The sequence below is a fragment of the Mytilus galloprovincialis genome, chromosome 4 (assembly GCF_965363235.1).
Source record: "Mytilus galloprovincialis chromosome 4, xbMytGall1.hap1.1, whole genome shotgun sequence".
Classification (NCBI taxonomy): domain Eukaryota; kingdom Metazoa; phylum Mollusca; class Bivalvia; order Mytilida; family Mytilidae; genus Mytilus; species Mytilus galloprovincialis.
The window spans coordinates 49,037,522-49,109,610 of NC_134841.1; the positions used below are offsets into that span (position 1 = coordinate 49,037,522).

The window sequence follows — 72,089 nt, forward strand, 5'->3', positions numbered from 1 at the left end:
GTTTTGAGGTAATGGTAGGTTATTCTTTATGTATAATGTTTTAAGGGGAGATAATCAATCCAAATGACTTCATAGGGGGTGACAATAAAGATTTGTTTTATACTGTCAGTTTTGAGGTAATGGTAGGTTATTCTTTATGTATAATGTTTTAACGGGAGATAATCAATCCAAATGACTTCATAGGGGGTGACACTAAAGATTTGTTTGATACTGTCAGTTTTGAGGTAATGATAGGTTATTCTTTGTGTATGTATAATGTTTTAAGGGGAGATAATCAATCCAAATGACTTTATAGGGGTGACAATAAAGATTTGTTTGATACTGTAATGTTTGAGGTAATGGTAGGTTATTCTTTGTGTATGTATAATGTTTTAAGGGAAGATAATCATCCAAATGACTTGATAGGGGGTGACAATAAAGATTTGTTTGATACTGTAATGTTTGAGGTAATGGTAGGTTAATCTTTGTGTATGTATAATGTTTTAAGGGAAGATAATCAATCCAAATGACTTTATAGGGGGTGACAATAAAGATTTGTTTTATACTGTAATGTTTGAGGTAATGGTAGATTATTCTTTGTGTATAATGTTTTAAGGGGAGATAATCAATCCAAATGACTTCATAGGGGGTGACAATAAAGATTTGTTTTATACTGTCAGTTTTGAGGTAATGGTAGGTTATACTTTATGTATAATGTGTTAAGGGGAGATAATCAATCCAAATGACTTCATAGGGGGTGACAATAAAGATTTGTTTTATACTGTCAGTTTTGAGGTAATGGTAGGTTATACTTTGTGTATAATGTTTTAAGGGGAGATAATCAATCCAAATGACTTCATAGGGGGTAACAATAAAGATTTGTTTTATACTGTCAGTTTTGAGGTAATGGTAGGTTATACTTTGTGTATAATGTTTTAAGGGGAGATAATCAATCCAAATGACTTCATAGGGGGTGACAATAAAGATTTGTTTTATACTGTCAGGTTTGAGGTAATGGTAGGTTATTCTTTGTGTATGTATAATGTTTTAAGGGGAGATAATCTATCCAAAGACTTCATAGGGGGTGACAATAAAGATTTGTTTGATACTGTCAGGTTTGAGGTAATGATAGGTTATTCTTTGTGTATGTATGATGTTTTAAGGGGAGATAATCAATCCAAATGACTTCATAGGGGGTGACAATAAAGATTTGTTTTATACTGTCAGTTTTGAGGTAATGGTAGGTTATTCTTTGTGTATGTATAATGTTTTAAGGGGAGATAATCAATCCAAATGACTTCATAGGGGGTGACAATAAAGATTTGTTTTATACTGTCAGTTTTGAGGTAATGGTAGGTTATTCTTTATGTATAATGTTTTAAGGGGAGATAATCAATCCAAATGACTTCATAGGGGGTGACAATAAAGATTTGTTTTATACTGTCAGTTTTGAGGTAATGGTAGGTTATTCTTTGTGTATGTATAATGTTTTAAGGGGAGATAATCAATCCAAATGACTTCATAGGGGGTGACAATAAAGATTTGTTTGATACTGTCAGTTTTGAGGTAATGGTAGGTTATACTTTGTGTATGTATAATGTTTAAGGGGAGATAATCAAACCAAATGACTTCATAGGGGGTGACAATAAAGATTTGTTTTATACTGTCAGTTTTGAGGTAATGGTAGGTTATACTTTATGTATAATGTGTTAAGGGGAGATAATCAATCCAAATGACTTCATAAGGGGTGACAATAAAGATTTATTTTATAGTCAGTTTTGAGGTAATGTTAGGTTATGCTTTGTGTATAATGTTTTAAGGGGAGATAATCAATCCAAATGACTTCATAGGGGGTGACAATAAAGATTTGTTTTATACTGTCAGTTTTGAGGTAATGGTAGGTTATTCTTTGTGTATGTATAATGTTTTAAGGGGAGATAATCAATCCAAATGACTTCATAGGGGGTGACAATAAAGATTTGTTTTATACTGTCAGTTTTGAGGTAATGGTAGGTTATTCTTTTGTATGTATAATGTTTTTAGGGGAGATAATCAATCCAAATGACTTCATAGGGGGTGACAATACAGATTTGTTTTATACTGTCAGTTTTGAGGTAATGGTAGGTTATTCTTTATGTATAATGTTTTAACGGGAGATAATCAATCCTAATGACTTCATAGGGGTGACAATAAAGATTTGTTTTATACTGTCAGTTTTGAGGTAATGGTAGGTTATTCTTTGTGTATAATGTTTTAAGGGGAGATAATCAATCCAAATGACTTCATAGGGGGTGACAATAAAGATTTGTTTTATACTGTCAGTTTTGAGGTAATGGTAGGTTATACTTTATGTATAATGTGTTAAGGGGAGATAATCAATCCAAATGACTTCATAGGGGGTGACAATAAAGATTTGTTTTATACTGTCAGTTTTGAGGTAATGTTAGGTTATGCTTTGTGTATAATGTTTTAAGGGGAGATAATCAATCCAAATGACTTCATAGGGGGTGACAATAAAGATTTGTTTTATACTGTCAGTTTTGAGGTAATGGTAGGTTATTCTTTGTGTATGTATAATGTTTTAAGGGGAGATAATCAATCCAAATGACTTCATAGGGGGTGACAATAAAGATTTGTTTTATACTGTCAGTTTTGAGGTAATGGTAGGTTATTCTTTTGTATGTATAATGTTTTAAGGGGAGATAATCAATCCAAATGACTTCATAGGGGGTGACAATACAGATTTGTTTTATACTGTCAGTTTTGAGGTAATGGTAGGTTATTCTTTATGTATAATGTTTTAACGGGAGATAATCAATCCAAATGACTTCATAGGGGGTGACAATAAAGATTTGTTTTATACTGTCAGTTTTGAGGTAATGGTAGGTTATTCTTTGTGTATAATGTTTTAAGGGGAGATAATCAATCCAAATGACTTCATAGGGGGTGACAATAAAGATTTGTTTTATACTGTCAGTTTTGAGGTAATGGTAGGTTATTCTTTGTGTATGTATAATGTTTTAAGGGGAGATAATCAATCCAAATGACTTCATAGGGGGTGACAATAAAGATTTGTTTTATACTGTCAGTTTTGAGGTAATGGTAGGTTATTCTTTATGTATAATGTTTTAACGGGAGATAATCAATCCAAATGACTTTATAGGGGGTGACAATAAAGATTTCTTTTATACTGTCAGTTTTGAGGTAATGGTAGATTATTCTTTGTGTATGTATAATGTTAAGGGGAGATAATCAATCCAAATGACTTCATAGGGGGTGACAATAAAGATTTGTTTGATACTGTCAGTTTTGAGGTAATGGTAGGTTATACTTTGTGTATGTATAATGTTTTAAGGGGAGATAATCAATCCAAATGACTTCATAGGGAGTGACAATAAAGATTTGTTTTATACTGTCAGTTTTGAGGTAATGGTAGGTTATACTTTGTGTATACTGTTTTAAGGAGAGATAATCAATCCAAATGACTTCATAGGGGGTGACAGTAAAGATTTGTTTTATACTGTCAGTTTTGAGATAATGGTAGGTTATACTTTGTGTATGTATAATGTTTTAAGGGGAGATAATCAAATCAAATGACTTCATAGTGAGTGACAATAAAGATTTGTTTTATACTGTCAGTTTTGAGGTAATGGTAGGTTATACTTTGTGTATAATGTTTTAAGGGGAGATAATCAATCCAAATGACTTCATAGGGGGTGACAATAAAGATTTGTTTTATACTGTCAGTTTTGAGGTAATGGTAGGTTATTCTTTGTGTATGTATAATGTTTTAAGGGAAGATAATCAATCCAAATGACTTCATAGGGGGTGACAATAAAGATTTGTTTTATACTGTCAGTTTTGAGGTAATGGTAGGTTATACTTTGTGTATAATGTTTTAAGGGGAGATAATCAATCCAAATGACTTCATAGGGGGTGACAATAAAGATTTGTTTTATACTGTCAGTTTTGAGGTAATGGTAGGTTATTCTTTGTGTATAATGTTTTAAGGGGAGATAATCAATCCAAATGACTTCTTAGGGAGTGACAATAAAGATTTGTTTGATACTGTCAGTTTTGAGGTAATGGTAGGTTATTCTTTGTCAATGTATAATGTTTTAAGGGGAGATAATCAATCCAAATGACTTCATAGGGGGTGACAATAAAGATTTGTTTTATACTGTCAGTTTTGAGGTAATGGTAGGTTATTCTTTATGTATGTATAATGTTTTAAGGGGAGATAATCAATCCAAATGACTTCATAGGGGGTGACAATAAAGATTTGTTTTAGACTGTCAGTTTTGAGGTAATGGTAGGTTATTGTTTGTGTATGTATAATGTTTTAAGGGGAGATAATCAATCCAAATGACTTTATAGGGGGTGACAATAAAGATTTGTTTTATACTGTAATGTTTGAGGTAATGGTAGGTTATTCTTTGTGTATGTATAATGTTTTAATGGGAGATAATCAATCCAAATGGCTTCATAGGGGGTGAACAAAAAGATTTGTTTTATACTGTAATCTTTGAGGTAATGGTAGGTTATACTTTGTGTATAATGTTTTAAGGGCAGATAATCAATCCAAATGACTTCATAGGGGGTGACAATAAAGATTTGTTTTATACTGTCAGTTTTGAGGTAATGGTAAGTTATACTTTGTGTATAATGTTTTAAGGGGAGATAATCAATCCAAATGACTTCATAGGGGGTGACAATAAAGATTTGTTTGATACTGTCAGTTTTGAGGTAATGGTAGGTTATTCTTTGTGTATAATGTTTTAAGGGGAGATAATCAATCCAAATGACTTCATAGGGAGTGACAATAAAGATTTGTTTTATACTGTCAGTTTTGAGGTAATGGTAGGTTATTCTTTGTGTATGTATAATGTTTTAAGGGGAGATAATCAATCCAAATGACTTCATAGGGGGTGACAATAAAGATTTGTTTGATACTGTCAGTTTTGAGGTAATGGTAGGTTATTCTTTATGTATGTATAATGTTTTGAGGGGAGATAATCAATCCAAATGACTTCATAGGGGGTGACAATAAAGATTTGTTTTATACTGTCAGTTTTGAGGTAATGGTAGGTTATTCTTTGTGTATGTATAATGTTTTAAGGGGAGAAAATCAATCCAAATGACTTTATAGGGGGTGACAATAAAGATTTGTTTTATACTGTAATGTTTGAGGTAATGGTAGGTTATTCTTTGTGTATGTTTAATGTTGTAAGGGGAGATAATCAATCCAAATGGCTTCATAGGGGGTGAACAAAAAGATTTGTTTGATACTGTAATCTTTGAGGTAATGGTAGGTTATACTTTGTGTGTATTGTTTTAAGGGGAGATAATCAATCCAAATGACTTCATAGGGGGTGACAATAAAGATTTGTTTTATACAGTCAGTTTTGAGGTAATGGTAGGTTATTGTTTGTGTATGTATAATGTTTTAAGGGGAGATAATCAATCCAAATGACTTTATAGGGGGTGACAATAAAGATTTTTTTTATACTGTAATGTTTGAGGTAATGGTAGGTTATTCTTTGTGTATGTATAATGTTTTAATGGGAGATAATCAATCCAAATGGCTTCATAGGGGGTGAACAAAAAGATTTGTTTTATACTGTAATCTTTGAGGTAATGGTAGGTTATACTTTGTGTATAATGTTTTAAGGGCAGATAATCAATCCAAATGACTTCATAGGGGGTGACAATAAAGATTTGTTTTATACTGTCAGTTTTGAGGTAATGGTAGGTTATACTTTGTGTATAAGGTTTTAAGGGGAGATAATCAATCGAAATGACTTCATAGGGGGTGACAATAAAGATTTGTTTGATACTGTCAGTTTTGAGGTAATGGTAGGTTATTCTTTGTGTATAATGTTTTAAGGGGAGATAATCAATCCAAATGACTTCATAGGGAGTGACAATAAAGATTTGTTTTATACTATCAGTTTTGAGGTAATGGTAGGTTATTCTTTGTGTATGTATAATGTTTTAAGGGGAGATAATCAATCCAAATGACTTCATAGGGGGTGACAATAAAGATTTGTTTTATACTGTCAGTTTTGAGGTAATAGTAGGTTATTCTTTATGTATGTATAATGTTTTGAGGGGACATAATCAATCCAAATGACTTCATAGGGGGTGACAATAAAGATTTGTTTTATACTGTAATGTTTGAGGTAATGGTAGGTTATTCTTTGTGTATGTATAATGTTTTAAGGGGAGATAATCAATCCAAATGGCTTCATAGGGGGTGAACAAAAAGATTTGTTTTATACTGTAATCTTTGAGGTAATGGTAGGTTATACTTTGTGTGTATTGTTTTAAGGGGAGAAAATCAATCCAAATGACTTCAATAGGGGTGACAATAAAGATTTGTTTTATACTGTCAGTTTTGAGGTAATGGTAGGTTATACTTTGTGTATGTATAATGTTTTAAGGGGAGATAATCAATCCAAATGACTTCATAGGGGGTGACAATAAAGATTTGTTTTATACTGTCAGTTTTGAGGTAATGGTAGGTTATTCTTTGTGTATAATGTTTTAAGGGGAGATAATCAATCCAAATGACTTCTTAGGGAGTGACAATAGGTCCGAGAACACAATTAATTCGTAGTGCATTTCTTTTAGAACATAAATGAAAATTAAAAAAATCCCACCTGCGCTTTCTCAATGAAATGTTTACAGTGTGTTGTACTACTTTTGGGACAAATTATATCAAAATTATAGAAAACTTCATCGCCTCAAACTCAAAATATGGACAATTTTGTGTTTAGGGTGTCTTGAAATCTTTTGACAGCTTCCGAAGTGCTAATTTTTAACCTTTTTCAGCTGGACCGAATCACTACTTTCCTGTAAAATTCTGGACCCAAATTTTTTTACAGTGTAATTTCACCCCCCTACTTACAATTTGAGGCATTAAACATGGAGAAATAAATTTGGAAGGGGTATAAAAATTATTGGCAAGTAACCCACTGTTAACACTAGGGACTATATTCGTGAACAACGAAAATCAAGGGACGACAATTGTGGTCTCGGACCTAATAGGATAGAAAGAGTTGACAAATCTTAAAAAAACTTGGTATGACCAAAGCTTAATTAATTATAACACTGCTTGCAAAGTTTCATAACAATAGGATATATATTATAGACAATATGTTAAATTCAATACTCATCTTTGCGTGTTAAATTTTGACGTTAAAATTGAATAATTTCAACTATCAACATTATGGGCTTTGAAAATTTAAATATTGCAAAAAAATACTTTTTAAATGCCCTAATATATCATTTATTATGTACTGAAAGCAATAGAGTACTCATTTGATTTATCAGACTTAGCATAATTATTCAAAAGTGAAATTTATATCAGCCTTGGCCTAAAAATTGAGGTTTTTCAATGAAAGGGGGCCTTACATGAAGATGTAATATTTTCCAGCAATTTTAAATTTGTGAAGCTTTTTGGTTATAAATAATCCTTACATATGTATTGAATGTACTTTAAATGGAAAGAAAAGTCACAAATAACATATCATATTAGTTTAAAAGGGTCTTAAGCCAAGTAAGACTGGAAAAAAATAAGGGTCAATTTAGGCCGTGCCACATATCTACATTTAAAAATGCATATTGAGGCTACAAGAAATAAAAAATTGTGTCTTTTTTATCATTTCTATACTCATGTGACATGATACAACAAATCTGAGCACAAAAAGGCTCTTGCAATTAACTTTTCTTACAGAGAGTATGGTCTGATACAAAGATTTTTGCCTTTTTAATGAAATACTTGAATGCAATTTTAGTCTCAACAGGCTTATATTTAAACCACTTGCTATCCTACAGAAGAAAAAAAGATATTATGTAGATGGAACAGGTACAATAGACATTGTAAAGTGCTTTGGATACAAATTTAGTGAGGTCTTAATTGTGGACTTCAAATTTTATGTACCAAGAACTTTTGACTTCATCCAAACAGGGCGTTAGACAAGGGTCATTTATACAACACATTTTGTACATATTGTCTGAGATAATCTTCTTTTCTGTAGATTCTGAGTTCATAAACAAGTAAAAGAACTAGATAAAGGCATAGAAACACAAGTATTGACACATGAAAACCTGTCAGATAGAAAGTCAGGATGCCATGTATGCATCAATATTGAAAAAGCCTTAAAATGCCTATTTTGACCATAAAATGCCAAAATTGGTCATTTTTGCAGAAATTCTATAAAATAAAAGTTTAAATCCTTTAGTTTCATGCTATTTGACAAATTGACACCACCAAATCATTTAGGGAAGTTGCCAAATTACAGATTCTATTTTTACAGACTTCACCTCTTAGGTCCGAGAACACAATTAATTCGTAGTGCATTTCTTTTAGAACATAAATGAAAATTAAAAAAATCCCACCTGCGCTTTCTCAATGAAATGTTTACAGTGTGTTGTACTACTTTTGGGACAAATTATATCAAAATTATAGAAAACTTCATCGCCTCAAACTCAAAATATGGACAATTTTGTGTTTAGGGTGTCTTGAAATCTTTTGACAGCTTCCGAAGTGCTAATTTTTAACCTTTTTCAGCTGGACCGAATCACTACTTTCCTGTAAAATTCTGGACCCAAATTTTTTTACAGTGTAATTTCACCCCCCTACTTACAATTTGAGGCATTAAACATGGAGAAATAAATTTGGAAGGGGTATAAAAATTATTGGCAAGTAACCCACTGTTAACACTAGAGACTATATTCGTGAACAACGAAAATCAAGGGACGACAATTGTGGTCTCGGACCAATAAAGATTTGTTTGATACTGTCAGTTTTGAGGTAATGGTAGGTTATTCTTTGTCAATGTATAATGTTTTAAGGGGAGATAATCAATCCAAATGACTTCATAGGGGGTGACAATAAAGATTTGTTTTATACTGTCAGTTTTGAGGTAATGGTAGGTTATTCTTTATGTATGTATAATGTTTTAAGGGGAGATAATCAATCCAAATGACTTCATAGGGGGTGACAATAAAGATTTGTTTTAGACTGTCAGTTTTGAGGTAATGGTAGGTTATTGTTTGTGTATGTATAATGTTTTAAGGGGAGATAATCAATCCAAATGACTTTATAGGGGGTGACAATAAAGATTTGTTTTATACTGTAATGTTTGAGGTAATGGTAGGTTATTCTTTGTGTATGTATAATGTTTTAATGGGAGATAATCAATCCAAATGGCTTCATAGGGGGTGAACAAAAAGATTTGTTTTATACTGTAATCTTTGAGGTAATGGTAGGTTATACTTTGTGTATAATGTTTTAAGGGCAGATAATCAATCCAAATGACTTCATAGGGGGTGACAATAAAGATTTGTTTTATACTGTCAGTTTTGAGGTAATGGTAAGTTATACTTTGTGTATAATGTTTTAAGGGGAGATAATCAATCCAAATGACTTCATAGGGGGTGACAATAAAGATTTGTTTGATACTGTCAGTTTTGAGGTAATGGTAGGTTATTCTTTGTGTATAATGTTTTAAGGGGAGATATTCAATCCAAATGACTTCATAGGGGGTGACAATAAAGATTTGTTTTATACTGTCAGTTTTGAGGTAATGGTAGGTTATTCTTTGTGTATGTATAATGTTTTAACGGGAGATAATCAATCCAAATGACTTCATAGGGGGTGACAATAAAGATTTGTTTTATACTGTCAGTTTTGAGGTAATGGTAGGTTATTCTTTGTGTATGTATAATGTTTTAAGGGGAGATAATCAATACAAATGACTTCATAGGGGGTGACAATAAAGATTTGTTTGATACTGTCAGTTTTGAGGTAATGGTAGGTTATTCTTTATGTATGTATAATGTTTTGAGGGGAGATAATCAATCCAAATTACTTCATAGGGGGTGACAATAAAGATTTGTTTTATACTGTCAGTTTTGAGGTAATGGTAGGTTATTCTTTGTGTATGTATAATGTTTTAAGGGGAGAAAATCAATCCAAATGACTTTATAGGGGGTGACAATAAAGATTTGTTTTATACTGTAATGTTTGAGGTAATGGTAGGTTATTCTTTGTGTATGTTTAATGTTGTAAGGGGAGATAATCAATCCAAATGGCTTCATAGGGGGTGAACAAAAAGATTTGTTTGATACTGTAATCTTTGAGGTAATGGTAGGTTATACTTTGTGTGTATTGTTTTAAGGGGAGATAATCAATCCAAATGACTTCATAGGGGGTGACAATAAAGATTTGTTTTATACTGTCAGTTTTGAGGTAATGGTAGGTTATTGTTTGTGTATGTATAATGTTTTAAGGGGAGATAATCAATCCAAATGACTTTATAGGGGGTGACAATAAAGATTTTTTTTATACTGTAATGTTTGAGGTAATGGTAGGTTATTCTTTGTGTATGTATAATGTTTTAATGGGAGATAATCAATCCAAATGGCTTCATAGGGGGTGAACAAAAAGATTTGTTTTATACTGTAATCTTTGAGGTAATGGTAGGTTATACTTTGTGTATAATGTTTTAAGGGCAGATAATCAATCCAAATGACTTCATAGGGGGTGACAATAAAGATTTGTTTTATACTGTCAGTTTTGAGGTAATGGTAGGTTATACTTTGTGTATAAGGTTTTAAGGGGAGATAATCAATCGAAATGACTTCATAGGGGGTGACAATAAAGATTTGTTTGATACTGTCAGTTTTGAGGTAATGGTAGGTTATTCTTTGTGTATAATGTTTTAAGGGTAGATAATCAATCCAAATGACTTCATAGGGAGTGACAATAAAGATTTGTTTTATACTATCAGTTTTGAGGTAATGGTAGGTTATTCTTTGTGTATGTATAATGTTTTAAGGGGAGATAATCAATCCAAATGACTTCATAGGGGGTGACAATAAAGATTTGTTTTATACTGTCAGTTTTGAGGTAATAGTAGGTTATTCTTTATGTATGTATAATGTTTTGAGGGGACATAATCAATCCAAATGACTTCATAGGGGGTGACAATAAAGATTTGTTTTATACTGTAATGTTTGAGGTAATGGTAGGTTATTCTTTGTGTATGTATAATGTTTTAAGGGGAGATAATCAATCCAAATGGCTTCATAGGGGGTGAACAAAAAGATTTGTTTTATACTGTAATCTTTGAGGTAATGGTAGGTTATACTTTGTGTGTATTGTTTTAAGGGGAGAAAATCAATCCAAATGACTTCAATAGGGGTGACAATAAAGATTTGTTTTATACTGTCAGTTTTGAGGTAATGGTAGGTTATACTTTGTGTGTATTGTTTTAAGGGGAGATAATCAATCCAAATGACTTCATAGGGGGTGACAATAAAGATTTGTTTTATACTGTCAGTTTTGAGGTAATGGTAGGTTATTGTTTGTGTATGTATAATGTTTTAAGGGGAGATAATCAATCCAAATGACTTTATAGGGGGTGACAATAAAGATTTTTTTTATACTGTAATGTTTGAGGTAATGGTAGGTTATTCTTTGTGTATGTATAATGTTTTAATGGGAGATAATCAATCCAAATGGCTTCATAGGGGGTGAACAAAAAGATTTGTTTTATACTGTAATCTTTGAGGTAATGGTAGGTTATACTTTGTGTATAATGTTTTAAGGGCAGATAATCAATCCAAATGACTTCATAGGGGGTGACAATAAAGATTTGTTTTATACTGTCAGTTTTGAGGTAATGGTAGGTTATACTTTGTGTATAAGGTTTTAAGGGGAGATAATCAATCGAAATGACTTCATAGGGGGTGACAATAAAGATTTGTTTGATACTGTCAGTTTTGAGGTAATGGTAGGTTATTCTTTGTGTATAATGTTTTAAGGGGAGATAATCAATCCAAATGACTTCATAGGGAGTGACAATAAAGATTTGTTTTATACTATCAGTTTTGAGGTAATGGTAGGTTATTCTTTGTGTATGTATAATGTTTTAAGGGGAGATAATCAATCCAAATGACTTCATAGGGGGTGACAATAAAGATTTGTTTTATACTGTCAGTTTTGAGGTAATAGTAGGTTATTCTTTATGTATGTATAATGTTTTGAGGGGACATAATCAATCCAAATGACTTCATAGGGGGTGACAATAAAGATTTGTTTTATACTGTAATGTTTGAGGTAATGGTAGGTTATTCTTTGTGTATGTATAATGTTTTAAGGGGAGATAATCAATCCAAATGGCTTCATAGGGGGTGAACAAAAAGATTTGTTTTATACTGTAATCTTTGAGGTAATGGTAGGTTATACTTTGTGTGTATTGTTTTAAGGGGAGAAAATCAATCCAAATGACTTCAATAGGGGTGACAATAAAGATTTGTTTTATACTGTCAGTTTTGAGGTAATGGTAGGTTATACTTTGTGTGTATTGTTTTAAGGGGAGATAATCAATCCAAATGACTTCATAGGGGGTGACAATAAAGATTTGTTTTATACTGTCAGTTTTGAGGTAATGGTAGGTTATTGTTTGTGTATGTATAATGTTTTAAGGGGAGATAATCAATCCAAATGACTTTATAGGGGGTGACAATAAAGATTTTTTTTATACTGTAATGTTTGAGGTAATGGTAGGTTATTCTTTGTGTATGTATAATGTTTTAATGGGAGATAATCAATCCAAATGGCTTCATAGGGGGTGAACAAAAAGATTTGTTTTATACTGTAATCTTTGAGGTAATGGTAGGTTATACTTTGTGTATAATGTTTTAAGGGGAGATAATCAATCCAAATGACTTCATAGGGGGTGACAATAAAGATTTGTTTTATACTGTCAGTTTTGAGGTAATGGTAGGTTATACTTTGTGTATAAGGTTTTAAGGGGAGATAATCAATCGAAATGACTTCATAGGGGGTGACAATAAAGATTTGTTTGATACTGTCAGTTTTGAGGTAATGGTAGGTTATTCTTTGTGTATAATGTTTTAAGGGGAGATAATCAATCCAAATGACTTCATAGGGAGTGACAATAAAGATTTGTTTTATACTATCAGTTTTGAGGTAATGGTAGGTTATTCTTTGTGTATGTATAATGTTTTAAGGGGAGATAATCAATCCAAATGACTTCATAGGGGGTGACAATAAAGATTTGTTTTATACTGTCAGTTTTGAGGTAATAGTAGGTTATTCTTTATGTATGTATAATGTTTTGAGGGGACATAATCAATCCAAATGACTTCATAGGGGGTGACAATAAAGATTTGTTTTATACTGTAATGTTTGAGGTAATGGTAGGTTATTCTTTGTGTATGTATCATGTTTTAAGGGGAGATAATCAATCCAAATGGCTTCATAGGGGGTGAACAAAAAGATTTGTTTTATACTGTAATCTTTGAGGTAATGGTAGGTTATACTTTGTGTGTATTGTTTTAAGGGGAGAAAATCAATCCAAATGACTTCAATAGGGGTGACAATAAAGATTTGTTTTATACTGTCAGTTTTGAGGTAATGGTAGGTTATACTTTGTGTATGTATAATGTTTTAAGGGGAGATAATCAATCCAAATGACGTCATAGGGGGTGACAATAAAGATTTGTTTTATACTGTCATTTTTGAGGTAATGGTAGGTAATACTTTATGTATAATGTGTTAAGGGGAGATAATCAATCCAAATGACTTCATAGGGGGTGAACAATAAAGATTTGTTTTATACTGTCAGTTTTGAGGTAATGGTAGGTTATACTTTGTGTATAATGTTTGAAGGGGAGATAATCAATCCAAATGACTTCATAGGGGGTGACAATAAAGATTTGTTTGATACTGTCAGGTTTGAGATAATTGTAGGTTATACTTTGTGTATAATGTTTTAAGGGGAGATAATCAATCCAAATGACTTCATAGGGGGTGACAATAAAGATTTGTTTTATACTGTAATGTTTGAGGTAATGGTAGGTTATTCTTTGTGTATGTATAATGTTTTAAGGGGAGATAATCAATCCAAATGGCTTCAAAGGGGGTGAACAAAAAGATTTGTTTTATACTGTAATCTTTGAGGTAATGGTAGGTTATACTTTGTGTGTATTGTTTTAAGGGGAGAAAATCAATCCAAATGACTTCAATAGGGGTGACAATAAAGATTTGTTTTATACTGTCAGTTTTGAGGTAATGGTAGGTTATACTTTGTGTGTATTGTTTTAAGGGGAGATAATCAATCCAAATGACTTCATAGGGGGTGACAATAAAGATTTGTTTTATACTGTCAGTTTTGAGGTAATGGTAGGTTATTGTTTGTGTATGTATAATGTTTTAAGGGGAGATAATCAATCCAAATGACTTTATAGGGGGTGACAATAAAGATTTTTTTTATACTGTAATGTTTGAGGTAATGGTAGGTTATTCTTTGTGTATGTATAATGTTTTAATGGGAGATAATCAATCCAAATGGCTTCATAGGGGGTGAACAAAAAGATTTGTTTTATACTGTAATCTTTGAGGTAATGGTAGGTTATACTTTGTGTATAATGTTTTAAGGGGAGATAATCAATCCAAATGACTTCATAGGGGGTGACAATAAAGATTTGTTTTATACTGTCAGTTTTGAGGTAATGGTAGGTTATACTTTGTGTATAAGGTTTTAAGGGGAGATAATCAATCGAAATGACTTCATAGGGGGTGACAATAAAGATTTGTTTGATACTGTCAGTTTTGAGGTAATGGTAGGTTATTCTTTGTGTATAATGTTTTAAGGGGAGATAATCAATCCAAATGACTTCATAGGGAGTGACAATAAAGATTTGTTTTATACTATCAGTTTTGAGGTAATGGTAGGTTATTCTTTGTGTATGTATAATGTTTTAAGGGGAAATAATCAATCCAAATGACTTCATAGGGGGTGACAATAAAGATTTGTTTTATACTGTCAGTTTTGAGGTAATAGTAGGTTATTCTTTATGTATGTATAATGTTTTGAGGGGACATAATCAATCCAAATGACTTCATAGGGGGTGACAATAAAGATTTGTTTTATACTGTAATGTTTGAGGTAATGGTAGGTTATTCTTTGTGTATGTATAATGTTTTAAGGGGAGATAATCAATCCAAATGGCTTCATAGGGGGTGAACAAAAAGATTTGTTTTATACTGTAATCTTTGAGGTAATGGTAGGTTATACTTTGTGTGTATTGTTTTAAGGGGAGAAAATCAATCCAAATGACTTCAATAGGGGTGACAATAAAGATTTGTTTTATACTGTCAGTATTGAGGTAATGGTAGGTTATACTTTGTGTATGTATAATGTTTTAAGCGGAGATAATCAATCCAAATGACGTCATAGGGGGTGACAATAAAGATTTGTTTTATACTGTCATTTTTGAGGTAATGGTAGGTAATACTTTATGTATAATGTGTTAAGGGGAGATAATCAATCCAAATGACTTCATAGGGGGTGAACAATAAAGATTTGTTTTATACTGTCAGTTTTGAGGTAATGGTAGGTTATACTTTGTGTATAATGTTTTAAGGGGAGATAATCAATCCAAATGACTTCATAGGGGGTGACAATAAAGATTTGTTTGATACTGTCAGGTTTGAGATAATTGTAGGTTATACTTTGTGTATAATGTTTTAAGGGGAGATAATCAATCCAAATGACTTCATAGGGGGTGACAATAAAGATTTGTTTGATACTGTCAGGTTTGAGGTAATGGTAGGTTATTCTTTGTGTATGTATAATGTTTTAAGGGGAGATAATCAATCCAAATGACTTCATAGGGGTGACAATAAAGATTTGTTTTATACTGTCAGTTTTGAGGTAATGGTAGGTTATACTTTGTGTATAATGTTTTAAGGGGAGATAATCAATCCAAATGACTTCATAGAGGGTGACAATAAAGATTTTTTTTATACTGTCAGTTTTGAGGTAATGGTAGGTTATTCTTTATGTATGTATAATGTTTTAAGGGGAGATAATCAATCAAAATGACTACATAGGTGGTAAACAATAAAGATTTGTTTTATACTGTCATGTTTGAGGTAACCATAGGTTATATATACCTTGTGTATAATGTCTTAAGGAGAGATAATAAATCAAAATGACTTCATAGGTGGTAAACAATAAAGATTTGTTTTATACTGTCATGTTTGAGGTAACCATAGGTTATATATACCTTGTGTATAATGTCTTAAGGAGAGATAATCAATCCAATTGACTTCATAGGGGGTGAACAAAAAGATAGTTTTACACTGTAATGTTTGGGGTAATGGTAGGTTATACTTTGTGTATAATGTATTAAGGGGTGATAATCTAATTGACTTCACAGAGGGTGAACAAAAAAATTAGTTTGATACTGTAATGTTTGAGGTAATAATTGGTTATACTTTGTGTAAAATGTATTAAGGGGAGATAATCAATCGAAATGACTTCATGTGGGTCGAACAAAAACGATTTGTTTTGTACTGTCAGATTTGAGGTAATGGTAGGTTATACTATGTTTATAATGTGTGTTAAGGGGAGATAATCAATCCAAATATCTTCATAGGGGGTGACCGTAAAGATTTGTTTGTTACTGTCATGTTTGAGGTAGCCATAGAATATATAAATCTTGTGTATAATGTATTAAGGGGAGATAATCAATCCAATTGACTTCATAGGGGGTGAGAAAAAAAAAATTGTTTTATACTGTAAGGCCAGGATTTTTTAATTTATTGGTTTACGGATCCGCCGACCCGATTTTGCTGATTTCCAGAATAAAAATAAAATTCACTTTTCACGCTTTTTTATTCCCGCCGACCTTAACAAATGCATTATCCCTGAAAAATAATTAAAATATTTTTTTTCCTGAAATGAAATGCATTAATCACTAACAAAATTGACAACACTTTCTGTTGTGAAAAAAACACCCTTCCAGTTTACGTTTCTAAATATAGACAAATCAATTATAACTGACCTTGAAATGTCGTTTGCGCAAATAATTTTGCGGAACGAAACTTGTGTTTAAAACCAATTACACAATAAGTTCGTTTACCTTATTTGTCATCAGTCCGTAAGATGCATCATCTCATAGAAATAGACTTGTCCAAATGTGGACAGGGTGAAGGCATCAAATTAAAGAACTGAATATTAACAAATCATTAGGAATTTTCTTGTTTTTATAGGTAATAAAAAAAATGTCGTTCATTTGGATAAAAAAAACGGGAATGCAAGACAACAGATTAACCCGATATCGTTTTTCCAGTGGACGATTCTATTAGGTTTTTGACACGTGTGTTGATACGACGTTTATGCATTTTTTCTTTATCAGTTTTCGTGCTTGAAGATCATTATTTACCAAGTTTTCTGGAATTGATTAAGAGCTACGCGAATCTATTTTTCTTGTTTCTGAAATGATGATTTAATTTCGTCTTTGTCCGTGCATCCCCTTTTTTTTACTGTAAATTACTAGACAATGTCATGCGTAGTTTATAACAGCTGAGCAATAATATTTCATCGAACTAAAATTTTAGAAATGATGATAAAATAGCATAACAAACATATTGCTAGAAAGGTGAAATATATATTGATTTTGCATATTTTTTTGTCTTCAAAGATGATTTTTTTCTTTTTTTTTTCCCGACCGACCGACCCGACTTTTTCATGGGGAAAATCCGTAAACCAACAAATTAAAAAACCGTGGCCTAATGGTAATAATAATAATAATAATACTTTATTCAGAAGCAATACAGCTTATAGAATATACAATTTTACAATATTTTGTATCAGTGAAATATAAATACAATAATTATACACAATACATGTATGGCGGAGAATGAAAATAAATTCATACTTTGTGTATTATGTATTAAAGGGAGATAATCAATCAAAATGACTTCATACAGGGTGAACAATAAAGATTTGTTTTATACTGTCAGGTTTGAGGTAATTATGCTTTGTTTATAATGTGTGTTAAGGGGAGAGAATCAATCCAAATGACTTCATAGAGGACGACAATAAAGATTTGTTTGGCCAACATTAAAAATATCTTTGTTTCCCCTCTCCCGACTGAGGTTGTTAGAGTATGGGTAGGTAGGTAGGCAAATTATTTTATTTTATTTCTTGATATGGTTTTCTATATTTAATTTGTACAAAATTCAACAGGTAAGGCTGAAGTCAAGAAAAGTGGGGTATTCCCTGTATTCTAATTCAGTGTACACCACAGTTTTCTGGTGTTAAAAAAAAACAGTATACAGGGTCCTTCTTTTTTTTTTCCTATTCATTTAATGTAATGAAATCTACAAAAGTGCACATTCTACTTGTGATAACAATGCTTAATGATAGCAAGTGTTTTTTTAGTTAGAAAATCAAGCTTATTTCAAGTCTACTTTGATGCATAACTCACAACAAAACAATTCCTTTGTTCACTAATTCATACCTTGATGATCAATTATGAGATGACAAAAAGATACATGTATGTTAATCACTTGGGAATTAAAATTCAATGAATAAAAATTTTCAATAGAAGTGAACATAATTCAGTTATGTTAAGTTACACCTGGATCATGCAGCTTGGTCAATTGATTCCTAAACAAAGATTTGTATGTTTTTTCGAGTTCTAGAAGAAACAAGGTTTCACTTTATATCTATGTTTTGTATTTCCTAAAATATTTTTAATAAGTATTTACGAATTCTACTGATGCAGTTATAACGTGCCCTTTTGTAATTTTCATGCCATGATGTACATGTATCCCACATTTCCTGACTTGTGCCCAACCTGTTCAAAGAAAAAAAAAAAATTTTTGGTCATATTTTGGTATCACATTTGCATCGTCAGCGGCGTCCAAAAACTTGGTTTTTCGCACTATAACTTTAGTAAAAGTTAATAGAAATATATGAAATTTACACACAAGGTTTATGACCATTAAAGGAAAGTTGGGGTTGATTTTGGAAGTTTTGGTCCCAACAGTCTGGGAATTATGGCCAAAAAGGGCCCAAATAAGCATTTTCTTGGTTTTCACACTATAACTTTAGTTTATGTAAATAGAAATCTATGAAATGTCGACACAAGGTTTATGACCACTAAAGAAAGGTTGGGATTGATTTTGGGAGTTTTGGTCCCAACAGTTTAGGAATTAGGGGCCAAAAAAAGGGCAGAATTTAGCATTATTCTTGGTTTTCGCACAATAAATTTAGTATAAGTAAATAGAAATCAATGAAATTTAAACACAAGGTTTATGAACACAAAAGGAAGGTTAAGATCGATTTTGGGAGTTGAGGTCCTAACAGTTTAGGAATTAGGGGCCAAAATAAGCATTTTTCTTGGTTTTCGCACCATTACTTAAGTATAAGTAAAAAGAAATCTATTAAATTTAAACAAAAGGTTTATGACCATAAAAGGGAGGTGGTTGAGATTGATTTTGGGAGTTTTGGTCCCCAACAGTTTATGAATAAGGGGCCCAAAGGGTCCAAAATTAAACTTTGTTTGAATTCATCAAAAATTGAATCCACTGGGTTCTTTGATATGCTGAATCTAAACCTGTATTTGGATTTTTGATTATAGGCCCAGTTTTCAAGTTGGTCCAAATTGCGGCCCAAAATTTTTCAACAAAAATTGCATATATGGGGTTCTTTGATATATGCTAACCATGTATTTAGATTTTTGATGTTTGGGCCCGATTATCAGATTGAGGTCTAAAGGGTCCAAAATTGAACTTTATTTGATTTCATCAAAAATTGAATTCTTTGGGTTCTTTGATATGCTGAATCTAACCATGTATTTAGATTTTGGATATTGGACCATAATAGGTAATGTCCAATTTAAAATTTAAAGTTTTTAAGTTCTTCGACCACATTCATTATGTGTCAGAAACCTGTGTGTTGTGTCGACTATTTAATCACAATCCAAATTCAGAGCTGTATCAAGCTTGAATGTTGTGTCCATACTTGCCCCAATGTTCAGGGTTCGAACTCTGCGGTCGTATAAAGATGCGCCTTGCGGAGCATCTGATTATCTTTTTAATAATGTTTCTCTTTTTAATAATATTTCTCACTCTTATTTGCCACAGACAAATGCAATACTTAAAATATTCAACAGTGCTCATTCCCACAAAAAAAAAACAAGCTCAAAATTTGGTGGTTGGACAAGATTTTTCCACAGCGATGGATGCGCATAAAATTGAAAAGTTATGTTAGAGAGAAAGAAATTGGATGTTCTGCTGCAGTGTATATGACTGCAAGAGATGTTTTAAAAGTTCCCTGATTAAAAGTTGAACTGCAACATTGCAAAGGGTTAGTGTATTAGTTTATTTTATCAAAATGTTAAATGTTCGAAATGTTTAAATTTTTATTGTCAATTTATTATTCTGTGGATATAAATCTCAACAATCTTTCTGTGAGTTTGGATGAATAATTCCATGTTTTAATTTTTACCAGAAGCCCAAGTAACACATTAGTTAACAACTTAACAGTGATTTAAAATATCTACGATTATAATCACATGTACATGTACATGTATATTCTAGATAATTTAAACAAAAAGCTACATTTAAAAGAACCTATCTATTTTTAATTCCCAAATAATAATTGTTATTACTTAAGCAACCTTGTTAACAGTTTAGATTTATATCAAATTGGATGAGAATCCAGGAGATTTAAAGGGGGAGGGGTCTAGCAAGTCAACATTTTGTGTAAAACTATATAAAAAAAGGACTAAGCATTTACCATACATGAAGCTCCTTGAAAAGGGTGTGCCTTCAGCTCCCTCCTCCCCCAAAAAATCTGCCTCATCAATTTTAAACCCTTTTACTCTGTATATTTATGTAGCTGTACAGTGGAGCATTTGGGACTACAATCTAAGTAGACATCTGAATCACCGAAAATCAACCTATATTTAAGTCTCCCAAACAAAGTTTGGAGACTTATTGTTTTTGCTCAGTTCTTATTATTTTTATTATTCTTCTTTTTCTTTTTCTTTTTCTTTTTCCGCCACTTTAAAAAATGAACTTGTCTGCAGTGTTTCTCCAAAACCACTTGTCAGATTTACTTAGGATTTCATAAAATGTTAGACTAACATGTCTAGGTGAGCCATCAATCGTTCGTTTGTGCATTGGGGTCTATTAAGGGGTATTTTGGGAGGCTAAAAGAAGGGAGGGGTTTACTATAGAACCCTATGGGATTTTATTTTAGAAAATTTTCAAATGAATATAACTTTAAAACTTTAAGTGATAAACACACACAGTCTTCAGAAATGATCAAGTGACAATAAAACAAATCACGTGAAATAAAGGGGGAATCTCTAGGGGGTCATCCCCACCCCCTTAAATTTGAGAATATGCTATTATCTTGTAAAGGGTCTAAATCCCCACCCCTAAACCATGTATATTCTTGAATGGGACGATAAAACAAATTTAATGAATTAAAGGAGAAGTCCCTGGGGGTCGCCCCCACCCCGTTCAATTTGAGAATGTGCTATTATCTTGTAAACAGTCCAGATCCCCACCCCTAAACCATATATATTCTTGTAGGGGACAATAAAACAAATCAAATGAAATTAAAGGGAAGTCCCTGGGGGTCACCCCCACCCCATTCAATTTGAGAATGTGCTATTATCTTGTAAATGGTCCAGATCCCCACCCCTAAACCATATATATTCTTGTAGGGGACATTAAAATAAATGAAATGAAATAAAAGGGAAGTCCCTAGGGGGTCACCCCACCCCCTCTTGTTTGAAAACTTGTAAACGGTCAAGATCCCCACCCCTAAACCATATATATTCTTGTAGGGGACAATAAAATAAATGAATTGAAATAAAAGGGAAGTCCCTAGGGGGTCACCCCACCCCCTCTTGTTTGAAAACTTGTAAACGGTCAAGATCCCCACCCCTAAACCATATATATTCTTGAATGGGACAATTAAACAAGTCAAATTAATATGGGAGCTTTGTTTGGGAGACTTCGTAACAGCATCCTGTTACAATTACTTCTTGTTTCATGTATAATTTGATAATTAAATTTTAACACATTTATACATTTTTGTGGAGCCTTCGACTTTATTCGAAAAATCGAGACTAAGCGATCCTACATTCCTTCGTTGTCATTGGCGGCGGTGGCGGCGTCCACAAATATTCATTCTGTGGTTAAAGTTTTTGAAATTTTAATAACTTTCTTAAACTATACTGGATTTCTACCAAATTTGGACAGAAGCTTGTTTAGGATCATAAGATAGTATCCAGAAGTAAAGTTTGCAAAAATAAAGTTCTTTTTTTCTGTATTTTACTTATAAATGGACTTATTTTTTCTGCGGGGAAACATTACATTCACTCTGTGGTTAAAGTTTTTAAAATTTTAATAACTTTCTCAAACTATCTTGGGTTTGCACCAAACTTGCACAGAAGCTTGTTTATGATCATTAGATAGTATCAAGAAGTAAATTTTGTAAAAAAATAAATCCATTTTTTCCGTATTTTACTTTTAAATGGACTTATATTCTCTGCCAGGAAACAACACATTTATGCACTCTGTGGTAAAATTTTAAAAAAAATAATAACTTTAATTTCTTTTACTATTTTAAAGTTGTAACAAACTTGGACAGAAGCTTGTTTATGATCAAAGGCTAGTATCTAGAAGGAAATTTTGTATCTGTATTTTACTTATAAATGGACTTAGTTTTTCTTCCAGTTAACATTACATACAGTCTGCGCAGTTAAAGATTTTAAAACATTTATTAGATTCATAAACTATCCTGGATTTTTACCAAACTTGGACAGAAGCTTCTTACAATCAAAAGATAGTATCAAAAGGAATATTTTTATTGATTTTTTTTCCTCATTTTTGTTAAGCCTGCGACTTACAGCAAAAGTAGGCGAGACACTGGGTTCCACGGAACCCTTACAATTTTTTTTTAATTTGTTCTTGACAATTTTTTGTTCATTTAAAAATAAAGGGACAACAGAGTTGGTGTATGTGGGTTCGATTCCCACCCTAGGCATTCATTTATATTGGCTGGTGCAAAGCGGGCAGTTCAGCTTAGTGGCCCCACACTGACTCTGTTGTTCATATGTCACTTAAAAAAATCAGGCAGACTCGTTCAGGTCGTGCCATCTTTATTTTTCTTTTCGAAAATCATACACAACAAAACCATTGAATAATTGTGAAAATTATACCACAGATAACTATGGTAAAACTTTAATTGTTTTTGGCATAATTAACCTTGGCTGCCATCCAAGATCCAAAAAGTTTTTATATTGATGAATTATATATATCAGATTTGGAAAAACATTTTGGATGGTAGGTGGCGACCAAATCTTTATTCCTAAAGGCTGAAAGCTTTCAGGTCTGAAAATTGCCCCAAATCATCACATTTTGACAAATTTGGATCATAAAATGTACTTTTATAAAAAGAACTGATTTATTGAGCGTTGAGACTTTTGAAACAGACCCATTTACGAACCAAATTGTGAACCTTTTGGAGTTTTATGGTAAAGTTTATATTTTAGGCCATTTTGGGCAATAAGTGAAACTTTTCCTTTGAATCAGTGGTTTCACAATAACTAAAATATGAAGTATCTGTTAGAAGATAGCTCTTTCACCGTACATTGTTAAACTTAAAGATAAATATATACCAACAATGACCAATATGAATGATGGAATGAGATTATACATGTATATATACTGTTTTATATTGTTACATGTACATACATAAAAATTAAAATCAAACTGTTGTCATTATTCATAAAAAAGAAACAAAAAGGGAGGTATGATTGGTAATCAGACACCAGCTCTAGACAAAATGATGAAAAAGAAATAAAGCTTACCATACAACATTTTTACAATCAGATACAAACTATACATAAATCAGTTAGAAATTGCCATGAAATGACAAATGTTAAACAATATATACAAGAAAACTAATGGCCACATCAATGTACAAACGGAAAATCAAGATATACACCAAAAAATTACAAGCCCTGTTTTACAGGCTTCTTACTAAGGACCGACACATTCATATAGTAGTTGTGTTCTATATATATGGTGCAAAATTTTCTCATTGCTAAAACCAGTGGTATCCTAAGTATTAAATCCAGAACAAAGTAAAACTAGAGGCTCTCAAGAGCCTGTATCGCTCACCTGACTCTACTTGGGTTTTTGAATTCATATAAAAAAAAGTAAAATTTGGCTACAAAGTAACAATACTTGGTCAGCACCAGATAAGAAACATTCATGCTAGGTTTGGTTTCATTCCATTCAGTGGTTCTCTAAAAGAAGACATTTGTATGTATTTCCTAAATGGTCCAATGTTTAACTAAGTCCCCTGCTGACGGTCATCTTGAATGATGGATCGGCTACAAAGTAACAACACTTGGTCAGCACCTCATAAGGAATATTCATGCAATGTTTGGTTTCATTCCATTCATTGGTTCTCTAAAAGAAGTCATTGGTATGCATTTCCCATAGGGTCTTGTGTTAAACTAAGTCCCTGCTGGCGGCTATCTTGGAAGATGGATCGGCTACAAAGTAACAACACTTTGTAAGCACCTCACGAGAAATATTAATGCCATGTTTGGTTTCATTCTATTCAGTGGTTCTCTAAAAGAAATCAGTTGTATGCATTTCCCGTAGGGTCCTATGTTAAACTAAGTCCCCAGCTGGTGGCCATCTTGGATTATGGATCGGCTACAAAGTAACAACACTTGGTCAGCACCTCATAAGTTAATTCATGCTATGTTTGGTTTCATTCCATTCAGTGGTTCTCTAAAAGAAGACATTTGTATGTATTTCCCAAAGGGTCCTATGTTTAACTAAGTCCTTCGCTAGCGGCCATCTTGGATGCTGGATCGGCTACAAAGTAACAACACTTGGTCAGAACCTCATAGGGAATATGCATGCCATGTTTGGTTGCATTCGATTTGGTGGTTCTCCAAAAGAAGTCATGTGTATGCATTTCCCAAAGGGTCCTATGTTAAACTAAGTCCCCGCTGACGGCCATCTTGGATGATGGATAGGCTACAAGGTAACAACACTTGGTCAGCACCTCATAAGGAATATTCATGCAATGTTTGGTTTCATTCCTTTCATTGGTTCTCCCTGTTGTATTAATGGCTAATTTGTTCCTGAACATTTATGAAATATACGTCACTGGCAACAAAAAATCGATAATTTAAAATAGGTTGTTCACGTACAAATTACGAAGAAACTTAGGATTCAACTCCCTCGGACAAAGTAGCCCTTATAGATGGATTTTGTTTTAACTTCACTTTGGCCAAACACCTCTTCAACTTTTTTCGGTTCTTATTTTTCTTAGCTTTCAAATTTCAGTTTACGCCGTTCCGTAGTTGAATTCTTTGCTTAAAATTCAGCGTTTTACATTGTACTGGTTTTTCGAGAGCAACATTGGTGTATGGCCAAAAATGAAAAAATCCATCATGCAGCTGACACTGTGGCTTCTCTTTACACGCCCCATTCTGCTTTTTCTACATTTGAAAATGCCTGTACCCAAGTCAGGAATATGACAGTTCTTGCCCATTCGTTTTTGATGTGTTTTTTTATTTGATTTTGCCATGTGATTATGGACTTTCCGATTTGATTTTCCTCTAAGTTCAGTATTTTTGTGATTTTACTTTTTTCTGACTGGATGTACCCGTGTTCTTTGCGTTTGCTAAAAGTCGATTGTCGTACGATAACTTAAACATGTTCAAATAACAAAATGCAAATACGGAACACTAATATCCCTTAATACAAAAAAATCGCTTTCCTTTTATTTACTATTTAAAAACAGTGGTTGATCTAGGACCCATAATGGAGCTACATGTACGTATGTATATGATAACCAGTCCAAACGTTGTCTATAAGGGAGCAACCATTTAACTCAAAAAGTGGGGTGTTGTTGTTTTGTCGAAGCGCTAACAATTTTATTAACCGTATCCTGATATAAACTTTAATTTGAAAAGAATTTTCAATTTTCAAAATGCCGACACCTACAAATAGATAGATGGGCGCTTAATGTAGTACAGCGGCAACTATTACATACATATGAATGCTGAAAATAATGTTTATTGTATACGTTTATATATGATATGAATGGTTTCAACTTTTATAAAACCAGAGCTATAAGTTTGATATTTATATAAACGTTTAATTTATTTGGCCTTTTTAATTTTATTTGACTTTATTTGCCTTTTTATATTGATTTGAATCGAGCGTCACTGATAAGTCTTTTGTAGACAAAACGCGCGTCTGGCGCAAAAACCGGCAAAATTTATATCCCGGTATCCATCTATGATGAGTTTATGTAGATACCTTGTAACAATATCTTGGCTCCAATCTACTAATATTTGAGATTAGTACTCTTAATTTCAGTGAAATAAGATAATATATATATCTATCAAAAACCTCCCACATTGTAGAGTAGCACAACCTTAATTGAGACACCATGCATCCAGTATTCCTACCGTACCAAAAAAAATATTAACTAAAATCATTGATACGAGGCAATATAATTATGATCGTCATACAACCGATAAAAATGAAAACATAACGTTGAAAGTTACGACCGAAGCGCTTTACTGGATCGACCTTCTTAGGGAACGCTCAAAGCTGAATATTAAGGGCCAACAACTTACAAAGAACAGATTAAATGATATATTCTTTAGCCAACATGATTGCAGAAAGTAAGAAGTCTTAGAGCAAAACAAAAAAAATGAAATCAATTGAAATCAAGAGATAATAAAATCAATTGAAATCAAAAGAGATCGTGTATTGAGCCATTCTATTGCTTAGAGTTCAGTAGAAAATATATATACATGCTCAACCTAAACATACTATTTGACCTACTGCGAGTTGTTCAGTTTTTACTGCTACTCCTGTTTCTCCTAAAATATGGGTGCTAGAAAAACCAGCAAGTAAAATGGCCAATATCAGATCCGTACGTCTTGTTTTGAAATGAATTCTCTTCTTTTGAAAAAATGTTTCCAATCATATTGTTTCGTTTCGTTCCGCTTTTATTTCGTTTCGCTTTTTACAGGTACCCTCAGTCTTTTGTCCCTTTTCTATTTTTGATATTTTCAAAAAAGTGAAATAATCAACATTGCACGTAAGGTTTAATATTTTAGAAGTTTGATCAAAATCCTAAACTATCAAATTTAAAAACAATATTTAGAATTTTAAATATTTTAATAATTTGGTTAAAATTTCAAAATTTCAAGACTTTTACACAATTTGAAATTTTGATATTTTAAAACTTTGATCAAAATTCCAAAAATCCAAAATTTCAAAACTGTTTAAAAGTTTGAATTGATAAGTGTTACACGGACCGAGATATCACTAAACATGATGTTTAACCCCTCCACATTTGTGTGCCTATCCAAAGTCCGGGGCCTCTTTCCTTTCAAGTGTAAGTCTTGTGTGTTTTGTTTTTTTTGTAAGTTCATTGATATGTTTTGGAGTTTAATATGACGTTCATTTTCGCTGAACTAGTACATATTTTTGTTTAGGGGCCAGTTGAAGCACTACTCCGGGTGTGGGATTTTCTCTCTGTGTTCCATTGGTGGACTTAGGCTATTTTCTGCTCTTTGGTTGGGTTGTTGTCTCTTTGACATATTCCCCATTTCCATTTTCAATTGTATTTATAATTGATTATATCAATTAGGATATCATTATAAGATATCATTGTCTACGTTACTGTTGTATATATTTAATATGTGTATACCCATAGTATTTTATTTGCTGATCAAAAGGTTATGGTAATTAAACATACACCTACTTATATATAAGTTATATTTATATATATAGTGATCATGTCATTTTGTCCACAAGTAACATAGTTCAAGGAAACTTCCAGAAAGGCATTGTGTGTGTATATACTTTATCTTGTTCCAACGGATATTTGAGGTATGTTTATTTTACGAAAAAAATATTCTGATCCCCAATTTGATGAATTAAAAATATTCTGGACAAGCAGATGACCAACACAATTTCTGAATGCTAATTTCCTGAAAACCTTATAGTGTTACATTTGAAAAAAATATTCTGACTGATTTCATTGAAAAAGTAAATAAATTTGTTCGCGCATTTTTTTGACTAAGAAAAAAGCTTAGACCACACCCCCCTTAAAGTTAAATGGTCGCTCCCTTAAGTTATTTATATAATACGTGTCTTACTAAAAAAAACTAGGGTTGCTACGGAAGGGTGATCAGATCCTGTTCCACACGTGGCACTCGTCCTGTTGTTCATGTAAGTATAAACTTTAAGCCAGGGTTTAACTCGAGAAACTCTCGAATGACGTCAAACCAATGAGAATATTTTATTTTCTATGCTTGATCAGGGCCTTACCCTAGAGTTACTTGAGGCCAAGTTCGGATGGAACTAGAGTTCTGACTAGAGTTCCATATGAACGGTAAATAATTTTGAAGAGTAAGGTCTCTAGATTACCGGAAGTACAAGGCCCTACTCTGAATATGTTTACATTCAAATTTGATTGGATTGACGTCATAACATCCGGGATATCGAGTCGATCTCTAGGAACCCTGCCACAACCAGGGTTCCTCGAGTGTTAATGGCGGAAAAGCTTTATCCAATCATAACAGGTGTTATATATGACCATGTCAATTCAATCTACTCTAGATATCCATCCGAACTTGGCCTGAGAGTTGTTCCGAATATCAACTCTTGTGCGTTCACGTGAAAATCTATTAACTATGAAGTCGATTGTAGAGTTTCAAGTGAACTCGGCCTAATTGACTTAGAATAAGTCAAATTCGGGAGGTCACATTCGGTAAAAAAAAGACGAGATAGTAGTTAATATTACAATTAGAACATATCTGGCTGCTATCATCTATGAAACGGATATTCTGTAACGGTCAACCAACTCGTAATTGCATCCATAAAATTAACGAAGGGATGATTTCAACTTCACCACTTCGAACTCTTGGTTTAATAGATTTTGTGAGCAGCAACCCTCTATGAAGGAAATCTTGTTATGAAACACAAGCAATAATATATCGTATCAAATGGGATAAACATATTATTGCTCCTTATGCATACGCTGATGGAAATTCCGAATACAAATAATTAGACTGCAATGATAAATGAAATCCAGAACTCATTTTTGTATTTGGATTCCGAGCTAAATCCATATATATTTTTTTTAAATTTATTTGTTTTGCATATTTGTTAGTCTCTGAATAATATTAACAGTCTGCACCAAAAACTTTTTCAACTACTGGTCCGAAGACCAATATTCCAACACTTTTCTTATTGGTCAAAACAAAATATATGACTTTACTGTCCTTTGCATTGCTCGAAATGTGTAAAAGAAAGTTTTGACCAACAAGAGAGTGGTTTATGCATTATTTATTTGTTTTGCTGTAAAGCTTCAAGTAGAAAATTAACACATTTACGAATACTTAGATGTAAACTTTTATGACATATGGTTTCTGGTGGAGTGTTGTCTCATTTGGCAACCGTACCACACCTCATTCTTATATTTACATGAAAGTAATGTTACACTTGTTTACAGCAATTATGACAATTTTATATTGGTGGAATGATAAGTTACTTGTCGACAATGTTTAAAAATGAATATGTAAGAATTATGCTGATTACTTGAACATTTGGGGCTCACATTAATTTAAATAGCTTTCATTAAAACAAAAAAATGATTTAAGCCATACTAGTTATGAAATGTAGCAGTCTTAATTATAATTTGATACACCAGACGTGTGTTTCGTCTACATAAGACTCATCAGTGACGCTCAGATCAAAATTGTTAGAAAGCATAAAGTTGAAGAGCTTTGAGGACCCAAATTCCAAAAAGTTGTGCCAAATACGGATAAGGTAATATATGCCTGGAATAAGAAAATCCTATAGTATTTCGAATAATTTAAACTTTTGCAAACAGTAAATTTTTAAAAATGACCATATAATTGATATGCATGTCAACAACAAAGTGCTGTCAGTCATTCTAGTCATATTTAGTTCAAAAGTTTTACAAATAAAGCAATGTTGTTTTCTTTTTGACACTTCTGTGTCCTTTATATCTTATTTTACGGAATGGGACTGATTAATTTTGCTCATGGTTGAAGGTCGTACGCTACGGTGTTGCTAAAATAACCTTACTTTTGGTATTGGGTGGAAAGTTGTCGTTTTGGCAATCATAACCAATCTCATTTTCATAATGTAAAATACATTGTCCGCCAGTAAATGTCATGGAAAACCAGGATATTGAAAAAGTTGTTTATTTTTTACTTTTTATTTCTGATGTGTCTCCTTGAAAAATATACTATTTTCTAAAGTATTATCCACAAGTGTAAGGCTTTAAGTTCGATAATGTCACAGTGTACTTCAAATGTTTATGTTATTAGGAAACTTTAACTTCAAGCCCTGTGATAAAATAATAATGTAAACTTTGGCGTAGATACTCGTGAAATGTACAACAAAGCACTCCATTAAGAAATTTACATTTCAAATAATTCACTGAAATAACGCATTACCTGTCCAATTGTAACAAAGCCAAATGGGGCAAATCGTCATTTTATCTTCTAGGATTAGTAACACAAGTCATTTTAATAATTCTGTTTTTAAACAATTTACACATTTAATTAACTTAAAACTTGATAAATACCAAAGGTCATTGTTGATATAGAAAGTTTCTCAAGCTGAGGACGATATCGACCAGATAAGCAACCAGTGGCTACAAACAAATACCAGAGTTCCCAGGGAAGGACATTCATCTTGGTATGATACATTGATTCAAAATTTCTCTTACCTTTCATATGTTATATAAATATTTGTGCATTAAGTTTGTTGTTTTAACATCGGTCAAAGCTGTGGACGAAAGAGTTACTTTTAATTTAAAAACACACAATGATAATTAAAACAGCATTGAGAATTTTATTTTTCACAATTCCATTGGTAAGTATATTTTAACGTTTTTTTGCACATATATATATTATATATATGCCAACGCATCAATAATCGTTAATTTTAAAGTTTTGCGATTTTCTAGAATTAATAAAGTTAAAACGCTTATCTGTGGAATATTATTGTTTATTTAAACAAACTTGGTTCTTATAAGATATATTTTGCTTAACATTTTGTATATTCCTGTCAAGCAAACATTTTAACAACATGTCTTCAATCGGCTTTATAAACTAATAATGATTTACAATACTGATACAGCCTGCAACTTCTAATTATATCTTGCAGTGGCGGATCCAGAACTTTTCCTAAGGGGGGCCCGCTGACTGACCTAAGGGGGGAGGGGGCCCGCTCCAGTCATGCTTCAATGATTCCCTATATAATCAACCAAATTTTTCCAACGAAAGGGGGGGCGCCCCCCCCCCACCCCCGGGCCCCCTGGATCTGCCTATGTCTTGAGCTCCATTGTAAACAATGCAAGTGCTGCTCTTTTAAAATGTATTATAACTAATTTTACCCTAGAGCTTCGTGTGATTGTATTTCATGTTCATCATGGAAAATTATGCCTTATAATTGTTTTGCGTCTGACGCTCTTTTCTTGATTAAACTCCAATTGGAAAGCTGAAACCCCAAACAAACTGGGCGCCATTGGCCGGTTTATAAGTAAAGATCTATTTAACATAGCATGTTTTCACGTTGAGACTTAAATCCAAGCGAATGAAATACATTATATATTAGGAGTTATATATATATATATATAGCTCTTGCATTATCAGAAACATGAGCATGAATAATGTCCAACAAAGAACTTCCCAGCGTAAGAAAATAACACATTTATGTTCAAACCCACGATATATAAAACCCCCAATTTTTGTATAAAATTAGTTATTTTCTTAATAATTGACCAAATATTTCAAATTCAACAAAAATGTTTCACTGGTCATCCTTCATGACATATATTTAAACCGTTACACATCATGGTAAGTGCTTTGTATAGCTTTTTTTCTGTAGAAGAGATAAAAAAAAATTGAACGTGCTCATGGCTCAAATCAAGTAAAGTTAAGTTTTTTTTTCATTTTTTTTTTACAGATCAAAATTTTCAAACTCTAAACAGTTCGAGAATAGGTAAACCACCTTATGTTGACTGTTTTTTTTTATTCTCCACTATTATGACCTGAAAACGAAGAATGTCTAATAAACATTTTTGTAACGGTTATTGTGTTCGACCAAAATGTAATTAAGTTTTGTCTAATCAGATATAGACTTCACCCTCCCTTCCACCTTCCACCGACCTTCTTCCGTCTTTTTTCCCGAATTTCTCAATGATAAACAAACAAGATAATTAATCTTATGGTTATCATGAGATAAAACACTAAATTTACCCATGATCATGTTTATTATTGCTTTATTTCTTTAACAGGGACAAAATGCACAAACTACTTCATTCAAGGAAGTATTCGCGGAGTTTGCCCTTGTTTTTATTCAACAAATTAAAGCAAAATCCCCTGAGGATTCTCATTTTCTCTCAAACGATTGAATTAAACGACCTTAAATAACTTATAACTGCTTTGAAAGTCATGTGCGGTAATGGTATAAAAAAATAGATGAATACTAAAATAACCAACCATTTATTTTATAAGACTTAAACTATGGTTCAGACATACAGAATTGAAGAATTTTGAAGGAAAGACACTAATTAAGATGCTTAAAATTCCTTTGTTTTAAAAAAAGTTATAGAAACAAAATTTAAGAAAACAAGCACTTGGTAGCAAATAAGACAATGAGATTGACAATTTGTTATTGTTCTACCTGCTTGTTAAATGTTAAACTGTTCAACGGGAATGGTTTTCAGCACATATACCATATTTCAAACCTGATCTCTTAAATTATGGCATTTTTTCTTTGTTATACCATTCATATACATACTACTACCCACTATTATTATTATTATTATTTGTGTACGGAATGCATGCTTTTTTCTTGATTTTTTTCAAATTTATTCATCGAATAATTGCTACGCTTTACCATTGCCTTTGAAATAAACAGTATTCATTTTTTGTCTTTAGCTGAAATAAAAAATGAAACAAAAGCATTCGTCCGATGCGCTTTTCTAGATTTAGCTTCATCAGGAACGCACAAAGCCGAACATTTGAAAGCCAATTATGTATAAGAATTGCAAACGTTGAAGAGCAATCCGACCAAAAAGGAGTTGCCGGTGAAAAGTAGCTTTGTAAAAATAAGAATATGTGATGTGAATACAAACAAGACAAAAACCTACCAAATTAAAATGAAGTGGATGGAAGCAGTTATATATAGACAAACTGTACATGCACATACACGGAAAGTAAAATGCTTTTATTTTCGAATTTCAATTAATAATGATTAAACAGGACAAGCACTTACGTAAGAAATACAGAACAAAAACAACAAAAAAAGGATTAAAATTCCTACAAAATTAAATGACGAGAAAAAAATATCCAAAATGTAATCCTTGATATTGCGACGCCCATTATCTTATATATCTTATGCATGTCAGTCGAGTTATCTGTATTTATTTTCGGATAAACTTCTTTTTCAGTTACTCAAAACTTCATAAATATAGAGATTAATTATGTTTAAAGTAAGTAAATAAAGTCGACTGTCTGTAAAAGGAATTCAAAGTAAGCAGGTTTAATTTACTTCCGAATGGGATATTTATGATAAATAGGAAGATTGAAGACTTTAAAACAACTTTTACGATTTTTTGTTAAGTCTTGAACGTCTTATTAGCTTAATTACAAACAGTTCAGATATGATCATGATGATGGAGAATATTTGGTTTTATTTTTATCACTGTTCGCTGCAAATTCTTTTATCAACGCAAAACATTGACGTGTTATCCTATTTACTTAACCATGTTAACGTACTGCTAGTACAACTTCTTCGCAATTATAGTTGCGAACATATTGTTTTTTAACCCCTTCCAATATTTTCGATATAAATTTTTAACATTATCTTTCAAACCTCTATAGTCAAATCTTGCTACTATTTTTTTCTCTCTTTTTCTTTGAAAATAGCAACGCGAAATTTTTAAAATACAGCAACAATTACAATAACCATATCGCCCTCTAACAAAATCCATGTGATTTGGACTCTAGCTAGGGTATGCATAGTTGTCTAATCGCCCTCTTTCAATAGTTATCAAAGGTATCAGGATTATAATTTAGTACGCCAGACGTGCTCAGTGACGCTAGGATATGGATAGCTGTTTAATCGCCCTCTAACGAAATTCACGTCATTTAGAATCCAGCGAGGGTATGGACATTTGTCTAAATGCCCTCTTACAATATCCACGTCATTTGCACTCTAGCTAGGGTATGGATAGTTGCTTAATCGTCCATTAACAAAATCCCCGTCATTTGAAACTCTGACAAAGGTATGGATGGTTTTCAATCTTCCTCTAACAAAGTCTACGTCATTTGGACTCTAGCTAGGGTGTGGATTGTTGTCTTATCGCCCTCTCACAAATTTAACGTCATTTGGACTCTAGCTAGGGTGTGGATTGTTGTCTTATCGCCCTCTCACAAATTTAACGTCATTTGGACTCTAGCTAGGATATGGATTGTTGTCTTATCGCCCTCTCGCAAATTTAACATCATTTGGATTCTAGCTAGGGTATGGATTGTTGTCTTATCGCCCTCTCACAAATTTAACGTCATTTGGACTCAAGCTAGGGTATGGATTGTTGTCTTATCGCACTCTCACAAATTTAACGTCATTTGGACTCAAGCTAGGGTATGGATTGTTGTCTTATCGCCCTCTCACAAATTTAACGTCATTTGGACTCTAGCTAGGGTATGTATGGTTGTCTAATCGCCCTCTAACAAAATGCACGTCATTTGGACTATGGCGCATGGATTGTTGTCTAATTGACAATAGAAACACCATCACCTATCTTCTTGTTTCATACTGTAATATCAAGGCAACACCAAATTAAGCGTACACTGTAGGATAAATTATAACGACAAACAAAACACACACAAACATACACTCAATAGTAAAATATATGCCATACAATGTATATATCAAACACAGAGAACCCCCTTATGATGAACTCGCAACCCGTTTCTTTTCAAGGTCAGAACAAGTGTAAAGCAAGTCTTTGATAATGTCACATATACACTTCGTGTTTGGATATGGGTATGATTTGTACCAGAGACATATGTAATGCCATATTCTATAACTATGTCTCTGTGTATACTAACAAGGAACAAAAGCTTCTGTTTCTATTTAGCAACGGTATCTACAAATTTTACTTCAATGAAAATGACACAATTTTATAACTACTGAATAAATGATTAATTGCAATGTATTGTTTCAAAATGTTATGTTGCTACACTTTCAGTCTTTATAAAGATGCATGCTCGTTACGTAAACAGAATTTTTTTTTCATTTCCCAGCAGCTTTTCAATTCAAAACAATATATAAAGGTTATTTGCAGTCCAGACTCTTTGACATTTGAATTGCATTATTGTTTTATTATGTATTTAAAAGCGGCGTTTTGCATTTGCGCCGATTTTTTTTTTCATTTGCGCCGATTTTTTTTACAGGTAAATAACAGGTAAATTACAGGTGAAATGATATAAGAAGATGTGGTATGAGTGCCAATGAGACAACTCTCCATCCCAGTAATGTTATTTTCATTTATCATTAAAGACCTCTTACGTTAGCCAGTTGTACATATGTTATGAATTGTCAATCATAACATGTATAAAACTGTTGTCTCCTGCTTAAAATCAAGAAGTAAAATTTTAAGATAAAAGCACTTTGTTTATACTTAAATGACGAATTAAAAATATATGTGCAGCATTCAAATCCATAAAATCGAAATACATTCAAATCATAAATCTGTTCTTGTCGAGTATGTTTAGGCAACACATCTAATATATTCCTTTCTTATGATTTCGCATCTTCTATATTTGGCGAATTAGTTGACCGTTATGGAATGTGTACTTGCACGTTGTCTAAGAATGTATGACATTTGTCATCAGAAGGAGCGGAGTGTCAGACAATGTCAAACGTTAAGCACTCATCGATTTCATTTAGGGAAAGGAATGGTAACCTGAAACATTGGGATAGCCATTAACCAATTGCAATGTCACTTGATTTGTCTTTATACTCTGTGCTCAGCCAATATAAAAGTATAAACTTACCTGTAACTTACCTGTTAATCCAATTAGGAAAAAATATAAAATCGGCGCAAATGAAAAAATGAAATCGGCGCAAATGAAAGAATGAAAACTTTCAAAATCGGCGCAAATGTCATACGCCCTTTAAAAGTGCTAGAATGACGATTAAAAAATATCACCAATGGCCACTTTTGTTTAAAATTTATTAAACTATAAATTTAACAACTCTCGAATAAGCCTCTTTTTTTTCTTTTGAGGGGTTCCAAACCAAAACAAGTACTTTTCCGCAAGGTTTGTTGGTTTGAGGTGTATAATCACTTGGACACTTATTTTCATCTAAAAAATGACCGTAACATTTTCATATCAATATTTTCAATTTGTTCTTGGATTTGAAAATATTTCAAGATGATTATTAATCTAAACATACAGGACAACGGTATGTTAATATGGAAATATAAACGCAGATCGGAGTAAACGAAAGTGCAGGTCAACAAAACAATGCCAACAAAAAGGGAATAGACATCTACATTTCATTCTACAAAAATCTCAAAGAAGGTCTAAATCATTCTGAATCTTGCTGTTTAAAAAAAAATCACAAATAACGTCTTTTTCCAGTAAGTATATATTGTATGACATTGATATAATCGGGGAGGGGTGAAGATAGGTTGGCATTTTTGTTTTAGGTAAAATGTACAAGAGGTTGGACAGGTCTCATAACGAAAAAAGGAACTGGCAGTATAAGAACATTTTTGCACAGTGGTAAGAATATATTTTGAGATGTGCACCGACTGTGAATATATATCACGCAACCCTTTCTGCATACTTTTCTTGGTATTTATTTTTTCAATAAAATGAGTCTTTTGTAGACGAAACGCGTGTCTGGCGTAAATACATTATTTCAGTCCTGGTATATATGATGAGTTTATTTACAAGTACTGAGTCGATGGCACTGCTGGTGGGGTTTTTATTCCCCGAGGATATCACAACTTAGTAGTCAGCACTTCTGTGTTAACATTAAAGTCATAAGAAACCTCAAATTAAAAAAAATAATGCATATGTTTTTTTATAACTCAATGGATAGTTTTCATTATAAAACTTATGTACATATACTTTTTTCTGAAGAAAATTCTTTAATTTATTCATATTTAGAAGAAGTTTTTACTTTATTTTAATTGCTTCCTTCCAGGAAGCAATTCCCCCGACATATTTTCCGTATGCAAAGTGACCTCAGTGTGACCCATCTCGTAAAAATCCGGTGATCGCAATACGCATGGATGTGCTTAAAATAAACTATAATTTGAATTTACATGTTAAACACGTCGTGCTCAATTGCCATGCTTTTTTGTTGATTTTTTGTCGATTGTTGACAAACAGGTGACAATCGTTAAACTTCGGCTTCAAAACACGAACTTTAATTGTCTGCCATATTTTCACAATAACACTGACCGATTTAAAAAAATTTGACGATTATACGAAATTTACACGAAAAAAATGATAAATTCGTGCACAGAAGACTAAGTTTATGATGTTTGTACGCATTGGTTCGAGAATTGGAAGAACATTATTTTTCACCGGTCACTCGTTTCTTATGACTTTAACTAACATTGATATGATCATATTTATAAATCAAATGTTTACAAAACTTTGAATTTTTGAAATGCTAAGGCTTTTCTACCCCAGGAGTAGATTACATTAGCTGTGGACACTTATGGCAAAACTTATAGGAATATTTGGTCCTCAATGCTCTCCACTTAGTACTATGTTTGGCCTTTTCAACCTTTTTTTTTATTCGAGCGTCAATGATGAGTCTTTTGTAGTCGAAACGCGCGTCTAGTGTAATTGCAAAATGTCAATCCTAGTTTCTATGATGAGTTTAGTTGTCCAGTCATGTTACAGAGTTGATATTTTGGACAGACATTGAACATGTTGGCCAAACATTGCTCCATTTTTTTAAAATCTGAATAACAAAGGGATTTGTTTTAGGTTTGATAAATAAAAATCATCTCTGACTAATCATTAAGCTCATCAGAAATGATCCTCGTCTTAATATAAGACTAATCATCTGCGCTCGAACTAAAAACAGTTGGCATTTCAAAGCATTTAACAAGTTTAAGGGTTGAAAAAAGACATAAAAAAATTCATTTATGCATTGTTAAAGAAACCCTTAGTGATAACTAATTTTAACATTTTGTGCACAGTTTCTTTATAACAAATGACCGCATCGATGCTACTTCATGGCTACACCACCGGAGTGTTTACTACTGTGCGCTGGTGTTTCCATTTGGAACAGTTAGTTTACCAGCAGTTTCACCAACCGATTAATCAAGGAAAAGGTCACCAAATTGATAAATGTCATAACCAAATCCTAACTACTCTGAAAAAGAAACATTTCATTTTTTATTACGTTCAATCATGTTCTAATTGTCCCTCCTTGCTAACAGTTGACATGTACATATATAATAGACAAGTCAATGAAAATATATCTAACGATTATCTCCACTGAAGGGTCGTCCAAGTAGAGTTGAAACATACTGATTACCCGAACGTCGAGTACATGTTGGTGATATTTAAACTTTCCTTTCGTTTAATCTTTAGATAACCATACACATGATCTGATAAAATTGTTTAATAATAAGAATAAATATGTGAGACATTTTTAATTTGAATCTTTTGAATTATTCTTTCACACGATAATTAAGTTTAATGTGAATATAACGTTAGAGACGTTGACTCATAGATATATCCCTCTTTCTTTTACGAGGAAATTAAAACAGGATGAAGTCTTCTACATCAATGTTGTCCGTTTAAAGTCAAACAAAACATTACAAACATATTGCACTTGATAAACTGGTGACAAAATAGAACCCACCAATATTTGGAATTTCTCCTTGAGACACTATATTGAATATAAGTCGACAAGAAACGTTTCAGATTTATTATCTATAATGTAAACATTGTTTTTCCCGTTTGAATGGTTTAAAACTAGTAATTTTTGGGGCCCTTAATAGCTTGTTGTTCGGTGTGAGCCAAGGCTCCGTGCTGAAGGCCGTACCTTGACCTATATTGGTTTAATTTTATAAATTGTTAGTTTGATGGAGAGTTGTCTTATTGGCACTCATACCACATCTTCATATATATAAATAACAATGAAAAGGAGTTATTATATGATAGTTTCATTACCAGTCAGTTGAGCTGCAGGTTAAGGGGATTCGTTTTAAACAGATTAAATGAATTTTTCTTCCTTTTATTTACCCGAACAGACGCATACTTTTGAATTGTTATTTTCAACTAAAGACAATATTTCTATGTTGGAAAATTGTCAGTGATATTGTCAACGTATATTTGTTCCGCCATGCAGAAGTTCCCCTGGAATTTGGTATAAACAATGTCATATCATCTGTTCCTGTTGGAACAATATTCTAAACCCTTTATCCAGTAAGGAACACATATTACATTAATTGTTTATCTGTATGTGATTAATTGATGAGTTTTATACTAGAGTTCGTATAAAGATATTTTTTTTATTTCGATTGTTCTAGGCACAAGTCTTTCAACTTTATTGCATTTCTTCGATGTAAAGACGAGACATATGATTTAAAAAGTTCGTTACCGGTGCTTATATAAGAAGAAAAAAAGAACATGAATACAGTCACCTAGCAATGATCTTGAATATCATATATAGTTTTCCTATATTTATATTATAACAAATGATATATTCACCTGTTTATATACTATACAGTTAAAAAGCAGTTGCTTAACCATTTAATTGACATAAAAGCTCTTCAAAGATACCAGGCTTATAATTTGGTACACGTGGCGCGCATTTCTCCTAAAAAAGAATTATAAGTGTAGCTTTGATTGAACAGTTGGTAAGCCAAATCAAATGCAAAAATTTGTCTACGGGAATCTATACATAGTAGTACAAAAGTAAGTGTTTCGAATATTCAATATTTAATAAACAGAAAATTGTAAGTCAACACAAAAGTGCTAGTGTTGACTACTGGGATGGTGATACCCTCAGCAAACAAAACGTCCACCAGCAATGGCATCCACCCAGCGATTGAAAAAACATCAAAGATCCAATTCATATATAGGATTGTGATCCTTACGCAGAAACTGTTCCAACAGAGTTGGGTGGAAGAAAGATAAAAAATTACACTCCGTAAATATTTTGGACACCACCACGAATTGGTTGATCAATACGATGTGTCTGTGTCTATAATAATGACAGTTTTACCATGTCTTAGTTTGTGGTTTTACATCTATGTCGTCTGTCTCTTAAGAACCGAATGTGACCTACTCACGAATATGGCCTATGTATTTATGATGTTTCTGTTGTGACTTTCTGTACGTTTCTCTATGATGAGAGTTCTTGCTTTCGGTTTGTGCTGCAACTTTGTCAGGTAGTGTTGCAATTTTAGCGATATTGTTTGCCATATAAGCGTGGAGTTTTAGCAAGCCATAAAACAAGGTTCAACCCACCATCTTGTCTTAAAATTTCCTGTACCAAGTAAGTGATATGACAATTGTTTTTAGGCGTTTCTTTTTGTTGAACTTCAGTGTTTCTATTGTTCCGTTGTTTTCCTCTTATGGTTGATGTGTTTCACTCGGTTTTATTTCATAACCAGGATTTGTTTTATCTCAATCGATTTATGACTTTGAACAGCGGTATACTACTGTTGCCTTTACGTGAGAAAAAAGTACATCGGTAAATAAAATTTCAATATTCTTGAAAAAAGTATCATTTAACTTTCGGTCACGTTTTGAAGAAATCATTTTTTTTATTTTTAAATCGAAAAAAAAATAAAGAAATGTATGACGGCAGATTTTTATTTTGTTTTTGACGATTTTCTTAGTTAATCAGTTTTACGAATGATTAGAATAAAACACATTGTAAATTCAGAAATAAACGGCCTACAAATGTAAATGAGCTGTTACAGTACATTACGATCAACTTTCCGATATAAATTTTGGAACCTTAGTTTCTATTGAAATGATGGAAAGTTATTGATTTATAATTGAATAAAACAGAATAATATACTGCGGATTAATTTTTATTCGTGGGATACCAATTTTCGTGGATTTTGTTATCAAAGCTGTCGATACTTGACAGAGAAAAGTGTTTATCTTAAGTTATCTTAATAGTCTTCAATGCATAAATAAGATGTCATCTTTGTTTTATCATCTCTTAAAACGTGTTGGCTTACCTGATTTAATAGACCGTTTTTGCTTGTTTAATGCCATCATTATACTGCACACTCATAATTATTATTAATTTTCTTTATTTCTCTTTTTTAGATAACCATTGCTTCTTCCGACAGCAAATTGTATATCGGGTTTCTGGGATATTTGAATCCAAACAACACTGACGTGAGCGGAAATTGTTGTGATGGCACGAAACCACCATGTAATGCCACATGTCACCTAATATTCAACGTCACTGTGCAGGGTAAATCAATGTAAGAACTTTCTTTTAAGTTTATAATATTCATGTTAAAATGTTTCTGTATCTGTACCAATTCTGGATTTTATGCAACAGGACAGAGAGACACCTTTTGAATGTGTTGGAGAGCTGCCTTGAAGCTCTCAACGACATTTGCGCAACCAATACTGTCTTTCAGTTGGTTCATATGTATCATGCTCGTGACCAAGAAAGAATTAGTATATGGATCCGTGTTGTATGGAATAGTGTCTATTGCCTTCGTATTGTTCATAACTGAATTTTTCGCTATATTGTCACTTTTAAAGCTATCAAATGTGTTCGGTTTAATTTTCCCCGTATGTTTACTTTTAACCAGACAATCATTAGGATTAATAGCTGGGACCAAATCCTCAACCACTTTGTATAGAAATATCATCCGTTGACTGAAGATTGTCCAGCTATAACTCGGCTAGTGTTTTAGTGACCGACCCCTCTTCTTTAGACCTGTAATGGCCTGTTATGAATCTGTTTTCATCCTTTCCATACAGTTCTTATACAACGATAAACATACGGTCGTTTTGCAATATTTTAAGCACACACGTAGATCTTCAAAACCCAGTCGATTTGGCTTTCTTAGCTTATCTGAGATGTGTGTAGTCCATTCAGGTCTTCTGCTATTTGCAATATCCCTCTGGTATCTTACGGTCCTCTTTTACAAGCCTATATGGATTATGCTGAACCTGTTGTAGTATATGTTCTTTAAGGCTGTATATGTTCTGGTTTTTGTTCTTTATGCTCGGAATATAGCCCTTTTTTGAATTAAAATGCATTCCCCAGTCTTTAGCTCAAATTTCTAGGTTTTGTAGGTCTGACTGTAGGTGTGTGTGGTCATGTTATGTTTTTATGTTCCTTTACAGAAGGCTATCATATTCCAAACGTCTGACCAATGATTTAACTGCATCTGGTAGATCGTTAATTTGGCAAAAGGAGAGAACTTTGTGGAACTACGGAGCCAAATGGCAATTTGTTGTGTGTCATGGTGTCTATTGCTTTGAAGAAGTCAATGATAGCTACATCAGTTTTTTCCCTGTGTCAAAGGATTTCATAAAGTAATAGAGTGACAACCAGTTGGGTTTCACATAAATAGCCCGACTTGAAACCGTGTTTAAGTGATGTTAGTACCCTGATGTTTACTAGATTTTTAAGCATATGTCTCCAGATAATTTGTTCTTACAGCTTACATGGTACATATGTTAATTATCCTGGTCTGTAGTTTTCGGGTGCGTGTTTATCTCTCTTTTTATGACACTTGAGGAGTTTGTATTTAGCATTTCTAAGGTTATAAATGCAAGTCCAGGTGATAGATGTTTTGAGAATTCTTTTGATATTATGTTTTGTATGTCGTCTGGTCCTGATGCCATTAATGTTTTTATTTTTTAGCAACTTTTCAACTTCTTCCTCAATGTATTTTTAGTGTATGTAGATTTTTATTGATGAATATTCATAACTAGTTTTTATCCATATAGTATAGTTCAGTTCCATTATATTGTTTTGGTCATTTGAATATTTTCACTGTTTGTGTTATTATTTTTGTGTTAAATGATTAGAGTTTCACTGCACAGTGTCCTGCCAGATGATTGTCATACAGTAAATGATTATGTTTAATTTTTAAAACGTTTTGTAGAGATTTTTCCTAAGCAGGACATACATTTTAATTTAATGAGTAATTTACGTAAGAGATCATATTATTCTATTCATTGACCAGAAAGATTTGCCTAGTTTAATAATGGAAAATAAATTAAAAAACGTTTTATTTTTACCAGTGGACAACAAAGCCTTAAACTCTCCACAAAACCAATAGAAAGCAGTGCCGCTGAGCATTTTCAGTTGAGTAACAACAAAGATCCTGAAATTATCAACCCGCTAATGTTCACGTTTGGTACGTGGCCGGTGAGTTGAAATTAATATAATGAGATTTTCGAGTTTACAAAATGTGAATGTAGAAACGTGAGACAAATTACCAAAATGAATTTCGGTTATATTAAAAATTGTGTGTAGGATTTAAAAAATTTCAAACTCTTTGTAACGTGAATATAATTAACAATTGGACGTTTTTTTCACAATGACAGCTGCATTCATGTAAATAAATAAATTCATCATGGATACCAGGATAACATATTGTATTATGTAGTCGAACACGCAGTTCGACTACATAAAAAAAAAAAATAACAAAAATATTTGATTTCGAGGAAAATTCAAAACGGAAAGTCCTTAATCAAATGGCAAAATCAAAAGATAAAACACATCAAACGAATGGATAACAACTGCCATATTCTTGACTTGGTACATGCATTTTCGATGGTAGAAAATGGTGGATTGAACCTGGTTTTATAGCTAACTAAACCTCTCACTTGTATCACAGTTAGGCTCATCGTTACGTTCGAATAAAAAAAATGTTAACAATGCAAATTTAAGTACAAAGTTGAAGAGCATTGAGGACCAGCCTTTTCTAAATTGTTTATAAGATCTTTCTATAATCCACGTATCTTGCTAAAATTCAAGAACTCGGACGTATTTTGAAATTTTGCTCTAAGATTGAACAAAATTACCTTTTGGAACTTTAGGGTTTTCAACATAACTTATAAAACTTACCCTTACCCAAGTTCTGACAGTCCATCAATGATACAACGTTAATGTACAAAAGGACTAACCGAAAAAAAGTCTTCAAAAAACCTCGCTTATGTTAGAGTAAGCACCAGACTCTGGACTTCTAAGTTAGCGAGATATCCTGTGGGATGAAAAAATCACCAGCAATGGATTCGGAATGTTTTCCAAGTAGTTGTAAAAAATCGCCAAAGATATCAGGCTTATTATAATTTAGTTACAATTCAGTTAATCAGAATCACGTTTCGTCTTCAGTTGTTCTCGAATCAAAACAGATGGAAGGCACAATAGTTTTAATGTTGAAAAACATTCATACTGACATAAAAAAAAAAAAGGTCCGTCCTGGGGACTATGGTTGGGGGTAAAAAAGCTAAGTGTTTTGGGCGTTTTCTGCATTTCCTAGGTAATAGTAAGGATAAAGAACATGACTGCATCAATGATATTTTATGTTAGCATCTTAACTTGGAATACTGAAACCGGAAATCCAGATTGCCTTGAAATAAACGTGTGTTTTCTAGGATAAGACTATTGTTGAAAATCTATGTCAATTAATATCATGATTTTAGTTACCTCCGAAATACTTTCTTTTCAACAGTATGAGGTCAATATTACGATCACAGTTTTTCATGACGACAAAGGCGATGGAGGACAACAAATTGTAGACAAATTTACAGTTGCCTTAAATATTCAAAACCCATCTTGGCAGTATCATCATAAAAACGCTACTGGAACTAGATCTCATTCATTTTCTTTGTAAGTACTTTGCCGTTAGAGTATCACATTGGTAAATTTATTTGAAAGAATTAAGAAATATATTATAAGGCATATTCATAACCACCTTCATAAGACTCTTAAACGATATCTTTCGCAAATGAATAAAGCAATGAAAAAACGTCGACTGAATGAAATCAAACGTTAAGAAAACAACAAATTTAACCTGCAGAAATCAACAAATGACTTCAATTATTGACAGACATTAACACCGTTTGTCTAGTTATAATAGCACCAGGTCTATTCGAGTTTTGATATACTTCACCAAAGAATATCCAAGTTCCACAAAAGAACAAAAACTAATCTTCTTTTTTCACAAACGGAGTACTTAAATACGGTCAGATTAAATCAGCGGCCAACAAGCAGGTATGGGTCAAACAATACTAATAACTAGTAAACAGTTAGAACAATTTGTTTTGGGCAACTGACAATTAATGAAACAATGCACCTTCAAGAAAGGCACAGTTTATCAATTTAAAAAGAAAGAAACTAATCTTTAAATCGAAGTTGTGTGTCTGCGTTATAGAGAAAGTTGACAGACAAATTATTACAAAACAGTCACAGTGAAGTTTAGAGTGTGATATAAAATTTTGTGAGTTCTAACAGAAAACAAGAACTATTGGTTAATCATATAAAAATGCAACATACACACGTTAGAAAAGCTAACCGTCTTATTTTCTACAATTAATAAAAGGCAACCACAGATTAGACAATAGCATAACACGAAACAATATAAATATAAGATATGGTATGTTTTGTAATGTATTTTAGAAAGAAAAAAAACCATATATATAGTTCATAATATGGATTTCATTTATGGAAGCGCTAAAAATAGTATGCTCCCCGAACTAACCTCGAACCTATGCAAGTTGTTAAAGATTCACTTATAAGGTCTTTGGATAAGAAAATAAACACATTTATTCTAAAACCAGTTGTTGGCATGATACGGTTTATGTTCTTCTCATATATTTTATGATGGTTTGATACTCAACCCTTAACGGGAGGGATTGTGCTTGATATTTATATGATTAAGACATAATCTTTCAATCAGTTTAAAAGAGGGACGAAAGATACCAAAGGGACAGTCAAACTCATAAATCTAAAACAAACTGACAACGCCATAGCTAAAAATAAAAAAGACAAACAGAAAAACAATAGTACACACGACACAACATAGAAAACTAAAGAATAAACAACACGAACCCCACCAAAAACTAGGGGTGATCTCAGGTGCTCCGGAAGGGTAAGCAGATCCTGCTCCACATGTGGCACCCGTCGTGTTGCTTAAGTGATTACAAATCCGGTAAATAGTCTAATTTGGTAGGTCATATTCATGAAAGGGAAGGGGATTGTAGTTACGACGTAAGGAACATATCCGATATCATTTGTGAAACGGTTATTCCATAACGGTCAACCAACCCGTGATGGCGGCCGTAAAATTTACGAAGGGATGATTTCAACTTCACCATTTGGAACTCTTGGTTTAATAGCTTCCTTGTGAGCAGCAAACCTCTATCAAGAAAATCATGATAGGAAATGCAAGCACGGGAATATCGTATCAATTGGGAGATATATACCCCGTATGCAGGTGCTGCTGGAATGTTGCTACTTAGAAATGGAAAGTTCACAATTGGAAAGCTGAAATCATCTCTTTTGTCGTAAAGTTTTGTTTTCAACCGACCCTCATTGTCAATTTCTAGATGTAAGTCAAGATATGAAGCCGACTTAACTGTATCTGTAGTATCCTTTATCTCTAGTTCGATTGGATAGATGCGTTCCACATAGTCACCAAATTTTGAATTGTTTAGTGAAAGAATTGAGGTCTAAAGGTGGCATGTCAGTGACTGCTAGTAGTCCTTTGTTAATTTATGTATCTTTGTCATTTTTGGGTTTTATGACATCTTTTAAATTGAGTTTTACTCTGTGTATGACTGTGTGTTTGTTTTTTTAAACATTGGCTAGAGGTATTGGATGACGGTTGAGAACTCAAAATAACATGTTTAACCCCGCCGCATTTTTCGCATGTCCTAAGTCAGTAGCCTTTGGCCTTTGTTAGTCTTGTATGATTTTTAATTTTAGTTGGTTTATATTTTGGTTTTATATATATATATTTCGGAGATTAGTTTGACGCCCATTATCGCTGAACTAGTACACATTTTGGTTTAAGAGCCAGCTGAAGCACGCTTCTAGGTGCAGGAATTTCTCGTTTTTTTTAAGACCCTTTGGTGGACTTCGGTTGTTTTCTGCTCTTTGGTCGTGTTGTTGTCTCTTTGACACATTCCCCATTTCTATTCTAAATTTTATGTAGAAGAAATACAAGATGAAATGTGACAAATATGATTAAACTAGGATGGCAAGTTAAAGTTATTTGTGTTGTGATTTTTTTTTCTATTCTAGATTGAGTATGATATTTCGTTATGAATGTCTGAAGACAAAGGAAAATGACAATGGATGCTTTAGTAGGGACTGTGTATTACACCAAAACGAAACGGAATGCCTTGATATCCTGCCGCCAAACAATCAAGATAACACAACCGATATAGTGTTACAAACAACATCAAGGCCATACGAATGTGGGCGTTTTGAAGTTCCAAATATGGGAGAGTTTCTGAATTGCACAACTCAAATGACCGATACAACAGAACAAGTAACACAAGATATAACTACGCAAATGAATATTGAAGAAACAACCCAGGCAAATAAAATTACAACACAATTAAGTCAACTAACAGACTCGGTTACGACAACAAAACCAACCGATGACACAAGCCCAACAATTACAGATATACCGACCAAAGAAACTTCTTCAGTAATTCCAGAAACTACACATGCAGACATCTCAACAACTAATCAAGCTTCATCCGTGGCTTACGCTTCACAAAATACAAATTCAAAAGTAACAAGTGATATTATGGAACATCATACGTCAGTAAACAGTGTCACGACAAATGAAAAACACACGTCTCTAAGGTCATCGACAAACTTACCATCGACAAAACAAATCTCAGAAAGTACCAGTAAATCAACTACTGAGTCAATAAAAACATTTATGTCATCAACGCCGACAAACTCGTTGACAATTCATGTTTCTACAAAGGATATGAACAAAACTGGAATACCAAGTGGTCCAGGTATAGTAAGCAGTCCTCCGACGCATTCTACCGACATACCCGATATAAATACAACGATAAAAGAAACAAATAGTGGACCAATGAAATACTGGCCTGGAATAGTTGGGGGAGTTTTAGGAGCTTGTGTAGTGGTTGCCGTAGTTTCCTACATTATATACAGTAGAAGAAGAAGGTGAGTAAAATTGGGAGAAAATTATGATCACGTGTATCTGTTATGCAAAGATTTTCCTAGGTTGGAATTATTGAAATATTTGTATCTAAAATCGGCATATATATATATATATATAAGACAGTACTACGCATACTTGAGGAAACATGAAAAAAGTTGTCTTGTATCATATACTAATTTTTAATCTGTATAGCCAAAAAAACATATTGGTTGATGTACATCGACCTAAATTGTTCGAACCCCAGCTTCTGTGATATCGTTGCAACATCACATGCACTGTGTCTAGTGCCATAGACTTCTTCCCAAACTACTCAATAAAATGTAGCTTTCGTTAGTCGAATACTACCTTTCTTTGTCGGCTTTGTATGATGTATAGTGTCTAGTTGTTCGTAACTTACATAAATGCATCTACTTGACTAATGAAAGATAATTAAATAAAGGCAACAAAAGTATACTGCTGTTCAATAGTTATCAATCGATAAAGCTAAAAAAATTCCAAAGCAAAACCTAGCGAAAAACATTAACTATAAGAGAAAAACAACGAAACAACAGAAATACTTAGTTGCTATAAAAACGAACGCCAACATACATAGAAACTGACTACATGTATTTGATAACAACTGTCACATTCCTGACTTGGTACAGGACATTACACTATAACATACTGCATACTAGTACCCATACTTTCAACAGTCCCTTCACTGGTACTACATCATATTTGAAGTAGTACTTGCAATATCACAGAAACTGTGTACCTACCACAATGTAAATGAGGACTCAAGTAAGTAGTATGTTAGTGAACCAGAACAGGCAATTTAAACACCTACGAATGACCGTCGCTGTAAACCAGACCTGCCTATCAGGCGACACTTATGAATGTGATCTACCGAATTAGAATATTTATCGGATTTGTTATAACATCAGCAACACGACGGGTGCCACATGTGGAGCAGGATCTGTTTACCCTTCAGGAGAACCTGAGATCACCCCCAGCTTTTGTTGGGTTCGTGTTGCCTATTCTTTAGTTTTATATGTTGTGTCATGTGTACTATTGTTTGTCTGTTTTACTTTTTCATTTTTAGCCATGGCGTTGTCAGTTTGTTTTCAATTTATGAGTTTGATAGTCCCTCTGGTATCTTTCGTCCCTCTTTTATATACACTTAGATACACTGCCCCCTCTATTGATCTCTATTGCAGTGTCTTTCTTTTTAATTTTTGTTATGTTCTAAAGATTACCAACCTCTTTTAATTTTCTTATTCGTTTAAAGTCAAACATGTATTTTATTTTTATTTTTTGTAGAATTAATAAAAGAAATAATGATATATACAATGTGAACCCGAAAAGATGGGTGCTTGAACCTCCAGAAGAGAATGGCACATCTGGTAAATCCGAAATAGCATTGGAAACTGAACAAGTTTGAAGATGAAAGTATTTAGAAAAAACACTTTCTTATTAACTGTGATATGTTTCTGTGCTGAGGTACAAAATTAGCACTGAGATTGCGAGGGCGCAAGTGTGACCATTATATCATAAGGTCAAAATATTTTGGAGTAAAGTTTAAAGTTGGGCTAATGATGTTTTTCAAATACAAATATCAAACCAATAAAAATGAAAATAATGTATAAATTATCAATTTTAAACAATAACAATTATCTTATGAAATGATAATTCATTAACCATGCTAAACGGAATAACTTGTTGATTACTTTGTTTGCATACATGACATCAGACAAATTTTGAAAACCCTTAAAATAAGGGGAAAATTAGACAAACAACTCAATTATAGAATTTAAGCAATTTCTGAAGAAACAGTTCATTACAAATATATAACTAGATTTCAAATACTATTGGATACTTTTTAAAAGCAAATAAAATATAAATGAGAATCTACCATAGATCGTTTGCTGCTCATAATATGAAGAAATCAGAATTCACTATTAACTATGAACTTTCAAAATATATATAATTTGATTAAGAACATTTGTAATCATATGAAATTTTCACCCTGTTTGTTTTAAAATTAATATTGCATTGTATTCACTCATAAAAGAAGACCATTTAAAAGTTATGAGTTTATCGGAAAAAAACAAAAGTATCCGATGTCCTCATCAATACACGCATCAGATTCAGTATACTGTGGATTCATTATTAATCGTCGGATACCAATTTTCGTGGTTTTCGTTGAAACAGGTTAACCACGAATTTAAATGTTTAACGAATCAAAAATTTGCTATTGGGTTGTATACAGACTTCGACAAACCACGAAATCAAATATCCTTGAAAATGCAACAGTTTCTTCACTCCACAAAAATTGCCGGATACTCACGAAAATAAACTAATCCACAGTAACCTTTTATGACCTCAAAAATCTCACAATTACAAGGGGGTTGGCAGAGAAATATTTAAAAACAAACAATTGAGAGGTTTATAATATATTTGCGATAATTTAGTGTATACTGACATCTATATTTGATTATAAGTTTGGCCAATTCACATACCAAAATGAAATGCCACTGCGTTGTAAATTTTTTTTATGTGAACGCAAGTTTTATATTACATCAAGTTGATTTAAGCTCAAATAAATTAAATCATCCTTTTCATTTTTATTTCAAGCTCTTCGTGTTTTGATTTATTTATCCAAACTTTTGGTATTGCACATAGTAGCTCTATTATTACAACAAAGTCAATAAACGACATATTTGTGTTTGCGATTGGTCTGATCGTCTTCCGCATCTTTCTGTAGTTATTCTGAACTTAGCAAATTCTGTATGACTAAATTTTGATTTAAAAGTAGTTTTTTTAAGTATTTTTTATGATGCTGTACATTGCGCTTGTATATTTTTTTTAAGAGTAATAAATCAGAACCTTACTTTTATATGTCGCTGGCGATTTTAACGATTCTGATTGAATTATTTATTTTATTCCAATTGCAATTATATTTTATGTTTATGAAATCAATTATATGCTAGAATATCATACAGCGCGGCAACATTGAATCAAAATTCAATACTTTGCAAATAAATAATTATGTCAGTTCAAACATTAAAAACAATAACCGTTTTGTATGTGATAATATTAGGATATGTAAACATATGCTGTAACCGAACTTGCACGTAGTAACGGTTGTGTGTGTATCAATCAAGCTAAGACTAGTAATATTAGTAATAAAAGTCGCAGTATCAAGGATAACTGTATAATGATCTTTCAAAACATTTGTACTATTCATCTGTAAATATTCATAATTATATTGCTTTGAATTAAGCATATTCATTAAAATGTATATGTAAATTATATATTGCTTCATTTATTATTAAATCGATTGTTGGTTATGGCTACCTATATATTGGCAACATTCGTTCAGAGATGTTACAGTACCTTCAATGTTTTCAATGACTACACTAGTTAGCCTAGTTGCAAATTGCATTTGAATTTATAATATATAATATGATGAATAGCGTATGACTGTTTTGTAGTTCCATTGGCGGATCCCGGGGGTCTGGGGGTTGGAACCCCCCTTTTTTTGGGCCGATCAATGCATTTGAATGGGGACATATAGTTAGAATCCCCCCCCCATTTGTCCTGGGTTGGGACCCCCCTTTTTAAAATGGCTGGATCCGCCACTGAGTTCAGACGTCCATTTCATTCAACATGTTCAAACTACGAATTTCGGGCCGACTAACTCCATAAATATGAATACCGTCTTGCTGTCCTGGTAAACGCACGTTTTTAAAAGTCATCAAACTAAAGACTTTAAAATTGCAATTTACTAGCACCGGCATTAAGTAAGAGCAAAGGACGTTATACTGACACTAATTAATCAACCCTTGACCTAACCACCATGAGACACTTTAATTTATTTCATTCTGGACAGCATGAATTGGTTTGTCAGAATCATTTGCATACAAACTCCAATACGTCTGCAATTTTCGTTTCAAGATTGAAAGCTTTGGTTGTAGTAATTGATTATACAGAATGTGTACATGTCTAAATTGGCATGAATAATAACTTGGTTCCCACGGATCTTGGAGGGAAATTCCTCATATAATTCATTAAAGCAGATATCGATGCGCTTCAACATGTTTGCAATCTTTGTGTGAAGTGTTGTGGATTTGGGATGAAAACTGTAGGAGTAAATTAAGAAGTCCACTTAAGGAATTGACATATTTTTGTCTTTACCGTTTCTTTTAAGCTAAAATAGTTTTGAAGGTTACAACCAAAATCAAACACGAGTACATACACTGAAATGTCTCGCCTGATTAAATTACTGACCATTGTTGAAAGTCTTAAAGAAGAATTCAATGTTTTACTGAAAGCATATTACAGACGCTTAAAGTTTAGTGATCTATGAAAATGAGGTCAATGGCAAGTAAACCGCGACAGACATCGACACACTTCAATCTTTTATACACCGAATAAAGTTGACCAATTGCGTATGCTAATTACAAAACAGTCAAAAACACAAAAACTTTACATTTGACAATTGAACCATGAAAATTAGTTCAAGGTCAGATTATGCCTTACAATTATTTCATACACTAAATATAGTTGATCTAGTATTGCTTATACTATAGTACTTAAAAAAAACCAGACACAAGTACAAAAACTTAAAATTGACCAAGGAACCTTGATAATGAAGTAAAGGTCATATGGTACTGACTAGACAGACAGACTAGTGCACCTTATTATCATTCCATGCAAACATCAAATATAGTTGACCGATTGCTTATAGTACTTGAAAAAGAGACAGAAACTTAACATTGTCCAATGAACATTGATAATAAAATCAAGGTCAGATGATACCTGACAGACACACACGTACCCATAACAATCATACCATACACCATATTTAGTTCACATACTGCTATGGTATTTGAGAAAAGGACATAATCACGTAATTCTAACCGTCATCACAGATCCATGAAATGAGGTCGAGGTCGAGTGAACTCTTTCTGACGGAGATTAAGACATTTGAAGGTTTCCAATTTGCAAGCGGGAACCCATACACCAAATATTGATCAAGGACAATGAATTGACGAAAACTTCGTAACATAAGGTATCTACATACAAGATATGAAGCATCCATGCAGGTCTTCTACCTAATGAAATATAATTGGAATATTTGTATAAAGCAAATGCTTAACACTATATGCTTTATACAAATTGTTTATGCCGCCTCCAGATAGTGATACATACGCATACAGCGACAATTGTCGAGGGCGAGACAAAAATGTGTAAAATGGTCGTTTAAACTTTAAAGGGCAATAATTTCTATGACTGAAGAGACGATTGATGAATTCTATCATAGGAAAAATTTCTACCTTCGGATTACTGATCATTTTTGTTTTGTACATAGTTTCTGTCCGTCTATTATATTCTATATACTATCTGAGCTGAGGATTACACAGCTGGTGACATTAGCCATGCGCGTAGCTACGTTTACGTCAAAACGCCCGGGCGTACACTTGAATTTTGAAAATAAAACAAATAATCGACATAGAATAAGAAAGCACATCAGCCTTGTGCTTCTTTTTTTAATGGATTGTAATTTTGAATAAAAATTGGGACTAAATTTACTCAAATAGATCATTTAATATATTTGTTCGAATCTTTTGTAAAAGTCTGAAACCACTTTGAATTCTACCTTCTTTTCTTATATTTAAAGCAATTCACTATCTGCTCAGATTCGATATGCTGTTTGTATTTTTGTCGAGCCTGTGTTTTATGTCCCAAAAGCGAGACAAAGTGGTGTCAATATTTAGGTTTCCGAATGTGGATAAATTCTTTTAAATGACTCTCCGACCGTGAAATTTTACGAAAGTTGTACAGAAACTGTTTATGATCAAAAGAGTATTCAGAGCAATATAATAATGGAATTATATCTTTAATCTTCCCGCATTTTAAGGATAAAATGTGTTTCTTTCTGCAATTAATCTGAGACTACTATAACTGTGTTATAGTAGTCTTAGAATTAATAAGTGGTCGCAGTTTGGGCTTACATTTTGTTATTTTGTTATTTCTTCTACTTGTCGAACCTTCATCGAAATTTATGAAAATGTCGAAGAAGCTTTTTCTATGACTAATGTCTAAAGCTAAAATTTTAAAAGCATTAATTCGTTCATTTTTCGGTTCTTTTCTGATAGACAGATAGCTGGACTCTTCTTTACGCAATTACATGCTCAATTTATAAACCTTCATAGATTGTCGTGAAAAATTCCAGATCAAGAAAAAAATATCAAAAGAAAATTTTAATTTTTTTTTAAATCCCTGTAAAGGAATGATACATTGATTCACTTTTTGTGGAAGAAATCCTAGGTGTTCCAGAATTTTTTTATATTGCACCTCTTAGAAATATTTTTTTTCGTGATCATTAAAAGGTGCTTTTGTTGATTATATGCGCACTCACGGCACCATTTAAACTTATTTAAAAGTAATATTGGTTTGGACGTTTTCTCTAAAACCAATGACCATAAGGCTAGCTTCCAGTTTAACACGATGAATAAGTTAACATATTACAAAATTTAACCAAAAAAAAAAAAATAAACCATTTAGATTCAAAAGTATGTTGTTATCAATGATTTTTTACTGACAGGAATCATTATGGTATCTCATTCTCGATAGCTTTCGGGGGCTTCGTCCCTTTCGAACCCACTACCAACAGGTGCTTTGACATTGCGCGGTTGGCACCCCTCATATCCCTCGCCAAGGTTCGGGCGTACACGTAAAAATGACCCAGCTACGCCACTGACTCCCAATTTTTTATGGACATCGTTGATACTATAGTAATGATCTATTGCCAGTAAAAGTAATAATAATGATCTATTGCAAGTATAAAGAAATTATACTCTTAGGAGATTTTAATATAAACTTTTCACATATAAATCATACAGTTGTCGGAAATCAAAAATGGAAGGACTGTATTGATTTGTATGGTTTACAACAAATTGTACATAAACCGACACGAGTAACAGATAAATGTGCAACTACCATACACCATATATATACGACCAATGTAGACCATATTATAGAAGTAAAGATGCCTAGTTATGCTGTCAGTGATCATTATCCTGTTTGCGTAACAAGAAAACTTAACCCCAAAATATCAAAAATGGAGCATTTGTCCATAGAATATAGATCATTCATAGGTCAAGTCTTGCAGATATTTTTTCCGTATTTCTGTTTTCCGTTTTCCAGTCTATTTAGATATGAGTCAGAAATGAGACTTCATTATCAAAGGGCAATAACTCCAATAAGTGGCCATCAGACGATTTCAAGACTGGTAACTTATTTGTAGATATTGTCTTTGAATATGTATCTGTCTATACAGCTACTTTTGCATAGGTACTATTTCTGTACTTAAAATCTGTAGTACTGGAAATTTACTTGTAATATTTAGTATTAATTTTTTACTTTAAAATTATTGTTATATTTAGGTACTTTTCTTTTCCAGAACTTGATTTGTACTCAAAATATTGGTACAAAAATGATACCAACAATGAACAATGTATTCCATGTTTGAACATCATAACTTCATGAGATTTGAAAAAGGCAAACGTTCAAAATGATGAAAATGTAACCGTGCAACCAAAAAATGGACATTCAAACTCATATGTCGAAAAAATAAACAGACAACACCATGGCTAAATAGTACCTATGTAAAAGTAGCTGTGTATACTACCAGGAGTTTTTCAAATATAAGGTAAAAACGCAAAACAGTGGCATCCAGAAATTTCCATAAGTGGGGCCCATTGACTGCCTAAGAGATGGCCCACTCCGGTCATGCTTCAGTTATTCCCTATATAAGCAACCATTTTTTTTCCCAGAAAAGGGGGGGGGGGGGTATGTGCCCCCCTTCTGCAAAACAATTGCTATCAAGAGTGCATACGCTGAAATGTCTCGCCTTCTTTACTAATCATTGATATTTTGTTGATGACCCTAAATATAAAGCTTTATTACACTATAGTCATATAAACTTAACATTAACCAAGAAAATTAAACATTGACAAATTAACCATGCCTGGCAGACATGTACAGCTAACAATTCTTCCATACAACAAATATAGTTGACCTATTGCTTATGGTTTAAGAAACAGACCAAAACATAAAAACTTTACACTGAGCAATGAACCGTGAAATGAGGTCAAGGTCAAATAAAACCTGTATAGATCATAAAATATTTCCATAAACCAAATATAGTTTACCTATAATTGCATATAGTATTAGAAAAAAAAGAACAAAACTCAAAAACTTAACTCCGACTACTCAACCATGAAACTGAGGTCAAGGTCAGATCACACCTGCCAGCTAGACATATAGACCTTGCCATACACCAAATATAGCAGACCTATTGCATACAGTATGAGAATAAGACCAAAACACAAAAACTCAACTTGACCACTGAACCATGAAAACGAGGTCAAGGTATGGACTTGACCACCAAAACTTAACCTTGTTTACTGATCAATAAAATGAGGTCGATGTTAAGTGAAAACTGTCTAGCAGGCATGAGGATCTTGCAAGGTATGCACATACCAACTATAGTTATCCTATTACTTATAATAAGAGAAATTTAACATTACAAAAAATCTTAACTTTTTTTCAAGTAGTCACTGAACCATGAACATGAGGTCAAGGACATTAGACATATGACTGACAGAAACTTCGTAATATGAGGCATCTATATACAAAGAATGAATCATCCAGGTCTTCCACCTTCTAAAATATAAAGCTTTTAAGAAGTTAGCTAACACCGCGGCCGCACCACTATCTCAAAATCACTAAAAATCATCCTAAACCGGCAATAACTCCAATTATCTACAGATTTCAATTCATTGGACTTGTTTGTAGATCTTGTCTAGTTGATCATTTTTGGTATATAAAGTTTCTCTCTTTTTCTTGTAGTTTTTCAGATATTGAGCAAACATGACCCAAAAAAAAATTGGTTATATGTGTCAAGGGCAATAACTCATATATAAGAAGTTGTCCGACAGTTTTGAAATAAAAAGACAATGTGATCAAATCATTCTGAACATTTTTGCCACAGACAGATTTCTTCATTCATAGCAGTTTTCAAAAAAAAAATAAACCAAACCTGCATTTTCCCTTATGGTCTTTTTTCACCCATGTCAGTCATTGGCAAATGGGGTCATCGGACATATTTAATAACTAGATACCATAATGAAGGTTGTGATTATGTTTGGTGGAAAATATTTTTTTGAAAAAACGATGTCTGACAATGACGATGGATGCAGAGGCCAAGTAATGACAAAAGCTCGGTCAGGTGAGCTTAAAGGATATCAAGTCTGAAAGCTATCTCAGTGGAATCTAATGGTAGAAAGACAAATGGCTAGCCATAATTTTAAGTAAATATTCAACAAGTAACTTTAATTAACTTTATATAAGAAAACAAATATATGTACAATTGCAATTATAACGTAATAAGAAGTGAACAATAAATGATCAAACTGGCCACTTACTTACCTATACTGTTACAAATGAATTTCAAGTAAGGGGGACCCATCAATAATTGTCAACCATTTTCCAAAGTGTAAAAAACATTTTCACAGAAAGCTTTTTTTTTATTTCCGGATTTTTTTCATTTCCACAGGGTTCACTCATTGATGTCATCAAATAAATAGTCAGATATGTTTCATGTTATTTTCAATGCAAATTTCTGTATTATAAACTAAACTTTAATAGACAGGATCTTCTTTTTATGAACAATCATGATTGATTCTTGTCTTGAAATCTGAAAATGGTTGATGTACACTTTATGAGGGAGGGTGGGGGTCTGAAAAAAGTGTATGTTTTGTACACTTTGGAAACGTGTCAATAGTTTAGACACTGACCACAACATGTATCTTGACAACGTTCAATATTAACGGTTTAAACATAAAAGGTTTTTGAACACATGAAGGTAATTGGAATGGAGTGTGGTATGGCTGATCTCGTAATCATTCTTCTGCTAAATGAGTCAGGATGAGATTTGTGATTCTACGATGAGCTGTTATGTCCCAGTGGATACCGTCACCAACTCTGCGTTGAAGCTGACCACGGAGATAGTAATGAAGATCTAAAAAGTCATATCCATTCGAAAATATTATCTGTCGAGCATAAAAATTAGCCTCTAAAACGTCCAGTCTTAATGTCGAGTTCATAAATTTAATCTCTGGAATAATAAAGCCTCCTTTAGCATCTTTACTTATAGGTAAAGTAGCATTCCATAATACTAAACATTCTTCTGGAAGGCATTCTTTGAATCTCTGATATAGTTTATCTAAGTTTTCCTTGTACATTTCGACACTTGCTTTACCATATCTGAAAATGGAATAAAATTTTTAAATGACGCAAGCATAAATATAAACTACAGGTAAAATTATTTTTTCTTGTTCATATTTTTCTTGAAACTTATACTGCAGATCCAGTTTTTAACCTTTTTGTATTCAGTTTTGTGATTTTTTTAATATGTAATTCAAATTATCAAAAAATTCCTACAGTATTGTATACAGAATTTCTGAAATAAACTATGAAGCTCCTTCTTTCTTTAACTAGATGTGTCAATGCGACACGAATGGCCCCGTCCCAAAAAGTTGAAAAATCTGCAATTTCAATATAAACACATGTGGACACAAACATGATGGTAGCCTCACATATCAAACATCAGATCAAAATCTGGATACATATAGAAAAAAAATCTGTATAACTGTGATTTTCAATAATTTATCAAAGTCCAAAGGGCGTAATTTCAGCAAAAATTAGCGGAGCAGAACTAAGCTTAAACTTGATTGACCTGTAACTCATCATGGTTAACTCACATACCAAAAATCAGCCCAATATCATGAAGGCGTTTAGAAAAAGAGACTGTATAACTGTGATTTCAACAAATTCTCAAAGTCCAAAGCCCGTAATTTTGGCAAAAATTAGTGGAGCGGAACGAACTTAAGCTTGATCTTTAACTCATCATGGTAAACTCACATATAAAAATTCAGCCTAATATCTGAAGGCGTTTAGAAAAAAAAGTCTGAATAACTGTGATTTTCAACAATTTTTCAAAGTCCAAAGTCTGTAATTTCGGCAAAAATTAGTGGAGCGGAACGAAACTTTAACTTTATCTGTAACTCATCATGATTAACTCACATATTAAAAATCAGCCCAATATCTGAAGGCGTTTGGAAAAAAAGTCTAAATAACTGTGATTTTCAACAATTTTTCAAAATCCAAAGCCCGTAATTTCGGCAAAAGTTAGTGGAGCGGAGCGACACTTAAAATCGATCTGTAACTTATCATGGTTAACTCACATACCAAAAATCAGCCCAATATCTGAAGTCGTTTACGGAAAAGGGTAAAACTATAGGTGGCACGGTAGTATTTGCATTCCAGAATTTAGGTTGCTCTTTTGTGTACCCTTCTTAGGTAAATGTATCTTAACAGTGTGATTGGACAAAAAATACAGTATCAACTGAACATACTTTCCCAAACTAAACTGAGGGATGAATCAGGTGTAGAAAAATATGAAATAATTTTACATACAGATGAAAATGAATTTTTGAGAATTTTTTTTAATGTTGTATTCACTGCACTATAAAAGACCTAAAAGTACTAGTGGCCTTAGGTTTTTGAAAATAGCAAAAAAAGTAAACGGTCATGATACATATTTAAATTCATTTCTGAATAGTAAAATGAAAGTACTTCAGTTAACTGTGAATGTAGAATTTTTTGCAGTGTTAGAAAGTGGTGAAAATTCTAAAAAGGCTATCATTATCCCTTATGGGCCAGGAAATACTACCGTGCCACCTATATGGCACCGACAACTTTGTTGCGGGGCCATAATAAAAAAATCACAAGGTTACAAGTGATATGTATCTGTATAACAAGGAAAATTTACAGAAAAGAATAAATAAACTCATCATAGATACCAGGACTAAATTTAATATACGCCAGACGCGCGTTTCGTCTACAAAAGACTCACCAGTAACGCTCGAATCCAAAAAAGTTAAAAAGGCCAAATAAAGTACGAAGTTGAAGAGCATTGAGGACCAAAATTCACAAAAAGACACTTCAGCAACCCATTACCCAAATTATTTATCAACTATAGTTTTATAAAAGTCTCCTTTTGGAAAAAAAATGGTTCTTCATTTCTGATTAGCATACTCATCTAAAGGTTGTTATAGTGTAATATATTCAAAGGTTGTTATAGTGTAACATATTCAGTCAGGAGTACAACTTGTATAAGTAATCTTTATTTACTTGAAGAAGTTTAATGTTTGAATTATCTCCCCTTAATATTCTCAAAAATTTACTTTTATAAGTAAATTCTTTTTATAATTCCATAAAATTCTCAACTTTTGAGATGTAAAACTATGCCTTTAACCAAATATTATTGACCTACCACTTGTGGTTCCCCATAAACTGACCTAATCACAAACTAATACATGTAAAATAAGCAAAAGTTTTGATGTCAATAGACCATGACTGAGGGGGCAGGGGCAGAGGCGGATTTAGGGGGGCAGGGGACCGCCCCCCTTTTTTGGGAAAACATTTGGTTGCTTACATAGGGAATCACTAAAGCGTGACTGGAGCGGACCCCCTCTTAGGTCAGTCAGTGGGCCCCTACTTATGAAAATTTCTGGATCCGCCACTGAGGGCCAAATAATCTCCATGGAAATGAGATGCTCCAATGCTTCTATAACTGCATACCAAATATGATTGACCTACCACTTGTGGTTCACCATAAACTAGACCTAAAATATAATCACAAACTAATACATTGTTGACGCCGCTAAAACAGCATACCTTTGTCTCGCTTTTTGACTCTTTACTCGTACAAGTAGTACCCCTGGCTGACATTATACAAACTGTAATAGGATTTGATAAGATACGATTGGACTATCTTACTTACAATAATTATGGGATATATTTGTACAAGTCTGCATCCCAAAAATATTATGTTATCAAAATTAATTATTTGAACTTCATCTGACTTTGCTGGTTAAAACCCTGGTGTTTAAGTTTGAGAACATTTAGGTGGAGGCACAATAAAGAATTGGAAAGAGTCTGGGAATTGGCAAATAATGCAATTTTTTTCATTCGCTAAGGATGTACTTAAGTGAGGTTTTGGACTAAGGGTCAAATGTTCGGACTCCTTGGTGTTTTTCCATACGATACAAAGTAAAATAGTTTGCCCATAACACCTATTTATCTTTTAACATAAGACTTAACCAGGTGCTCCGCAGGGTGCAGCCTGATATGACCGCAGAGGTCGTACCCTGAACAGTTGGGGCAAGTATGGACAAAACATTCAAGCTTGATGCAGCTCTGAATTTGGATTGTGATCAAATTTTGACACTACATGGGTTTCTTACACAAAACAAATGTCAAGATCATACAAATGTATTGCACAATATTGTTTAATTAAAGATTTCTTCTTGTTCAAACTTTTGAAAAAATATGAAATTCGAGAAATTTGGAGAAAAAAAATTGAAAACTACTACCACCCCCCTTTTTTGCAATTAGTCCAAAACCTGACATTTTTTTATACATAATTTACAAGTAGTGTTAGGGAGGTAAACCTGAACATACCAAACAGTGTATGTTAAATGTTTTTGAATTACCTCCCTTACGCTGCTTTTAAATTGTCTTTTGACCAGAAAAACTTTGTGTTTCCCCTTTTTTGCCCGTAATTTCTTAACTATTGGGACTATAACCCCCAAAATCAATACTAACTATTCCTTCATGGTATGAAAATGTGTGGCATAATTTCAGATAGATTCATACACTTAAACACAAGTTATTGTTTGAAAACTACAAAAATGCTTATTTTGGGCCCCCTTTTTGGCCCCTTATTCCAAAAACTATTGGGACCATAACCCCCTAAATCAATCCTAACATTCTTTCTTCAATGGTATTGAACCTGCTGGTGAAAATTTATAAAGATCCATTCACTAAAACTAAAGTTATTGTCCAGAAACTAAATGTGTCTTCGGACGATGACGACGACGACATGATAGCATTATACGACGCAACATTTTTTTTGCGGTCATATAAAAACTCATAAAAGGTCATTTGACAAAATTTAAGCAGATTCTTGATTTTTTTCTTTTGATTTGAGACATGAATAATACCAATGCTAATATAAGGTAAAAGTCCGAGTCAGCCTTTTCCCGCCATATTTTATAAATTTCAAATATTCCAAAAAGGAGCTCCATGACCTATCAATATCTTTAGCTTATTTTTATCCTTAACTAATACTCTTCCAGCTTAAAGTATCAATTTTGAATTCTTGATTTATTATTCAACTTTCAACGTTATTCCACATGAAATCAAAAGATAATAAATATATTCCAGAGGAAATAAATAGTACAGTCATTACTTACTTTTCACAATTTGAGGCTTTTCCAAATGCTGATTTTGGTCCAAATCCGCCTTGACGAAAGCAGACATAGGAGCTCGTTGAACTTAGTTTGCCGAATGCCTTAGATGGCATGCCAACTGATTTTTTGCATATAAAGCTTTGTAGATGTGGTGTGATGGCCAGTGAGAGAACGTTCCATCAAAGTTTAAATATGAAGTGGGTGTATAAAGCAATTGTTATAGTCCAATGTACAACATTTAATGATGAGGAAAACCTATACCATATATTCTGCTAAAAACAGCCCCGATAAAAAAAAATGTGAAAAAAAACTAGAAAAGCTGACTGTTATATATATATATATATTTATGAATTATGTCTTAAAGAAGAAAAAAAATGGCAGATCTATGTAACCAATGCTTTGTAGATGTGGTGTGATGCCCTAACCCTCTCCTTAACCTGGTACACTAGTGTAACAGCACATGATAAAAAGAAACATGTACAGTTGCAATTGGCTCAACTTGAAATGTCGATACAAGGCACAAAACAACATTTACATAAAATATCGCCAAAGGAGCAATTGTAGTATCTGATAGTTATTTCAAAACAAATTACAATTAAGAGTTAAATCATGTATCTTAAGTATTTGTCAGTATATATCCAACGGTTTTAGGTAAAGACGTAAAAAACTCATGAACTTGTGCAATGCCAAATATAAGTAAAAATTATCGAGAGGATGTACGATCTTATGAGTTCTCTCATAAGTGTGCATATATTGTAATAATGTTAAGTGATGTTTTGATTTAACAGGTATGGCAAAACTTTCTACATTGTAGCCAAGTTTTATTTTTTTTTATTTATGAAAGAATTTGGTAAGGGTTGACTCAACTTGACTGGGAAATATACTATTATATATGGTCTGACCGGCAGTAATACCTGACACAAGTTGGCCACCCGTTTAGTTGTGTAGGATTTAAAAGTACGCAGTCACGTCCAGTCCGAATGGGAATATAAGATCCAATGTCTCGTGTCGAGAGCACCATGCTAACTACACTGTACGAACTCTTGCAAAAACTTTATGGGAGGTCCATAATGACCTGTTGAAAGGCAACATTTGTGTCCTTATTCAATATACCTCATTTTAATCAGTGGCAGTCTACATGTAGTATGTGTTGCTACTTTGTGCTTATCCTGAACATGCATGACATATTTTGCAAGTGAACGTTACGCAACCATCAATCAGCCATTACATACGCGTGTCATTAACAAATAAATGGGTCCAAGAATTGTTCAGTACCAACTCACTGTGTCTAAACCACACCGGCAAAATTTGCTCGGACTCGATGGTATCTAACATCCGGCACAATGACGGAACACCAATAGACAAAAGAAAGGTAGGTTTCTCCTTATTTTTTTATTTTTTTTATGATATCGAAGAATATTTATACATATACAACTATTTTCTATTGTGAGATGTAATATTTTCTACAACCGTTCTATATTAACGGAGAAATAAGTCAAAATGCATGTCAAAATGACGAATTGAGTGAACCTTGCCTCGAAATTGTTTAATTTCTCGTTAAATTGTTCACATTGTACGGAAAGAAAGGTACGGGAAGATAGATATTGACACGGAGATTGCAAATTTAGTTATTATGAGCATCTCAATAATTGTATCTCTGTGTATGGAACGAAAGAAAAGGGTCATGTCAAATTAAAATAAACCGGTTTCGTCAATGTTGTTACTACACAATCACCCGGTTTCGTCTATATATATCACCCGGTTTTTTTTGGGGTTTTTTTAACAAAAAATTTATGAAAAGAAACTTTGGCACAGATCTGAACATTGTCTTTCGAGAATTTAAATATATATTTATTGTAAAGTAAACTTGGCGTGTTAAAATTTATTTTAAACGGGCACTTTTTGGACCTAGTTAATTATGATAATACACATTTTCCTAATGAAAGGCGTATCCCTTATTTCACTTAACTTCAAACTAATTTTAAATGGAATATAAATACTGAATAGCAAACACTGGTATCTAATTATTTTGTAACATTATTATATTTTCTTTGTTTATAATAGTAGTATGTAAAGATGAAAAATAAAAGGATGTGTTTTGATTCTGCCATAATTTTAATTTACTATACTATATTATATACACTTAGTTTACAATATTTACTATCAGTTATTAATACATTTATGCATTCAATCATTGACGAACAGTCCCAAACCGACTATAGTCTATACTGTTCTGCACAAATTAATCATGCATGCAGTCCTGCCAGATTTTCTGGTACTATATATACTGTGTTAATTGCGCACTAAAGCGAGTTTTCACACTTAAGCATCCATAACATGGCAGTGAGATTTGTAACTTTCTCCCCGTTTCTGGTAGGCACATTTATTTTCATAGGCATGTTTTTCACATTATTTTTACAGTTCAAATTCATTTTTTGTACAGTTCAAATTCAATTGAAACTTCAAGATAACTTTCGAAAACAATACATGTATCTGACAGTTTTGTATTTCCAATGTGAATAAAAGTAGGTTTGCAAAACATGACCGTCATTTATATCTAGGTCTTATTAAGAAGAAGTGACGGTAACCACTTATCCCATAAACATTGACAATGAGACAACTTTCTTTTAGACACAAAAATTATGTTGAATTAATCAAGTTTAGGTCAGCGTATGCCTTAAACAATGAGAAAAACACACAAACTGCATGAAAGCAAGCTATAACAGGGCCCTAAATTATAAATGTAAAACAATTCAAACAAGAAAACTACCTGCCTATTTTATGTTAAAAACGCATATGGTATAAAGCAACCAAAGACAACCATGGAATTACAAGCGTGTGATTCGGGAATGGACTGAGTCAAAGTGTTGTCGCTGACACAAACAGTACAACAAAAGTATAAATAATAAAAAATGATGAAAAAACCTTAACTCGTCCGATGACAGAGCCTGTATAGTAAATGCGCGATGAGTGCCAAAACTTGTATCATAGTTAAAATTATCCCTTAAATATAATAAATATACATGTATTCGCAGTTTACTATGAAGTCCACTATCACTGAACTAGTATAAATATTTATTAAGGGGCCAGCTAAAGGACGCCACCGGATGCGGGAGTTTCTCGCTTCATTGAAGACCCATTGTGGCCTTCGCCTGTTTTCTGCTCTATGGTCGGGTTTTTGTATGAACTTTTCATGTTGATAGACATTTTTAAATGATCTGTTGTTTTTTTTATTATTTCAGATGACAGAAAACGTTACAATTCAGGCATTAGATGAGTCATTTCATGAACTTATCAATGAAAACTCATCAGCTGTTTCAACTGCAGTCAACAGGACCGTTGATCAAAATGTGTTTGTTTGCTGTTTTTGTGGGAAAAAATTAAAAACAAAAAGTGGCCACAGACGTCATGAAATAAGTCACTCTGACACTGAAAAAAGGAGACATGAATGCCAGATCTGTCACAAAACGTTTGCAGACAACGCCCACTATATTGGCCACATGAACACGCATATTGGACATAAACCTTTCAAGTGTGGAAAATGTAATAAACAGTACACATACCAAGGTTCATACAAGAGGCACTTGAAAGTTTGTAACACTCTTAATGCTAAACGTTTCCAGTGTTCAATGTGCCCTAAGAGATTTGACAGGAAAGATCTACTAACTGACCATGTGACAGGAAAGCACAAGAAAGGTGTAGCCCAATATCATTGCCAAGTATGCAACAAAGGCTTTCGATACAGATCTAGCAGGTCTAATCATACTAGAAAAAAACATCATTGAGGATGAACGATCTGTTATTGTTATTTTTTATGCCTCAGTTATATTTATAGATAACTCTTAGGAAGCTACTAATTTATTTTTAGGATGAAAAAGGGGGCTAGGGTGAAAAAAATTGTCTGCATTTGTTTTCAGCTTTAATCTCTGTCCTGCTGTTTTTTAGTTTTTCACTTTATTCGGTCCTTTTTTAGGTAGTAGCTTATTCCCTTTTTACATAACTTGTTATCCTGCCATTTTCAATCTAAACTTTTGGCTTGCCTTTTAAGCAAATTGTACCCCCTAAAATCAAATGGTAGCTCCCTTATACTGTTAACCATGTACTTTATTTTTTCTACAAATGTTTTTTCTACAAATGTTACTACGAGAAACACTTTTTTTTCTACAATTGTTATTTTTACCATTTTTTTTTAGTATTGGTTATAACTGTTTGTTAAATCTATTGGAAGATTGTAATAAAATTGATTGGAAATTTGAACTCATGATTTCATCTAGCAGATATAAAAGATATATTTTATACCCATACGACATCAAGTGTTCCTTTCCCTTAAATGAAAACCATGGTAACAACAGTCCTTCTCCATTGGGGACTTCATTTGTCTCTTTAAACCGATCAACCAACTTTTTACCACATGCTTTTAGGTTTTTGGAAAGTGAATTTGAATATCAACATGTGGATAGATGTGTTGTTTGGCAGGGTCGGACAAATCATGGACGGACGAATCGACAAAAGAAAAGATGATACCATATTTACAGTTGTCTTATTATCAACGTTTATCCTTAAGAAGATTTATTTTTAACGATTGTAGAAAAGATTACATACATAGAATGATTAGATTACTTATAAAGGTGTCCATCCTTTTGTGCGAGAAAATCATATATCAATTGTGTGTTTCGATTTTTAAGACCGTAAACTTTAATTTCAAGTTTAAACATGTTCAACATATTTTCCCATAACTCATATAGAAAACGCATATTTAGAGAGCTTTAATCTCAATATGCTGTTAAAAAATTTCGGAATGCAAAGTAAATTAAAATATTTGTGTTCTATAAGAGTAGGAATTCAAGTTTTTGCTTATTATTTATTTGAATCTGAGACTCATATAAATAATAAGCCGTTGTCCGGTGAACGAACTTGTTTTCCAACGACCCACAAAACTCCTTTTGAACGCTGAAGTTAAATAATCAATTATAATGTAATGCGATTATGATTTTTTTTATTTGACCAAACCGGGTTATGCATTTTGAAATCTATGACGAAACCGGGTTGTATACATTGACGAAACCGGCCAGTTCCATTTTGACATGACCCATTTCTTTCGTTCCATACACAGAGATACAATTATGGAGATGCTCATAATAACTAAATTTGCAATCTCCGTGTCAATATCTATCTTCCCGTACCTTTCTTTCCGTACAATGTGAACAATTTAACGAGAAATTAAACAATTTCGAGGCAAGGTTCACTCAATTCGTCATTTTGACATGCATTTTGACTTATTTCTCCGTTGATATAGAACGGTTGTAGAAAATATTGCATCTCACAATAGAAAATAGTTGTATATGTATATATATTCTTCGATATCATAAAAAAAATAAAAAAATAAGGAGAAACCTACCTTTCTTTTGTCTATTGGTGTTCCGTCATTGTGCCGGATGTTAGATACCATCGAGTCCGAGCAAATTTTGCCGGTGTGGTTTAGACACAGTGCAACTGTAAAACGTATTTGTTATTGATAACAATTAAGGCATGAAAGAAGAAACAAAGTAAATGTCTAAGGTTAGGTTGATGATTGATGCTTTGCTCAACCGCATTATATACCGATGACGCCAATGGTAACTGGGGAATATACAAATGGTCCCTTTGATCTTCTCTGAAATAAGTCAAATTTGAATGAGTGCATATGAGTGGGTATAAACTTTAAGGTGCTCATGGTAATCTGAATTACCAATAATTTAGATTTTGGCACCACACAAAAAAAACTAATGTTCGGAGAAATTAAGCATAATCTTTATACCTTAAAAATTAAACAAACAAGAAAACATAATTTAAGAAGGCAAACCAGTTAATATTAAGAACGATCTCTTCATCTTTACATCTTCGCATTTAACAAACTGTATTACTATTGATGGCTATAATTTATTTGTTCATTGTATACACATATTATTTAGCCTAAATGTAACTCTAAATAATCTATGACCCCAACCCGGGGAGGGGGGTTACTGACTCTACTTTCGGGTATAACTGTGCCGATAGCCTGTTATAACAAGAAAACCTTGCAAAACATACCCTGTTCTAAAGAAATATCGAAAAACATACCCTGTGTCTAGACAAGCTCAGAAAATGTTTACCCTTTGTCTAGACAAGCTCAGAAAATGTTTACCCTGTTCTATACCGTATAAAATAGATGCTGTTATAGACACGGGTTCTAGACTGTATCTTTAACAGTTAAATAAGCGATCATGTATTAGACACATACTTTATTTAAACAAAAAACCTGTTCTCAGCAGCAGGGCATGAAAAGGCCAACCTGTTCTAACCAGCAGACATGATTACTGTCTATATCAAAAAGAAGATGTTGTTTTGAAAAAACTTTCCGCAAAAGACCAAACGACACAAAAAATAAACAGCTATAGATCCCCGTACGGCCTTCGGCAATGAACAAAGCCCATACCACATAGTCACCGAAATGACAAATGTTAAACAATTACTGGGAATATACAAACGGTCCCTTTGATCTTCTCTGAAATAAGTCAAATTTGAATGAGTGCATATGAGTGGGTATAAACTTTAAGGTGCTCATGGTAATCTGAATTACCAATAATTTAGATTTTGGCACCACACAAAAAAAACTAATGTTCGGAGAAATTAAGCATAATCTTTATACCTTAAAAATTAAACAAACAAGAAAACATAATTTAAGAAGGCAAACCAGTTAATATTAAGAACGATCTCTTCATCTTTACATCTTCGCATTTAACAAACTGTATTACTATTGATGGCTATAATTTATTTGTTCATTGTATACACATATTATTTAGCCTAAATGTAACTCTAAATAATCTATGACCCCAACCCGGGGAGGGGGGTTACTGACTCTACTTTCGGGTATAACTGTGCCGATAGCCTGTTATAACAAGAAAACCTTGCAAAACATACCCTGTTCTAAAGAAATATCGAAAAACATACCCTGTGTCTAGACAAGCTCAGAAAATGTTTACCCTTGTCTAGACAAGCTCAGAAAATGTTTACCCTGTTCTATACCGTATAAAATAGATGCTATTATAGACACGGGTTCTAGACTGTATCTTTAACAGTTAAATAAGCGATCATGTACTAGACACATACTTTATTTAAACAAAAAACCTGTTCTCAGCAGCAGGGCATGAAAAGGCCAACCTGTTCTAACCAGCAGACATGATTACTGTCTATATCAAAAAGAAGATGTTGTTTTGAAAAAACTTTCCGCAAAAGACCAAACGAAACAAAAAATAAACAGCTATAGATCCACGTACGGCCTTCGGCAATGAACAAAGCCCATACCACATAGTCACCGAAATGACAAATGTTAAACAATTTATACGAGAAAAATAACGGCCTAATTTAAGAACAAAATAAAAAAAAGACAGGCACACACAGAATATGGCAGGATTCAACATGTTAGTGGGAACCCAACCCACCCCCTAACCGTACATTGGCTGTCGTATGGTAAGCACGTTCAAAAATACTATCAAATTAGAAATTGGACGTGAACGTGTATATATATGCTTAGCCATAGTTGCACCTGTCGAGTTATTGTATTTTCCTACCCACCCCTTTTTTTTGGCCGATCAATGCATTTGAATGGGAGCATATAGGTGGAACCCTCCCCCCTTTTACTCTTGGTTGGGAACCCCCTCTTTTTAAAATGGCTGGATCCGCCACTGGGTACGAGAAACATTAAGTTTTGAATATTTAAAAATACAAAGCACGTTTTATCATCGATATCGTCGTGCGTTTTTTTATGTTTGTATATAAAAATGTCACATATTTGAAAAACCTTTTAGTAACTAATAAGTATTATGGCAAAGAAATATTGGAGCAAAATATCCGAAGAGTAGATATGGGATTCTTTTTAAAAGTAATAATTCCTTACTGTCTGAACTCAGTGTTACACGGTGTGTTCGATTCGAACGCGTCAACGTCCGGTTTCATCTGTATCGGGGTTATACGCACGGTGATTTAGGTACCTGTATTTTAAAGTATTTGATTTGTACTAAAAAATTTGGTACAGAAATAATACCAACAGTGATCGCAATATTCCATGATTAAAAATCAAATATTTAGAGATTTGAAATAGACAAACTGCTGAAAATGTAACGGTGTAACCAAAATTCTGTAGTATTACGATTTCAAGTACAAATCAAGTACTGTAAAATACATGTACCTAAATATTACAATAATTTTAAGGTAACAAAATTGTACTGAATATTAAAAGTAAATTTTCCGTACTACAGATTTTTGGTACAGAAATAGTACCTATGCAAAAGTAGCTGTGTACAAAAAGAAGTTTGAGATCGATTTTGGGGATGATGGTCCCAACTGTTTAGGAATAAGGGGCCCAAAACAAGCATTTTTCAAGTTTCAGGTGGATGTTCAAGGTGCATTAGTCGTTCTATGTATGAGAAATTTAATAAAAGATGCATACAAAAACTTAAAATCTACCCTTCCAAATTTATCTTACACTGAAATTGTATGATAGTTTTTCAGATGACAAAACAAAACAATTGCATCTCAATTATTGCAAAAATAATATTTACTCAATTAAAAAAAATTAAAGTATTTCCAAAATACATTTAAGAGTATGAATGTTGAACAGGTGGTCTAGGGACATGCCATTTTGGTTATTTTGAACCATTCAGGAATCAATATCTTATTAATCCCTCTAAAAATAGTATAATGTTTCTTTGCATAACAATGTTAAATCTAATTCAATGTACTGACTGCACAAAAAATTACTTGTAAAGATCAAACACATTTTTTTTAAAGTGTCTGGGACAAGAAATCACGTTTTTATTGAAAAACGCCCATACATGTAGATATCAAAAGATGTGGTATGAGTCAAATGCAAATGAGACAACTCTCCATCCAAGTAACAATATGTAAAAGTAAACCATTATAGGGGTCCAGCTGGAATTATATAGTTTCTCACAAAGTAATGTAATTTTTTATTGCAAATTTAAGTTATACAAAGTATGAAATAGAAAAACTTGTTTTCTTTTTCTGGCTACCATACTTTGGTACTTTGCGGATACAAATAAATCTATAACGGAGAAGAACTGTATAAATATACATGTTCATGTGATGTCTTCTCCGACGTACGCGTAATCAACATTTTTAAGATTTTGGGAAATGCATTTAAAGGGCACTAGCTTTACAAGATAAAAACAAAACAAAAAGTATGATTTTTACCCAAACATTGATGAAAGTTGAAAAATGAAATAATTCGCTTCTAGCCCCAGTATGGTTCAGTTTTGTTGGTAGTAAGCAAAGGTACTAATTTTCCGATTCTCAAAGTTTCTGTGAAAATAGGTTTGAGTGGAACTTGTTCATGGATTTTTTAAAATAAGTATATGTTTGTTTAAAAATAATATCACAGGAATTCATTTTACTTTTTAAAAACTATTAATATTAATCGGAACAAAATTCACAGAGCTATGATTTTTATTTCGGAACTTATTTCTCATTTTTTAAAATCATAAAATTAGGTCCGGAACAAATTTTAGTGCTGGAACATATTTTCTGTGAAATAAATTCCGGTGGAACATATTTC

At 32.8% G+C, this 72,089-nt stretch overlaps 1 protein-coding gene across 1 annotated transcript; it reads left to right on the forward strand.

The window, feature by feature from the left end:
* The first annotated feature begins 30,649 nt into the window (after window positions 1-30,649).
* LOC143072334 (uncharacterized) lies at window positions 30,650-51,422 on the forward strand. Its single transcript, XM_076247222.1, has 6 exons — window positions 30,650-30,799; window positions 41,272-41,432; window positions 43,219-43,345; window positions 44,655-44,812; window positions 47,228-48,133; window positions 49,431-51,422. Exons 1-6 carry the CDS (start codon window positions 30,752-30,754, stop codon window positions 49,549-49,551), a joined length of 1,521 nt encoding a protein of 506 aa, XP_076103337.1. The 5' UTR covers window positions 30,650-30,751; the 3' UTR covers window positions 49,552-51,422.
* Window positions 51,423-72,089: the final 20,667 nt, after the last annotated feature.

Coding starts and splice junctions, on each gene's coding strand:
- LOC143072334 (XM_076247222.1), top strand. CDS start 30,752: ATGATAATTAAAACAGCATTGAGAATTTTATTTTTCACAATTCCATTG. Junction 43,346..44,654: donor TCACGTTTGGTACGTGGCCG/GTGAGTTGAAAT, acceptor TCTTTTCAACAG/TATGAGGTCAATATTACGAT. Junction 44,813..47,227: donor AGATCTCATTCATTTTCTTT/GTAAGTACTTTG, acceptor TTTCTATTCTAG/ATTGAGTATGATATTTCGTT.